Source organism: Phaseolus vulgaris, chromosome 10, assembly GCF_051622355.1.
Source record: "Phaseolus vulgaris cultivar YP4 chromosome 10, ASM5162235v1, whole genome shotgun sequence".
NCBI classification, from domain to species: domain Eukaryota; kingdom Viridiplantae; phylum Streptophyta; class Magnoliopsida; order Fabales; family Fabaceae; genus Phaseolus; species Phaseolus vulgaris.
In genome coordinates this window covers 41,809,974-41,860,524 of record NC_143507.1, presented here as the reverse complement: position 1 = coordinate 41,860,524, position 50,551 = coordinate 41,809,974, and the positions used below count along the sequence as shown (strand labels likewise).

The 50,551-nt window shown below is 31.6% G+C and overlaps 6 protein-coding genes and 1 long non-coding RNA gene across 9 annotated transcripts; 2 read left to right on the top strand and 5 right to left on the bottom strand.

Annotated features, from left to right (window-relative positions):
• Nucleotides 1-154: 154 nt before the first annotated feature.
• LOC137818418 (protein LURP-one-related 11) lies at nt 155-1,898 on the bottom strand. The gene is made up of 3 exons (XM_068621839.2): nt 1,521-1,898; nt 1,192-1,422; nt 155-480 (listed from the first exon to the last, which is right to left on the bottom strand). Exons 1-3 carry the CDS (start codon nt 1,773-1,775, stop codon nt 346-348), a joined length of 621 nt encoding a protein of 206 aa, XP_068477940.2. The 5' UTR covers nt 1,776-1,898; the 3' UTR covers nt 155-345.
• Nucleotides 1,899-7,325: 5,427 nt separating this feature from the next.
• FAB1B (phosphatidylinositol-4-phosphate 5-kinase family protein) lies at nt 7,326-17,228 on the top strand. 3 transcript variants are annotated; one of them, XM_068623750.2, is made up of 12 exons: nt 7,343-7,537; nt 7,625-9,207; nt 9,635-10,375; nt 11,156-11,309; nt 11,418-11,762; nt 12,021-12,917; nt 13,004-13,335; nt 13,700-13,823; nt 13,905-14,048; nt 14,316-15,818; nt 16,182-16,448; nt 16,594-17,228. In XM_068623750.2, the coding sequence occupies exons 2-12, from the start codon at nt 8,549-8,551 to the stop codon at nt 16,918-16,920; spliced, it is 5,493 nt and encodes a 1,830-aa protein (XP_068479851.2). In that variant the 5' UTR covers nt 7,343-7,537; nt 7,625-8,548; the 3' UTR covers nt 16,921-17,228. The 3 variants fall into 3 exon arrangements, with proteins under 3 accessions (XP_090152559.1, XP_068479851.2, XP_068479852.2); XM_068623751.2 differs by having other exon boundaries at nt 7,392-7,533; XM_090296433.1 differs by having other exon boundaries at nt 7,326-9,207.
• A 3,097-nt stretch (nt 17,229-20,325) lies between these two features.
• On the bottom strand, nt 20,326-22,055 carry LOC137819180 (uncharacterized). The gene is made up of 3 exons (XM_068622953.2): nt 21,170-22,055; nt 20,859-20,980; nt 20,326-20,655 (listed from the first exon to the last, which is right to left on the bottom strand). The coding sequence occupies exons 1-3, from the start codon at nt 21,332-21,334 to the stop codon at nt 20,526-20,528; spliced, it is 417 nt and encodes a 138-aa protein (XP_068479054.2). The 5' UTR covers nt 21,335-22,055; the 3' UTR covers nt 20,326-20,525.
• A 1,058-nt stretch (nt 22,056-23,113) lies between these two features.
• On the bottom strand, nt 23,114-28,660 carry LOC150024815 (uncharacterized). Its single transcript, XR_016516293.1, has 3 exons — nt 28,521-28,660; nt 25,445-28,432; nt 23,114-23,501 (listed from the first exon to the last, which is right to left on the bottom strand). It is a non-coding gene; the product is annotated as an uncharacterized LOC150024815 (long non-coding RNA).
• On the top strand, nt 27,923-32,110 carry LOC137819374 (uncharacterized). Its single transcript, XM_068623194.2, has 5 exons — nt 27,923-28,055; nt 28,120-28,675; nt 29,175-29,655; nt 29,869-29,950; nt 31,775-32,110. Exons 1-5 carry the CDS (start codon nt 27,987-27,989, stop codon nt 31,997-31,999), a joined length of 1,413 nt encoding a protein of 470 aa, XP_068479295.2. The 5' UTR covers nt 27,923-27,986; the 3' UTR covers nt 32,000-32,110.
• Nucleotides 32,111-33,726: 1,616 nt separating this feature from the next.
• LOC137818154 (alanine aminotransferase 2) lies at nt 33,727-40,295 on the bottom strand. Its single transcript, XM_068621407.2, has 15 exons — nt 39,880-40,295; nt 38,604-38,654; nt 38,337-38,387; nt 37,554-37,619; nt 37,409-37,470; nt 36,969-37,047; nt 36,782-36,886; nt 36,560-36,670; nt 36,190-36,327; nt 35,837-35,911; nt 35,559-35,679; nt 35,306-35,460; nt 34,707-34,781; nt 34,226-34,429; nt 33,727-34,048 (listed from the first exon to the last, which is right to left on the bottom strand). The coding sequence occupies exons 1-15, from the start codon at nt 40,093-40,095 to the stop codon at nt 33,932-33,934; spliced, it is 1,626 nt and encodes a 541-aa protein (XP_068477508.2). The 5' UTR covers nt 40,096-40,295; the 3' UTR covers nt 33,727-33,931.
• Nucleotides 40,296-46,443: 6,148 nt separating this feature from the next.
• On the bottom strand, nt 46,444-49,288 carry PME1 (pectin methylesterase 1). Its single transcript, XM_068621808.2, has 2 exons — nt 47,992-49,288; nt 46,444-47,296 (listed from the first exon to the last, which is right to left on the bottom strand). Exons 1-2 carry the CDS (start codon nt 49,061-49,063, stop codon nt 46,614-46,616), a joined length of 1,755 nt encoding a protein of 584 aa, XP_068477909.2. The 5' UTR covers nt 49,064-49,288; the 3' UTR covers nt 46,444-46,613.
• Between the last annotated feature and the right edge of the window lie 1,263 nt (nt 49,289-50,551).

Genomic DNA, 50,551 nt, shown 5'->3' with positions numbered 1-50,551 from the left:
AAAATTATAAATTGGTAATAGATCTTAATTACCTTTTATTTAATAAAACTCTTTTATTTTTTTCTTTCAATATATTTCAAATATCTTATAAAAGAACTGTGTTAAACAACATATAATTAAGACTTCTATGTAGAGAATAAAAGGAAGCATTTCCTGAACAAACAAAAGTGAAATTAAATTTGATTTCAAAACGAGATCATTTAGTGATTGATTAATCACACACAAACATATATGCAAAGCTCAACATAGAAACTGTATTCAGCAACCGATTTGCTAATTCTAGCTAAAGACTTACTCAAATTTGCAAATCACTATGTTGTGGAAACAGTGTTGCCTCCAAAATACTTACATTTTACAGTTTATAAGATTGTATGCTACAACAAGCCCCATAACCAGAGAAAGATCTATGTTTTGCTCCACTACCATTGTGAAAACATCTTCTCCTAAATCAACTCCACTATGTGACTTCTTTCTCCTTAGCTGCTCATGCAAAACACAAAACAGGTATAAATAAAATAATAACAAGAATTCTAAAATACAAATGCTGTTACTTTTTTTTTAAGACGGTGTAGTGGATCATTTATAAATTTTTCTTTTATCCAATTAAAGGTTTTAGTTTTGAATTACCTCTAAAGTCTTCTCTACTTGTTTTTCTTTTTTAGATTGGTGTCTTCAATTTCTGATTTATCTAAATTCAATCTAGTTTGTTTGTTTTCATTTTAGGTGGGTGAGTTATTGTTTTTCGGCTGAGTGTTTTGTTTGGGTTGTGTGTTGTTTATCTATTTACCTCTTTTGTGGATTTGAGTTTGTTGGATCAGACATGTTTGTTTTATGTTCTGTATAAGAGTTGGATTACCCTGAAGTGATTCTTATTTATCTATTTTTTCTTGTTGATGAAAAATCAATGCTGATGCTTTCTTTATTGATAGTTATTGAATGTATTTTCAATACTCAATATTTTCTTTCTAAGATACCTACTCCTTCTCATGTCTTTATATATGTTTAATGTTCATAGATTACACACTATGTTTGAGGATTTAGACTAAACAACCTTAATTTAATGCATTGTTTTTTATGCATGTCTCCTTTGCTATCATGGATATTAAATATGGATGAAATGAGTTCATAAGACATTTGAGGAATTGAGAGAAACTTTGCTAATTATAACAAGATGATGTTAGAAACCTTTACCTCTGCAACTACCACCCCAACCTCATTAGATATTTTGCAAGTTGAAGTGCAGGTGCTGCTTTCTATTTTATGAATATAGGGTTGATTCTTGTCCAAACCAAGTTCAACTTCATAGATGGAACCCCCTCTAGAGATCTTATAAGTTTTGGAAACTCGAAAGCATGGTCCTTTCTGATCATTCCTTGTTGCTGGAAATCTATAACCCTCCCAAAACCTCGACAACTTATATTGCTAAACCACAAAACATCCAAACACAATGTTATATATCAGTTATTTTATGTGCAAGAAAAAACTCATCTGTCATAAAACAGTGCATGAAATCTGCATACCTTTTTTAGCATGGTGAACAAAATATCACCATTTTGGTCCATGAGATGAACTTCATCTCTGTGCTTGCAGTTGTAGTTATCAACTCGGTATGCAATCTGGCCATTGGAATCAAACACAGTGCATCCCTTTCCATTCAGCACAAGAGATTTCATCCAAAGGGTAAGAGTCTCTTGCTTGCAAGTGAAACTGCAGGTAGTGGAGGGTTCTAGTGCTTGAGGACAAACTTTTCCCATGGTTGAAGTTGTGTGCAGCATGTCACCAATCACAGGCTTTTACATATAGTAATGAGATAATCATATATCTATAGCCACATGAAATTTTTAATCATAGTCGGTTAAAGAAAAAAAGCATAGGTTAGTGAGTGGTTTTGGCAAAACAAGAAAATAATAATACAAAGCAGACATGATATATAAAATACAATATCATGTAAAGTTTGTTAACTATATATGTTTTGCTTTAATATGATTTGTTGACGTGTTCTTTGAAGTTAAAGCAAAATCCACAACTGCAAGCGTAAGCTTGTTTAGAAGTAATTGGCTTAAACCTTATCATGAATATATAATAGTGACTTTTTTCTGCAGGTCTTATCAGAGGTTGCATAATATAATCCCCACTTGTTGCTTGATGATGAAATGCAGATCACTGTGTGCCATTCAATTGTTTGTTTATAGTATTTTGTAGTTGCACAATGCAAAAGCTTCATTGTAGCATCTTATTATTATTATTATTATTATCAAACAATGTACGAAGGCTTCAAAATAATAGTATTTTATAGTATACTTGTTGGGACACATTTAATTCACCCTCTGCATTTTTATACTTTCGTTTTTAAAACTCATTCAAATGTATAATTTTTAAGTTATATTATTTTGGGTAAGTAGCTGTTTTAGCACAATAAAGACTTTATCTTATTTTTAGTATAACCAAAATATTAATAGTCTAGGAGTAATTTTTTTAATTTTATTAGTTTTATTCGAATGTGTTAATGGTTCAGGTAATTGACGATGTATTTTGATAAATATTAAAGAAAAAGAAGTAAAAGACTTTTTAAGATTAATTGTATATTAATATTTTTTAATAAGAATAAATATGTTAATATTTAATGTTCTGAATCTACTGTTTTTTTATTAGAGAAGATAAAATATATATTTTGTGGGCGTGATTATTATGAAGTGCACTTTAATCCTAACTCTAGTTGATGTGGGGTCTCTAACACACCCCTCACGCCGAGAGTGACCGTTCGTGCATTAGACAACATATTATGGGTGGTCTGATGACGATCCGATAGCGGGTGGCCTCACATAAAATCTAACAAACAATTGCTAGAATAAGCTTGAAAATGACTCTAATACCATATTATGAAGTGAATTTTAAGCTTAATTCAACCCCATAAAACCGATTTATGAGGTGAGATATTTGCACCCCAATTATATATTATGAATTGATCTAATATCTAGTCGATGTGAGATCTACAACAGTGATTATGGAGACTTTAACAAATTAAAAATAAAACTTTATTAGTATATTGATAAAAGTATATTAGTATATACTAATATTATGTAACTTTAGGTTTGATAATTACCATCTTTCTTCTCATATATCATGATGAATATTTTCAATATATTAGGTCAAAAGCTATTTTTTTCAATATTAAAATGATAGTTGATTCAACAACATGTTAGTGGTTAAACTAACTTCTTCCATGTGAATGTTTGCATTTGGTCCAAGTCTTCAAATTTATTAGGACTTGGGTAAAATATTGCTTGAAAACAAATTACTATGACTGATATTCACTTCTTATAACCACCACATTCTCTCTTTTGATTTCAGACTTTGTTTAATATTCATTCATACTTTGTTCGAAGTTTCTTTCCATACAGAATTACAAAAGGATTTTTTATAAATAAAAATGATTTTTTATTAATTTTTATAAAAAAAATTATATTTCATACTTAAATCCGTTTTTGTTTAGGGAAAATTTAAATTTATTTTTCCTTATTTATTAATTAAAACTTTTTATGAAGTAACTTGCTAAAACATTATCATATTTTCTTATAAGATGAAAGAAAAAATAGATATAGAGTATTTAATCACTACAAGAAAAATATTAAATAAGAACTAAATTTAGAGAAAAAAATAATTAGTCATTATATTAATTAAATTAAATACTAATTTAAAGATTACAAAATTATTTATATTTAGAATGATTTTTATTATTAATAAAAAATTATAAATTGATTTCTAAATTTGTATCTAAATTAATTATCTAATAAAACGACTAATATTTTATATTCTAAAATAGTTTCTAAAAGACTAATAGAAATAGTTTAGAATATAAAATAATAAATACTTAAAACCTTGGTAGTTAGATACCAATTTAAAAATTATTTATAATTTTTTATTAATAATAGAAACTACTTTAAATAATGATATAGTCTTTTTAGTTTATAAAATGGTTTCTAATTTAACTAAATAGTAACTAATTATTTTGGTTTTTAAAATTAGTTTTAATTTAATAATTTTTTTTAAAAATAATTGTTTGTAAAATAAATTTTAAAATTGTAAAAATAATATTAAATTGAAATATTTTTAATTTGTATTTATTTTTCAATAACTATTTTCTTTTTAGTTTCATACGCTTTTTTAAGCTACTTTTTTTTAGCATTCGAACGAAATTAATTATTTTACCAATACTTTTCATTAAACTTACCAAAAAAAAATTTATAACAAAAATAATTAGAAAGAATTTAAATCATTATAACAATAATGAATTATAAAAATAATATAATTTCGTAATTATCTCATACACTGAATTTAGTTTAGTAAATATATTTCTTTTAAATAAAAAAAGACTTAAAATTTTTATTTATGTTATATAAAAAATAAATTTTAACTATTTAGTTATTTTTTTTAGAAATTTTATAATTTTCTTAAATTATTTTATCTAAACTTCTTACATAAATAGTAACCAAATTTAGAAGAAAAAAAACAATAGTTACTATATTAACTAATTAAATTAGATATTTTTTAGAAACTAAAAAATTATTAGTATTTAAAGTGAATAAACTTATGTGCTAGATTCTAATAAATAGTTAACAAACATTATATTTTTTTCATAACTAAAATTCATAATATATATAAATATATTTTTAATACAGGAAATTATATAATATACAAATCCAAAATGAATAAACTTATACAAACTTTTGAGTCAATAGATAGAATGTGTTGGATTAAGTACTTTTTGTTACTTAATAAGATTTAATTAATATTTAGTGAAGTATAACAGATTTACAATTTTATTTATTTGAAACACTTTGGATTAACATTTTTTTAAATTATTTTATTGGGAATTAAACACGATTTAATTATAATTTGACTCACAATAATAATAGATGTATCTACAGCAATTTTAATTTTTCTCTCAATAATTTAAAAAAACAATTTTAAACATAATTCGCTTGTAACTTAATTCATTTAATCTTTATCATAAAATAATCGATACTGTCTATAACCATTTATTTAATAATATTTATTTTACTATAATAATTAAACATGGTGAAGTTAGCTAGATTGTTAAGTTGAGTATTTACCATTTGACTTAACATAAACGTTATCTAACAAAATACAATTTCAAATAAAATGAAAAGAAAAAATATTTAAAATATTTAACGGTTAATTATTTTCTTTTGAAATTTTTAATAATTATTCAAAAGTGTAATGAAATCAAAATAAAAAATGTTTAATATTTTGGTCAAACACATATAAAATGCATTTTCGTTTACCAAACTAAAAATAATATTTTAAAAATGTGTCATAGTCAATAGTTTTTGTTTAATAATATTAAAAGTTATTAAACCCCGTAAAAGATTATTGAAAAAAAAGTTTATGCCATTATAATTTTAATCAGATACAAGCAAAAAACAGATAATAACATTATAAATATGTTAAATTTGATGTCATGTACATCTTTAATGTATTTTAAAATTGAAGCTAATTTGAATAATTTTAGCTGTTACATCTTAAATATATAGTTTTAAAATTCTATATACTAAACTAAACACATTAATTTTTTTATTAAAAAAAAATTAATAAATATGAACCTTTTAAGAGTGATTCAACTTATATAAAAAAAAACTCAAACAAACTCATCTAACTTAACTCTAACTTAACTCTGTGATTCCACCTAAAAGAACAAACTCTAAAAAAAACATTAACAAATCATTCTCATTCAAGCTAGAGGGTCAAGAAAACATCTCTAACACATTAATTTGTATCTGTATTTTTTCCAAGTCAATGGTTTAAGCTACCTTTCTTGCAAAAATTAGCACAAGAAGTAACACATTAGGGGAACCATTTGAAAGTGATTAATAAACCACAATAAAAATACATATTAATTTGGTACGTCATTTGAGTTTCTCAACTGCTATTTTGTCATTTTAATTTAAAATACTACTACTATATTGTGATATTTTGTTATAATATTATTGGTGCAAAAGTTTATGTTTTTTGTGACAATTTTTTATCGAAAAAAAATTTATTAATCGTTTTTTAAAAAAAAGTTATTTTTCCCATCATTTTTTTATTCACAATACTGAATGAATTTTTGTTTGTATTGTTGTGTATTGTTTTTAATACATTTTTTCCTAGATTCTTTATTGTTAAATTGGCTAAAATTTATTATTAAGATTGTTAAATGTTTAAAGACTCATTAAATAATAAATGATCAAAGGTTATGCTTTTTAATTAAGAATGTGTGATGTTTATGGTGTTGGTATTAGGCTTATGTTAACGTAAAAGTTGGTTTTGGATGGGTATGGTTGTAAACTTGGGATGGTTAATTATTCTTTTAAACCAACCAAGTTACATTACTAAAATAATTTTAAATCTAATGTAATGAATTTGTTTGAAATTCAAATTTATTTTTTTAGATTTTAAAAATTAGATATAAATTGGGTATGGATTATATATTTTCCAATTTTAAAAATTCATAATCAATATCTTTGAAGAAGTTGGTCAACAAATATGTACTTTTTAAATTTGCTAAATTATTAAAAGATAGAATTAAACTTCATCCATGACTAACATTTTTAATTTAAAGATTTATACCTATTAGAGTATTATAAGTGTTTTGATCTCAATTTCGTTTAAATAACATGGATGAATCATCAAAATATTGTTGACTTTAAAATCCAAAATTTCGTTATAATTTTATCTTTAAAAAATTAAAGAAAAATACATATATAATCTGTAATTGACCTAGATTTCAGTTTAATATAAACGTAAAATTTTCTTTAATATAATACATAACAGTGTAGTATACGTTACCATTCTTAACCCTCGTGGTTTTTATTTTTTGTGGTCGACAAACGAAATTTTATAGTATTTGTTTTGGAATTTTATATGAAACAAAAGGACATTTAAGGAATCGTACGTGCGTTCTTGAATCTATTGGTTTTGACTTTTCATAAACTTTTGACGAGTCATGCAAACATGTTGTTACCTTGACTTTGTTAAAACGAAAACGGACAAAATAATATTAAAATAAGGGATGCAGATAAAGTTTTAATTCTTTGATTTTCATGTAACTCCAATGAAAAGAATTATTTATATTTACGATAACTTATTTTATTTTTGATGCAAGCATGAAAATGAGTTATTGACAGGAAAAATGCACAAAAAGTATTTAATTTTTCTTGAGAAATGGATTTGTTTATTATTATTATTATTATTATTATTATTATTATTATTATTATTATTATTATTATTTTGAATTAATTAATTAAATTGATTTTGTCTCGCAGTGGTGGGGTCTTGTTCTGGGATCACAGAGAGAAAATTAAAAGGATAAACAAAACGACGACTAGTTTGTAACGAGAAAGAGATGGAACGAAAAGAGAAAAGTCATCACTCAATTTTCATATCCAATTCGGAATTTTCTAACGATCCTTCCTTTCCCAATTTCGTGTAATCGGATAGAATTCCAGACAGTTGTGACAACAATTATTATATGTGTGTATGTATATATTTTTTCTTTCCCTCAATTTAGAGATCAAATTATTATAGATTAATTTTTATGGATGACCACGATGATGATGATCAGGATCCAAATTTGAAGTCGTAGATTATCCATTCTACAGCGGATCGTTTCTGGGTTGCTCTTTGATTTCCTGGATTTTTCCTCTGCATCTCTCTTTGTATATTTGGAGTTTTGGCATAACAGGGTGTGTTAACTACGTGGGGGCACATCTGGTTTGCAACCTTTTATTATATTTACCCGAGAAGGATCTGATTGTGATTTTGATTGGAATTTGATGGGACTATCTGCTTGAATATATTGTTTGATCACCGGGGCTGTTTTGTTGGATTGGTTAGAGAATTTTGGTTTTTTGGGGTTTGTTTTGCAATGGGGGAGAAGTGGAGTAGCTTGAGTTTTTGAGTTGGAATTTTTACATGAAGGGTGATGTTTGAATTGCGTGTGATTGTGAAGAAAGGTTTTCACCCTGGTGTGAGGTTTTTTTTTTATCTCCTTTGAATAAGGTGGCTTTTACCTTCCTGGTTCTTTTAATTTGACTTGGGTTGTTTGAAATATGCTGTGAAGTTATGTTGTAGTGCTTGTTTAGTAGTGAGGAGTATTTGTGAGAGTTGAATTGGTTGAAAGGTGGGGAAAGTGGGGTTCCTTGTATGAATTTTGAATTCAAGGGCCAATAGAGGTGGCATTGATTTTCTTCCCAATTGTGGATTCGGTGATGAATTTTGTTTCCTGGGCTGAATGATGAACCACAAACCGCCTCGACAAGATTGGGGATTGTTTGTGAATATAGAAGCATGGAAATTCAGATTGTGAGGATTTGCATCTGAGTGGTAGCTTACAAGTATAGTTGCTTAGGATATCTGGGATTGATTTGATTTCTGTTGGGTTCTAGTTCTTTATGTTGGATTAGTTCCCTATTCTATTCTGCACATGGCCTGTTAGGAGTGGCAAATGGGCAAGTCATAATGAACCGGCAAACTAGATTGTTTGTCAATGGATGCACTGGACAAGACATTTTCTGAGCTTGTCAGCATCGTCAAAACGTTGTGTGCCTGGCGATCTGAACCAGCAAATGTGTCTAGGGATTTTTGGATGCCCGATCAGAGTTGTAGAGTATGCTACGAGTGTGATTCACAGTTCACCTTGTTTAACCGTAAACACCACTGTCGTTTATGTGGACGGATTTTCTGTAACAAGTGTACAACAAACTCGGTTCCTGCCCCTGTTTGGATAATAGTTGAAAAAGATTCATGTACAACAAACAAGAGTGCATCAAACAAGCTTGAGTTGGAAAAGATTCGTGTATGTAATTATTGTTACAAGCAATGGGAGCAAGGTGTAGTTGCTTTTGATAACAGTATTCCGGTTTCCAATCTGGATAATATTGCTTCAGCCTCAACTTCAAGCTTGAATAGCACTAAAACCAGTGCCACTGCAAACAGTAGTAATATTACTCTTTGCTCCATGCCTTATTCAGTTGGGTCTTATCAACAAATGCAACAGGGTTCTGTTTTAAACCTGCATAAATTACCTCTGAAGGGAAAAGACGCGGATACTGATAGGGAAGGCTTATCAGCATTAGGAGGGAGGAATGATCTTGTAGCAGATCTGGGTGATCCATTACCAAACCAATGCGGATTCGCAATTAATAGGTATTTTACTGTTTCGATTTGGTTTACTGATAGAGAGAACTAATGCTTGATTGTTCACATTGATATTTCTTGAATCAGGCATTCTTCATGTAGTTTTGTGTTTATATTTGTTTTTTTGGTCAATATATTTTCCATTGTGCTAATGAGACATGAGAATCCAGAAGGAGTGTAATAACCGTACATCATAGTTTTGTGATAACTGAAATTATGCTGGGAGTCTTATAAGTAAGGACATTAGCAATTTGTTCTAACTGGCATCTATAGTCGTCAGGAATCCCTGAATCCAAAATGTGAATGTTATATACTGTTTGACCTGGTCTTTATCTAATTGGGTGCATTCTCAATCAACCAGCAGTTTTGTATTTAACTAGTGTTGTTACTTCTTCTAATATTTTGTCATGGATCATGTGATTTTTTCTTGTTTCAGGACTGATGATGACGAGGATGAGTATGGTGTGTATCGGTCAGATTCTGACACGAGGCATTATCCTGAAGTGAATAACTACTATGGACAGGCTGAGTTTGATCGGATAGGCCTCATTGATGGCTCACTGAAAGTGGATCCTGATGGAGAAAACATTGATGCAAAACTCCCTTCAAACTATAGTTTTGACACTGATACACAGGGTTTGGAAGGAGCCCCCATTATAGCAAAACATGAAGATGAACCTGATATCTGTGATGAAAATGAAGCCCCTTCCTCATTATATGTCTCAGAGGACGTTGATGCTGAACCTGTTGATTTTGAAAATAACGGACTTCTCTGGCTCCCTCCTGAACCAGAAGACGAAGAAGATGAACATGAACCTATTTTGTTTGATGATGATGATGATGATGATGGGAATGTCATTGGAGAGTGGGGATATCTACGCAGTTCTAGCAGTTTTGGAAGTGGTGAATCTCGACAGAGAGATAGATCAAATGAGGAGCAGAAGCAGGTAATGAAGAATGTAGTTGATGGGCATTTTAGGGCATTGGTATCTCAGCTGTTACAAGTTGAGAACCTAGCTGTTGAAGATAATGACGAGAACAGTTGGTTGGAGATTGTCACATCTCTGTCATGGGAAGCGGCTACTTTATTGAAACCAGATATGAGCAAAGGTGGAGTCATGGACCCAGCTGGTTATGTGAAAGTCAAATGCATAGCGTGTGGGAATCGTAATGAAAGGTAAATGCTATACTTTAATATATTTCATACTTATATGTTCTATCTACTGTTCATGTTCTTCTAGATAAGTGGATATACAATTTGTCAGTAAGGCATTTAGCAATGGGTTTTAAAGCTCATATCATATCCGCTTTCTCGTGCATATATATACACAATGTGTTTTTCCTCGTACAAAATGTACCTTTCCAAATATAATAAACAAAAAAAATATTATAGAGAATTGTCCTGTGCCTTTTCAATATTTTATTTCTGGTTCCCACTTCCAACAGAGGAAAAAAAATGATATTGATCATAAAAAATAAACTAAAGAAAATCACTGAAAAAAAAAACATTTTCAAAGAGTCAGGAAAATTGTTTGAGTGTTAAAAGAAAAACAACATATGAAAAGACATGCATTTACATTATTTGTATAATCTGGGGATAGACATGCATGTAATGAGATGAGAATGTGGCCTGGCCTGTAATTATGTAGGAAATAATAGATCAAATAGAAACTGGTGAATGAAATCTTAGATAGCAGCACTAAATGCTCTCTCCTGATAACTCATGTATCTCTCTTTATAGTTTATACTAAGACATGGGATTAGGATATACAAATAATAAGAGCTTCAGCTTCTACATTAGTGATATTTTATTAGGTTTTAAAAAATCTGCATTATACTCACTGGCCAAAATTTAACATAATTTAATCCACCTGCTTTTATGTTGATCACTAGGTCTTATCCCCATTTATATGTGACATTCCTTTTGCCTGACTTCTTGGATTCGTATTCTTATCAGTGTGCTGGTTAAAGGAGTTGTTTGTAAAAAAAATGTGGCTCATCGGCGAATGACATCAAAAGTGGATAAACCTCGCTTGTTGATCCTTGGAGGGGCTCTAGAGTATCAGCGTGTGACCAACCTTTTTTCTAGTGTAGATACCCTATTGCAGCAGGTTGTTTATGTTACCATTTTTTTTTATCTTTAGTCTGGTGCTTGTTTGGTTGTTGGTACACATGCTGGTATCATGTGTTCATTCTTATGTTTTATGTTCTTTATCTAGGAAATGGACCATCTGAAGATGGCTGTGGCAAAGATAGCTTCGCAGCAGCCAAACATGTTGTTGGTGGAGAAATCAGTCTCACGATATGCACAGGAATATCTTCTTGCAAAAGACATAACTCTGGTTCTCAATGTCAAGAAACCACTTTTGGAGCGTGTAGCACGTTGCACAGGTACTCAAATAGTGCCTTCAATCGATCATCTGTCATCGCAAAAGTTGGGTCACTGTGAATCAGTTCATGTTCAGAAGTTTCTTGAAGACCTAAACAATGTTGGTCAGGGTGGGAAAAAAACATTGAAAACATTGATGTTTTTTGAAGGTTGCCCAAAACCATTTGGTTTCACTGTAAGTCTTTAATTTTTTTTTTCTTATCGGTTTTATGTAATTTAATTTAATAGAAAAAAGCCTTCACGCATTCTTGACTTTTATACTCTCTAAACTTTATACGCAATGCAAACACGGTGAAGCCTGTCTGACCAAGTGGTTAAGAGTTTGCCACCCCTACACTCAAATTAACTATTTCAACAGAAAGTTGGCCTATTTTTTGCCATGCTTCAAGCCCACAAAAGAGTTCATTAATCTTGTGTTTCTAATTTTGAACAGATTTTACTAAAAGGGGCCGACAAGGAGGAGTTGAAGAAGGTAAAGCATGTGGTTCAGTACGGAGTTTTTGCAGCTTACCATTTGGCTATGGAAACATCTTTTCTTGCCGATGAAGGAGTATCCCTGCCAGAAATTCCATTAAACAGTCTGGCCCTTCCAGATCAAGCATTAGCCATTCAGAGGTCCATTTCAACAGTTCCGGGTTTTGGTATTGCTGATAATGAAAAGCCTCAAGGGCACGAACCTGACTCTGGACCGCGAAGAACCAAAAGTGTCACAATTGCTGAACTAACATCTGCAACCTGCAGTTCAGAGCCATGTGTGTCTAATGGTGCTTCTCAATTGATGCCACTTGGATCAAGTCTCAACCATTCAACTGCCTTTTACTCCTCCATTGTTTCTTCAGAAAATTCAATTCCCGAATCACACCATAATATGCTTCTTCCATGCACTAGCAGAGATAGAAATGGAATGGACTCCAAACAACCTATGGTGGAAGAAACTTCTCCAGTGGACGACACCCTGGTTATTGAGGATGATCCTACTGCAGAAGACCCTGGAACTTCAGAGAAATTATATCAAGGCATGTCAACGGACACTCCACAAAATGGTGATAGCAAAATCTCTACAAACCAGTTAATTGAGTCAGGATCTTTATCTCCAAAAGATGGTCTAAACCATCCCGAGAATATTGAAATCATAAATGAAGAGTTTATTCTTGAAAAAGAAGACTTTCCTCCATCTCCGTCTGATCATCAAAGCATTTTGGTTTCTTTGTCCTCTCGGTGTGTATGGAAGGGAACTGTGTGTGAGAGGTCCCATCTCTTTCGAATTAAATACTATGGCAGCTTTGATAAGCCATTGGGTCGGTTTCTGCGGGACCACTTATTTGATCAGGTAATTTATTGTCTGTTTTAGGAATAAATGTCTTTGTTGGTTGAACTATAGCTTTAGTTTTTATTGTTATTATCATTACTTTTCAGAGTTATCGATGCCATTCTTGTGAAATGCCATCAGAAGCACATGTGTATTGCTATACTCATCGTCAGGGAACACTTACCATATCAGTTAAGAAACTACCAGAAATTATCTTACCCGGGGAAAGGGATGGAAAGATTTGGATGTGGCACAGGTGCTTGCGGTGTCCAAGAATCAATGGCTTTCCTCCTGCTACACAGAGGATAGTAATGTCTGATGCTGCTTGGGGTTTATCATTCGGGAAATTTTTGGAGCTCAGTTTCTCAAACCATGCTGCAGCCAGCAGGGTGGCAAGCTGTGGCCATTCATTACACAGAGATTGTCTTCGATTTTATGGGTAATTATAGTGTTCTTCTCTATTTTTTGGTTTTAGCTAAACATGTAATGGTCCAAGGTTTATAAATGTTGCCTAAACAAGTCTTGATCTCATATCTTTATAAAAACTTCTTGATATAAGACACAAAGCTTGAGTTAAAAAAATAAAACATTTATTTATTTTTCATCAGCGTGATTGTGTAAGAGAAGAATTTTATGACCTCTTTTTTGGAGGACATATAGGGGCCTCCCATTGTTAAAACCATATAAACTTGTTTTTCTGATTATGCTATTCAAGTTTTTTTTTTCTGTGTGGCTAACATCTGTACTTTTAGCTGCCTTTTTGTGAAATTCATTAATCCATCATACTCATGCTTCACTTGCAGATTTGGAAGAATGGTTGCTTGTTTTCGATATGCATCCATTGATGTTCACTCTGTCTACCTTCCCCCCCACACACTTATATTTGATTATGGGAATCAGGATTGGATACAGCAAGAATCAGATGAGGTTCAATACTTGCAGTCTTTGGATCTTAAAATTAAAATTTGGTTGTGTGATAATAGTGCACCTAATTTCTGGTTGTTACAGGTGGTCAACCGGGCAGAACTTTTATTCTCTGAGGTACTCAATGGTCTTAGTCAAATTGGAGAGAAAAGATCTAATGCTGGCCAATTAAGACGTCAAGTTACTGAACTAGAGGGCATGTTGCAAAAGGAGAAACTAGAATTTGAGGTGTGGTCTTCGGTATTATACTTTATTTATAGCTTCATTTAAGTTCCTTCTCTAGTAGTGCCTTGGTTTAGTGATTAATTTTGTTACTAGTAAGTGTTAGATATAAAACCATCCATGTGTTTGAAACTTTCTGTTTTAGCAATATTTTTTTGGTTATTAGTTTTACTGGACCGGATATTTTTTTAAATTCTATAATTTAAATTTGAAACAACATATAAAAAGTTTGAAAGGCTTGTAGTTGAATCATTTTCTCTTCTAATTACTTAGGAAACTCTTCGAAAGATTTTGAATCAAGAAAAGAGAAATGGCCCACCGGGGATTGACATTCTGGAAATTAATCGATTGTGGAGGCAGTTAATTTTTCAATCATATATGTGGGATCACCGTCTTATTTATGCAGCGAACTTAGTCAATTCCAATAATGGATCTGGTTCAAGCAGTCCAGTTTCCGAAGATAAGGAGAAACCTGTTGATGAAAATCAGATCAGTATCAACTCTATTCATGGTGGTCCAAAGGTTAATGAAAATCCTTGTCTTGGAGGAGGAAGTGTCGTAGTTGATGGCAAACTTTCACAAGATGATGCATTGCATCAAGAAAGCGAGATGGCCAAAAAAGAAAATCATGAGAAAGGTGAGGGACCTGTTTCAAACAGCAAAAGCATAAATGATCAATCTGGTCTCTTAGAACCTGAATTGGGTGTTCTTAGAACTCTATCAGATGGGCCATTTCCGGTCATACCTAGTTTGTCTGAAACACTTGATGCAAAATGGACGGGTGAAAATCACTCTGGATTTGGAGCTCAAAAGGATAACAGCTTTGTGAATCCCGATATACATTTGGCAGATAGTTCCATGATCAGTGTACAAAAAGAAACATATTATGTAGGGGATCGTACAGAAGATCAAAATGGTTCCAAGAGTTTCTATTCTTCTTTCAAAGGTCATGATAATATGGAAGAGTCTTCGAGCTGGTTAGGAATGCCCTTCTTGAACTTCTATCGCCAATTTAACAAAAACCTTTTTGCCAGTACACAGAAGTTTGATCCCCTAGTTGACTACAATCCTGTTTACATGTCATCTTTCCGGAAGCAGGAACTCCAGGGTGGGGCAAGGCTTCTTTTGCCAATTGGTGTCAATGACACTGTAATTCCAGTATATGATGATGAACCCTCTAGTGTTATAGCTTATGCCTTAATGTCACCAGAATATCACTTCCAATTGACTGATGAAGGAGAAAGGCCACGAGAAGGAAATGAGTTCACTTCATCATATTTTTCTGACTCAGGCACCTTCCAGTCATTCTCTTCTGTTGATGAAACAGCCTTTGATTCTCAGAAAAGTTTTGGATCGATAGAGGAAATGATACTTTCCATGTCTGGATCTCGTAGTTCATCAATGTTTGATCCAATGTTACATACCAAGGCTATGCATGCCAGAGTTTCCTTTGGAGAAGACGGTCCCCTTGGCAAGGTAAAATATTCTGTGACTTGTTACTATGCCAAGCGTTTTGAAGCCTTAAGAAGGGTGTCTTGTCCTTCTGAGCTTGACTATATAAGGTCTCTGAGTCGCTGTAAGAAATGGGGAGCTCAAGGTGGGAAGAGTAATGTATTTTTTGCAAAAACATTGGATGATCGATTTATTATCAAACAAGTTACAAAAACAGAGCTTGAATCATTCATTAAATTTGGTCCTGAATACTTCAAGTATCTTTCTGAATCCATAGCCACTGGAAGTCCGACATGTCTGGCAAAAATTCTTGGCATATACCAGGTACTTACCTTTTGACCCTAACAATTATTTCCTTTAGGTTTATTTGTAAACTGAAAAATTTAGTAGAAATCAAGCATAAGCTGTTTATAGAAGTTTAAGAGGTCAGGTATCCTTCAAAAGAGCGGTGATAATTAAATAACAAAACAACTGTTTGTATTTTGTTAAAGCATCCGATGAACATGATTTTTAATGTGGAAAATATACGATGACTAAGTTTAAGAAGGAAGGAGCAACCATGTAATGAATAATCTTTTTCATATTATTAATTATTGGATAGATGCTACATAATTCTGTATTTTGCTTCACTCGATTTACCTATATTATCTTAACCACTTGATGTTTGAATGACATTCTATTGGAAAGGTTACATCGAAGCATACTAAAGGAGGGAAAGAGTCAAGGATGGATGTTTTGGTTATGGAGAATCTTCTGTATAGGAGGACTGTAACACGACTTTACGATCTCAAAGGATCTTCCAGGTCTAGGTATAATGCAGATAGTACTGGGAAAAACAAAGTTCTACTGGACCAGAACTTAATTGAAGCAATGCCAACTTCTCCTATTTTCGTGGGAAACAAAGCAAAACGATCTTTAGAGAGAGCTGTCTGGAATGACACTGGTTTTCTTGCTGTAAGTCTCAACTTTTTTTTGTGACATTCTTCCTTCTCTCAAGTGTCTCTTGTTTCTTGCTTAGAAGGGGCCTGGATGTCTTTTCTTGCAAAATGGGCATCATCTTATGTCCATCTCACATGCATTTTGTTTTCCTATTGTGCAGTCAGTTGATGTTATGGACTATTCTTTACTGGTTGGGATGGATGAAGAGAAGCATGAGTTGGTTATTGGAATCATTGATTTCATGAGGCAGTATACCTGGGACAAGCATCTTGAAACATGGGTAAAAGCTTCAGGCATACTTGGGGGACCAAAGAACACACCTCCAACAGTTATATCACCCAAGCAATACAAGAAAAGGTTCAGGAAAGCAATGACCACTTACTTTCTCATGCTTCCAGATCAGTGGTCTCCTCCTTCTATGGCTGCTAGTAATTCTCAGTCTGATTTAGGTGAAGACAACCCACACTTTAGGACCCCAGCTGAATGATTCTTTGGTTGTGTTTGTGTAAATTTTTGCTTTCAACTTGGGGATTTAACTCCCCCATAATTTTATATTAAAATTTTTGTTTCCCCCTCTTAAAATTATATAGGAATTTTTTGGTTCATTTGTAATTTTGTCAACTAGATATTGTCAATTATTTGGTAGAAGATATACCAAAAGAGGGGCTGTTAGTAGCCAAGGATGTTTGTCTGGGGTAAAAGTATTTGATGACCTCTGGATGAAATCTTTGTACAAAAACCTATAGTAACGTTCTAGCAACTCGTTCTATACATGTATATGACTTTAATTTCTCAGACCTGCTCTTGAATTTCTCAACTTTCCTTGCAATTCCCATGTTGTGTTGTGCTTTACTTCAGATTCAGATTTTATCAAGGTGTATTTAATATCTCATTCATATATAAATTTCTTTACATTGATTTTGATATACATGATTTTTCAGATCCACTCATCAGTTTTAGATTAATCTAAATTTTTGAAATATTAATTATATGATAGGAACTGTAATTTAATAGTGAGTTCTAGAATAAATTATTCAATTAAAAGTTTTTAAATAATATTATAATAAATATATGCAAGTTGATATCTCGTATGAAATCTTGTATTGGTTTTGAAAAGATTTTGATTGTTAATGGTCATAATTTATTTTTATAATTGAATTATTCAAAGAATTGTAAACAAAAGAAAATAATATTATGCTAAAAATAATAAAACTATAACAAAAGATTATATTATTTTCATGCCAGTTGCGAGCTATAGCCTGTCGGCAGTTTCTTCCTGCATCTAGAATACGAATTTATAGTTTGTAGTTTGAATTATATGTTCTGAAATATAAAAAATTATATTATATATTGTGTAATATACAAATTTTATATTTTAAATTGTATAATCTAAAAATTGTATAATTTAAAATATAAACTTGTATTCTAATTACATGTTTCGGAATAAATATATAATTTAGAATAAAAAATTACAAATTTTAATTCTCAGATTTTATAATTTAGTTCCAAATTTCATATTCTGAAAAAAAAAAACATTTAGTAACAAATATCGAAGAATAATTTGGATATTTTTTACAGTACGAAGGTCATGGAGGTGAATGAAGAATTTGTATTACTATTGTATTTGAATGAAAGGTTTAAAATTATGATTTATCTGAAATAGTAACACTAAAGGCATAAATTTATCTACTGATTCAATTAAAAATTCAAAAAATAATGTTATTTACAAAGAAAGATACAAAGTAATGTATATATATTAACACAAGTTTTGCTTATTCTTAAATATAAATGGGGACACTGATTTAACCTTTAGAAATATTTTCCTAATTACATATTCAATAAATATAAAACTAATATGAAAAGTAAAAAGAAGAAAATAATTATTATCTTTTAAAAAAAAAGGTACTTACCTAAATAAATTTTACTTCATTCTTCCTTTCATTCCCAAATATCACTTTTTAACATAATCATGAGTTAAACTATTCCATCCACTGAAAACACACATGAACTCCATATCAAAGTAACATGTTTTTAATACATTTTGTGATCTATTTCTACAAATGATTATGGTAATTGCTTATATATTGTTTTTTCTTAAACTATGTTATTTTGTGATGTATTTCTAAAATTGCTCTTGATATTGAAAACACATGTTAAAATTACTTTAATATTTTATTATATAAACTATTATTACAAAATAATTGAACTAAATGATGAAAAAAGGAATTAGAGAAAAAAATGAAAAAATGATTCAACAATACAAGATCAAGGTGACTCGTGACACATACAACAGAAACCAAAAAGAAGGACAAAAACAATTGAGTCCAAAACTGTCAATTTGTTCGTACACAAAAGTTTATTATGTATTTTTGGTGAAAAGTAAAATTTATTCTTAATGAAATTAAAAATTTAGTTAATACTTTTCATTTTTTTCATTTTAGTAAAGATAATATTTTGAATTCTATAATTCAAAAGTTATTTTTTGGATTCAGAAATAACTTCATAATGGTATAATTTCGAATAGAAAGTATGGGTTATGACTCACTTTCCGTTTTCTTAACATAATTGGGAGGCTACTTGCCACAATTAATAATTAATTGTCATCAAATGGAGGTTTCTTATTACAATTAATTGGCATCAAAGGAAAATTAATTATCATTAATTGTATTTATTATTGTTGTCTCCTAGAACCACGGTATATAGTGGCTTTCTTCCAGTAATGTAACACACAACAAACAGCAACAAACACTCGTGTCCTCTCTCTTCTCCTATACTCTCTATTTCTTTTCTTATAAGTGTTTTGGGGCTATTTATCTATAGTGGAAGTTTTGGCTCTCTTGTCGGTGATTTTTTATCTCTATTTAAAGGGGTTTTCTACCTAAAAATTTATGGTACCATTCTCAATTTTCTTTGTTACTTTAATTTCTCATAATCTTTGGTTGAAATTATTACACTCCCGCACACGATATCGCTACAGAAAATTATCTTCTAAATTTTATAATTCAAAAAGTTATTTTTTAAATCCTGTTAAAATTGAATTTTGATACTGCTACAAATCAGAATTTATGGCTATTCCATTGGTTTGAAATGTGGATATTCCAAGTAAAAGAAAATCCTTTAAAATAGTTGTCACCAGTTAGAACTGTGTGCAGAACTTATGTGAGAGAGATGCTCTGTTATATACCAATCACCACAATTTATTTGCCTTTGTGCTGCAAAGTATTCAAGATGGTTTGTCTCATGATTACAGAGTGGCCACGTGTAATATGGAGCAACATTAGATATTTTTTAAAAACAATTATCTTCTATAATTATCATATTCAACATTCCACTGAATTAAGATTGTTCTAATTGAAAAATGAAAAACTGAAAATTTTTAAGATGAAGCATTAAGTTTCATTTCAGTGTGAAAAATTTTTGTGTTCACATCAATGGATGATTTGAATGATACCTAAACAGATAACGATTCCATAGACTGAAAGGCAGAGTTGTATTATTCTAATCAAAATAAAACAACAACATAAACTGAAAAAGATGTTTTCTGAAATTCTTGAGGGAGCCACAGCCCCACCTACCTCAAAAAGGTGCTCAAATCCACTGTTTGGTCCATTCATTTGTTTTCTTGTTCTTCTAAATTTATCTTTTTTGCAATCATACATAACACAGACCAGTTATATATTTTTAATGATTATACAATGTTGTCGAAGGAAGTTGTAGATTTTTTTTTTATGTAAGTACTATAAAACTGTTTCAAGATTTAAGCTCCTGATAATATAGCTAGAATCTGTATGATCCATGGCCGAATTCCTTGCTTGCTGCTTTGTGAATCATATTTAACTCCCTTTCATCTATCAGATAATATGAAATTCTGAAGTGAAACTGTATGAACAGATTGAAAAAGAAAAGCATCATCATTCACCACAGTCAATTTGTACAACTTTCATGAAAAATGTGCTGAGGAAAGCACTTGTTCTATTTGATTCACCAATTACAGCATATATTGTGCTATTATTCCTTTCTGCTACATATTAGCACTGCATGTAATTGTTAAGGCCTTTGAGAGTGACAAAAGCCTGATTGGTTTTGAACAAGTTAAATCCATCTGTTGTAGTTTAAATCCTCTCGTGAACGAAGAACTCCTTTAGCTAAATGATTGATTTCTTCCCCTTTAACAATCTGAAGCCAACTTTGTTGTTGCACAAGATTCATGATTTCAACATCCCTGAATCCAACAGATGAAATTTCCTTTATTCAGATGAGTATATACAAACAAAAGTACCATGAGATGTTGTAACCTAAGTGTTATTAATTCTTTCTCATAAATTGAATTTAGTCATATGTTATTAAAGATTGATTCATGTCATGAACACACGATTATTTGAGATAACATAATAATTTATCACAAGGGTGGATAAGATTCTCTACCTTGGATGATGGGTTGGACTTGGAATTCGATGATAACGAGGCCCTTCATCATAACCTTCACAAATTATTTCTCCACTCTCATCTTCATAGCAAATTATGCCCTGTGATTTGTCCTCATAAATCTGTTTAGGAGAAAAACAGACATCAATTAACACAAAAATCCTTAAAACTCAGTCAAATTTCTGTTTATCAATTAACCATATAGGACTAGTTAAGTGTGTGATTCTTCAATTTTGGATAAGAGTAACAATAAAAAAGCCTAGCATATAGATATCAGAGCCTCTAGAAAAGAAATATGATAAGATGTTGACCTTGTTCTTGATGGATGCTGTGATTCTCAATGCTACTGGACCACCTGCAGCTCTTTTCTGTGGGACAGAGCAGTCTTTGGACTTCAAATCTTTGTTGGCATATTTCAGAAACGAACCATATTTCTGAAGAGAGATTTGAGCTGATGAACTACAGTTAGTTGCCATGAATTCTAGTTCTTCAAGAACATGAAGAAAAGGAGGAGGAGGATAAGATGATGATGATGATAAAGAAGAAGAGAAGGAATAAAAGTGTTGATGGATGGCTTATTGATATATAGTTATAGTACAATGATCACGTCACAAAATCATTTAGTTATTCATAGTGAGCATTGGTTTTGGTGGGCTTTGCTCATATAATATTTTCAATTATGGATGGACCATGTCTTATCATGATGCAGTAATATATATACTACTAGATAAAAGTTGCTTCCCAAAAGTCTTCATTCAATAAAGTCACTTTATACCAACATTCATTTCATACAAATCAATTATTTGTTGGTGTGATGCATATATTGAGAGTATATATAAACTAAACATCAAACCATGTGAGCCAAAAACTCTAATTACTTAACTGCATCTTAGCTTAATTAAGAACATAACATGTAAATGAGTTTAGCAGCTAAAGGATCATTTAACTGCAATGATGGGATTTGAGACTAATAAGTTATAGCAACCACATAATAGTTTATTCATAACTTAATCAATATTTAAAGTAATGTGACGTTGTATAATGCAGTAGAAAGGATGTGTTGTAATGTGCACTAAAGTCTGAAATGGTTGGAAGAATGGAAGAAAAGAAGAAAAGAAGGGAGTTAAATATTTGAGTTCTCCACATGGCATGTGAAGGTTGGAAGGGAATTTGTAGACCAAACGCAATGGTTAATGCATATTGCATTCCACTGATGTATATATATTAAACACTAGTTCTGACGTGTGAGATAGTGATTGAGTAGTTTACGTGCAAGAAATAAGGAATCAAGTTAGAGAGATTCATTCTCCATTCCTAGAAAAGCAGTAGGGAAAAACAAAAGATCCCTTGTACAAGTTGTGTCAATCTTTCCTTTTTTTAATGTTTTGTTTTTATGTGAAACATTCAACCATGGTTTTGCTTCCCACCAGTCACAACTGGGGTTCCCTGAACGAGGACAAATCATAAACCATGGGCCCTTCCAAAGCCTTCAAATGACCTTAAATTTTTTGGTGTTTGTTTCCCAAAAAGTTCTTCCTTATCCATTCTGTTCTTGCATAACTCTGATACCTCTTTATATCGGATAACTGTTTATATTTATTTGGGTCTTTAATCTTCGATTTCAGATCTTTGTTCAAAGATTTTTTTTTAATAAAGAAGATATATAGTAAAAGTGAAAGATTCATTATTTGAGGTTACTCAAAGTGTGTTTATCGTGTATGAGTTAACATATAAGAAGTTCAATATGTTTAATTTAAACAATGTATCTACATATAACACGTGTAATATATATTGATGAAATATTTAATTAAAAAAATATTTTCTAAGTCTTTAACATTTTAACATAATTTTAAAATAAATAAATATAATAGTTTTTTAAAAATTCACAAGTTATTGAATAAGTGTTTCTATTATGATTACAGAAATAAATAAAATTTTATATACAATAAAAAATATTTAAATTATATATGTATAATTGAAAAGATTTTTATTTAATATCCTATCACATCTTCATAAAATGTTAAAATTTGTTTTAATTTTAATTAAATTTTAACTAAAGTGTATTTTTCCTAATTTCCTATCATATAATTCATAATGATATAATATATAAATTTATGGTACACTATAATTTAAAAATTACACATGTCCATTGTTTTGTAAACTAAGTTTGCAAAAGGAATCCAATATTTTGTATGAAAACTTTGTTTCAAACAAAATATAAATGTGTGAACACACTTTGTGAGAGTAACCATACATGTAAAAAAGACTTTCACAATATTAGTTTGCACCTACACTGTCAGCATTTGTTTAAGAATAAAACAAAATGAAGCTCAAGGGTACTCTGAGCTTGCACCATGAATCAAGAAATGTCACTGTGATCATAAGGAAAAAAAAGTACCATGGTTTCAATTCTAGGGGCTATTTTATGAGGTCCATGATATCCTGATACAGATATTACAAGAACAATTTCATGGCCATTGCATGTATAGTTACTCTCCTACTTCTCTCTATGGTGTCAGCATAGCAAGATGTAGAAAGAACAACCCTACAGGGAAAAGGGAACTACAAAGAAAATGCAGAACATAGAGACATTTAAGAACATATCAGCAGCAGCAGCAGCAATGAAAGCAACTTTGTTTCACACTGCAGCAATAAGATAAAGAACCTTCTTACAACACTCATCTTCATTGACAAATATAAATTCAATTTTGCATCCCTTCATTTGAATACTTTGTTACCCTTTACATATTTAATAAGAGTTTGAGAAGAATATATAGAGTAGGTGCAGAAAGGTGAAAGTGATATGAGAAAAGTGTAGAAAAGAAGGGAAATATATGAGAAAAGTGAAAGAAAGAGAGTTTGTGGATCCACTATAAGTATCCATATGTAGATGTGTGTTGAAAATAGGTGGATGGTCACATAATGCAGGAAGCTAAGACAGAGATGAGGTAGTCATAATAAGCATTCCACTATGATAAAAGTGATGAGGTGGTGGGCAAGGGATTGAGGATTTTCAGGGTTGCAGAGTTGCAGTGAAGTATCTATTTTCATATAAAGGAGAAGTGAAAAAGAAAGAGAAGCAAAAATGCAGTTATGTCACATAACATAAAGTACACTTGTGCAAACTTGAAGGTTGGAGATTAACTAAAGATGCACTTTAACCCCACTCAACCTTTTGGGAAAAAGATTTACAGAAAAAGATAGTACATCTTATACTTCTGCCATCATCTGATAAAGTAACTTTCTTATCCAAAAGAATAGAAAACAGGTTCCAAATGGAAATCAAATTATTCACAGAGTTGAAATGGTAATACTAGTGAACAACTCATGCAAGTGCAACTGCATCATTTCCATTGTGTTTGTTTCCACTCATTTACTCTGTTACAAAGGAACTGATCTTTTACTCTGGAAAGAAGATGTGATTGTTCTTCACTATTGTAAAAAGAAAAACAAGAAAAGTCACATCAACTATGGTAAAAAAGTCAAAATAACCTTAATTTTTTTTCATGGAATTTGATAGTTTGATAGTGCAGAAAGTGGATACCAAGTATAATAATCGATTATGCTTAAAAATAAAACATATAATCAATTATGTCAAACAGATTGATTATACATTTATTTTTCAAAATAATTGATTACATGTATCAATAACCAATCATGTAATTTTCTATCATCACTGATTTAAATTACATATTTAAATATTAAATTAATTATAAAAATATATTAATTTATTATTATTAATAATAATATTATTATATAAAAAAATTATACCATTAAAAACTTCATATATAATTTTATATATATATATAAAAAAAAATCAATTACACATTGAGAAGTTAAGGTATATATTGTATAATATATTGTTCCGGTATGAATAATATAATCTCACATTGTTTAGAAGTTGACATCAATAGTAGTTTAAATACATTTTTCTCCTTTAACTCATTAAGGTACCTTTTAAGAATAAAATCAAAATGGACAATATCTCGAATATGATTGATCCTCCTAATACTGAAAAGAATATTTTAATTATAAACAACTAAAATGTACAAATTAATTTTTTAATTATTTTTAAATATAAAATAAAATTGTAATCTTACATTTTCATTAATTAAAAATAATAAAATTTTAATCATACTCATTATATCATTTACTATTTTTTTTTTATAAATTTTTTTCATGATGGACATGACAAAATCATGAATTCATAACAAAAAAAATATACTTAAAAAGAGTTGGGTATTGCGGAGAAAGAGTAATCTCATCAAAGGGACAACTCATTACAATAAGAGTAAAATTAAAATAGATAATATCTCGGAGCTGATTGATCTTACTAATAATAAAAATAATATTTTAATTATAAACAATTAAAATATACAAATTAATAAATCATATTTTTTTAATTATTTTTAAATATAAAATAAAATTGTAATCTTACATTTTCATTAATTAAAAATAATAAAATTTTAATCATATTCACATTTTTTTTTATAAAAGTTTTTTCATGTTGGACATAACAAAATCATGAATTTATAAAAGAAAAAAATATACTTAAAAAGAGTTGGATATTGCGGAGAAAGAGTAACCTCATCAATGGTTTGAAATCGGGATTGGCTTGCAAAACTCGTTGTAATTTCTGCAACATCAACAAAATCTAAATTGAGAATAATAACATTATACTTGCTAATATGAAATTTTGAAAAGATCCATTCAGCAAAGACAACTTCACTTACTTTAGTATGACTGCTACAAAGTTATACCTGTTAGTAGTTTGTAAATGTCATGAATACAGTGTTTCTATCTTCAAATCTTAGGAAGACAAGAACAAAGTACTTATTCAAAAATGCAGATCAAAGTTAGTAAATTTGTAGAGCACAGACGGTGTTGCATTATATAGAAAGAAAGAAAAATAAAAAATAAAAAATGGTGACAGCATAAGCAACAGTAAAAAAAAGAAAGAAAAAGTTGGATAATTCCTTGTTTCCAACAGAGAAAGAAGTAATAAAATGGACAAAAGCTGGTAAGACAGCAAAGCAAGGAAAAGAAAGCAGAAACCTTGGTTACAGGGAAGGATGAATGAGAGATAGAAAGCCTATGAATTTGGAAAAGAGGGGATGCAAATGCTGACACTCAACAAGAGAATGCCTGAAAAGCTTTCTGCTCTTACTGTACTTAATTTGCAACGGATTTTCCCTGCTTCTTTTCACTTTTTTCAACCTTCTTTTACTCCACCACTCCTCATTTCTTACATTTTTTTCCCTTTTCATAATATCCCTTTTGATTGTTTTTTAAACATCTACTTAAATATTCGAAATAAATTACAAAATGTTAACCTGAGTTGACCATATAAACACTCAGATGCTGAACTCTCCTTTAACTATTTTAACTCTAAGGGCAATGCTAACTAGTCTTCTAAGGGCACAATTTCTAAATGTACTTTCATATTTCATGTTCACCTTGTTACAAGTTATCTCAGATTTATCAGCAGTTAACAAAATAGACTTGTTTATAGTACAAAATTGAAGCAGATACACATTTCAGAATTCATAAAAGTGTAAATCTATAGGTTAACACAAGTTGTTAGTTGTTTTAATAAGAACATTTCATAGTATATATGTTGATATAATATTTCTGAGTCTAATCTAAAAGAAAAGTATGAATGAAAGTCTATGGTAGCTGATATTATCAATGCAACTTTACCTTGATATAAAACAAAGGCGTGTTTTATAATTGTATACCCTAGAGAAGAAGGTAGAACACTAGAAGTGAAATAATATATTAATTTGGCATGCAAAGTTATGCCTGTGAGAGAGAGTGATAGAGCTTGGTTAACCCAAGAAGTAGGAACTAGACAACACTTAGATTTAGTCTAGTGAAAAATGAGTGCAGTTAGTGTAATTAATTAATATATTACATTGTTGTAAAGTTAGGTATTGGTCACTCACAAAAGGTAAGCCTTCAGGGAAATTCTTACTCTCTGATATAATTGATTGTGAGTGAGAAAAACAGAGAAGGCTTGTACACAGTATCCTAGTCCGAAGCTAAAAAATAGGATCGAAATTCACGAACAAGAACCAGCACTAGTAAAGTTGAGAGATTCCTACCTTCATAAAGTAAAATGTTGGAGAAAATTTTCCAACTATTCTCGTAATACTCCATAAAAAACATTGAATGAATAGTGTTTAAATATACCGTTGTAAGCATAAAAATATACAGTAAGTAAGTACTTTCTTTACCTAGGAAGGAGAATTTTGTTTTTTACTACGCATCCTGTTAGGCAAAATAGCTCTATAATTAATGTTTGATCCAAAATTACCTCCTTTTAGTAGTAGTGTTTTTTAACACAGAATTTAAATCTAAAGCCTTTTTAAGAATTTGACACGCTACTCGTGAAGAAATTACCATTACTGAATAATGCAGATAAATAGTCTAGACAACAATAAACAGAAAAATGAGCAACACATTGAGGTTTTGTCATGTACCACTCTGTTTATTTCAACTGTTTGAAAAAAAATGTATTAAAAAACCATGAATGAAGAGGTTGTGAAATCTCATGAAATCTAATTTTGAATGTAGTTTACCATAGAAAAATCTGAGATAGGTGATTGATGTGACATATAGATAAAAACATAGTATATTATTTATAACATGTTTTGTTTGCATTTTTCTTGGCCTTTTTTATCTTGATGTTCTTTCTTAAATTATTTCTTGTGCAAACCTAACGAAAGCTCCCTCTTTGGTTGATGATGTACTCTCTTGCTCCCGTGTTCATACCTTCCATCTCCTGGAGATAGAAAGGACTAAGGAGGGTGTGTGAGGTGTGAGAGACACACACAGTGGCACGAAAACAGGTCTGTGTTTTTGGCTCCTTGCATGTGAGTCAAGTCATTAGTGTACTTACCATAGACCCCGGTTCCAACTAAGTCTTACATACTTTTTCCTTGTTCAGTATGCTGTTCTGTTCCACTGCCTCCGCGGTCACTTTCCCCTGACCCACACTGTTCAACATACATCACATGAAACTAATGCAAATTTTGCAAGTAACAGAACCACACTAGAGACACTTACTGCATTTCCATTTCTCTCACATCACCGACCCCAACAAGTTCAATTTCACCGTGCCATGCCATGGACCTTCCCAACCACAAATTCTTCCAATCTCCGTCTGCATTGGCAGTGGCAGTGGCACCACATGGGGTAATATACTGCTACCTTTACTGATGCTCTTTGAAGGCTTTTCTCACTCGTTTTTGTGATACAGGAAACACTCACTGAGAGCAATATGAACATGTATGGGAAAAGCAAAGACAACCCTTTTGCAGATGACTTCCCTGATCCACTTTGCAAGCTCAACCTGAAGGAAACCTCTGAGTTTGTCAAGTCGTTGCCTGTGCCGAGTGGCAGAGCCGAAAGCAGAGGCCACTCTGTTTCACAACAGAGGAGACTATTAGAGGCTCCCTCCACTCCGGGGAGACCAGTTTTCTCCTTCAGCTCTGGCCTTCCAAGAAAGAGCTTCCCTTCCAAGTGGGATGATGCAGAGAAATGGCTCATGAGCACTTCTTGCCACGACTCACCTGCTCACAACAACAACAACAACACTCTCAAGGTTTCAGTCTCAGACTCCTCAAAGGTTGCAACCAGACAGCAATACGAAGATGTTACCTTTAAGCAGCAAATGGAAAATTTCTCGGAGAAATCTAGGGTCACTGAAGAAAGGGTGACCAAAGCTGTCCCCAACTTTCACTGGTCTCCTTCATTGGACCACCACCATAACACACTCGGCGCTTTCCATGGTGTTAAAGACATTGTACTCAAAGGTGGGATATCACAGTCTTAACTTCAAAATTTGACTTTATCCCTCCTTTTTCCTTCCTTTTCTTTTTCCTATCTACCCTTTTAGCCATCGTTATCATCCTCTTTCTTTTCCCTTTTTTCTTTATTATATTCTTTGTTTTCATAGACTTTAAACAGTGGGTAGCTTGAATAAAAAAAAATCCAGGTTCAGATTTCCTTGTAGGCTGAAGCTGTTGTTGGGCATGATGGTAGCTTGTGCTGCTGACACTGTTGCAACTTCTAAGATAGCCTAAGATCATATATCTCATCTATTAAATTAAAAGAGGTGTACTAAAATCATGAGTAGAATTCATTAAATAAAAAATGAAACTTACAAAATTGTGCTTTTCAATATATTTTCCCAATAGTTGGAATTCAGGAGAGTGTGTTAAATGTATTTGAAATTGAATGGAACAATATGGATAATAGACCACAATTTTACTAGTATGGCAAGTTGCTGACATGTAATGAATTGCAATGCAGATAAGTTCACAGACAGCATAGAACCTATTTTGCCAAATTTGAGATATTTAGAGCCGGCTAAGGAAGGGTTCTTGTTTAGGAACCAAGGTGGTGGGGCAATGCAAGATGCTTGCACAGAAGTGGTTCAACATAGAGACATTGGCACTGAGATGACTCCTCTGGGAAGTTCCACAACTTCAAGATGCCACACCCCAGTTAAGATTTCATCACCTCCTCGGCACAACACTCCTGCAAGTAGGTCAGGACCATTGGCCTTGGCTAGCACTGCCTGCACTCTTGATGTCATTCAGCTGGAGGAGTGCCATTTTTCTAAACTGCAACTAGGATCACAGTATGATATAGTAACTTCAAATTGGAGCTCAAGTGAAGAGGAAGAAAAGGAAATATCAAAAAGCTTGAGGCATAATGGGAGCCACAAAGCTGATTCCGACTGCATAGCTGCTTCATGGGAAGAAGAGGAGAAGACCAAGTGTTGTTTAAGGTAACACAACCTTTCAGCATATTGTATTGCAACAAATTCTTTCTAAACCATTTTCCAAATTATGAACAAGTTAATTAAATATTGAAGTGAAATATGTAAATTTGTGATTTCTAATAAATGTGTTATAAAATATTTTTGTTAATATTCTTTTATGCTGTTTTCATCTGATAATATGTGTGTGGCTGGAACTGAATTGTGATTGAGTTGCTGTAGGTATCAGAGAGAAGAAGCAAAAATCCAAGCTTGGGTAAACCTCCAAAGTGCTAAAGCAGAGGCCAGGTCAAGAAAGCTTGAGGTATTTCATTGTCCTTCATAGACTATATTTTGTGCAACAAATTTGTACAGTTTCTAGCACAATAAAAGAAATAGGCAGAAAACAGAAATGTGAAATAAATTGGTGGTATAATAAAAGAGGATGAAGAGAAAACAATACTATGAAAGGTGCATTATCAATTGAATAACTAGTATAAAGTTGCTACTCTAAGCCATAGATGTACTATCATTATATAACTAGTATAAAAAGGCTATTTTAAGCCATAGCTGTAATAGCCGTAATCGTTGAATGCTAAAATGAAACAAATAAGTGTAGTTTAACTCCTCCTCTTAGATTAAATATTAGTACTACAAGTTAAACTCGGATCTCGAGATAAAGTCCAATTAAACTTTTTTAGAGTCAATCATATTTTGTCTGCATATAAACTGAACAAAATCTGATTTAAGCTTTTATAAAGGTATTTTTAGTATGCAGTTTTCCAAAATTTTAAACCAATGTTTTTAGTTCTGCATTTTTTATATGAAATTGGTTAATTGTTTGTGTTTAAAGAAGGTTATATTATGTGGCACCTGCTGTATGGCATCATGTCATGTGCAACTCTCAATTATTTAATCTGCAAAAATGTCATTTATTTGTCTTAAATGGAATGTTAGAGGCCAAACATGATTTCAGTTCTTGGAGGGATAGAAATGAAAAAATGTATTGTAATCAAATTTTGTGAAGTTGCAACATGCAGTTTTCCCTCTGCTTGCCCTGTCCTCCATATTTTGGTACTTCTGGCATTGAAATTTGAAAAATGGTAGGAATTTGAAAGTACAAGATAATCCATTACTGAAACTTTTCTCTTTTGGAAGCAGTTTGAACCTTTTGTAACAGCAGATTCCTGTGAAAATGCACATGGTGTAGTAATCTATTGTCTTCTAAACACACACAACCAACTATTGTTTAAACTTTAAAGTCTTATACATTATCTATTTCTAACTTTTGACCACAATTCAATGTTTTGCCTTTGGTGGGCATGTTGGTGACCTATTCCTCGAGCCACACCCATCTCATGGGATACCGTCATTATATTATTATTTCCTTGACCAGTCCACGCTCCAATTCTCACTCTTTCCTCAATCAAATACAATTCCATCTTCATGCTTCCCTCTTCATTCAAAAGACACAAAATGAACCCTTGAAGTAGCAATGTTGATAATATTTTTTTTTTTGGATAGGAGTGATATTCATAACATTTTTTAATATTTTATTTAAAAAGACATTCTTTGGTTAAAGATTAAGTGTTATCTATTCATACCAACTACTTGGTGTGTAATACTAGGAATCATGTGGGAAATTTGATTTGTTGATTCAGTTGAGTTTATGATGTTTATGGAAATACTGAGAGAGAGATGTGAAAAATGTTGGTGAATAGTCCTATTCTTCTTCCTCTATTGTTTTATGATTAAGGGTACTATAATTGATTCTAAAAATTTACTTTTTGTGAGTGTGTGAATGTGTTGTGTGGCTAGAGAGCATGGGTAGAAGCATAACTCTGTGATACACTAGTTGGTTAAGAACTTGGACAGATGGACAATGGAATCTAGTGGATAGGGGAATCAATCTACTGTTCTATGTGGTATAGACCATAATAATAAAAACAAATTCCAAAGTTGAAAAGTTCTAGGCATGTTGTCTTTTTCAGCTTCCATTATTATAGTAAATGGTTGTAAGTTCACAAGCATTGAAAACATGAATATGGTTAAATGTAGTACTGTTACAGATTACCAAGTTGGTTTTCAACTTCAGAATCATGTCATTGAAACTAAGCATGTTTTTTTTTTTATTGAAAATGTTGGTTAGGTGAAAATACAGAAGATGAGATCAAACCTTGAAGAGAAGTTGATGAAGAGGATGTCAGTGGTTCACAGGAAAGCTGAGGAGTGGAGAGCAGAAGCAAGACAGCAACACTTGGAGCAAATACAGAAAGCCACTGAGCAAGCTCAAAAGATGATTCATAAACATAACTCACACTTTTCAAAGCCAAGTTCATGTGGTTGCTTCCCTTGCAACAACAACCATCATTGAACATAGTGTTCTTGGGAGTGTCTAAAGAGAGAGACTTTGTTAAGGATACAAATATTTGATAAAAGCAAATTTTAATATATTCAAATTTTAAAATGCTTTCTTTTTATTTAATACTATCTTCTTCATAAAAAACAAGTCATACAATTTTTTATACCGATTATAAATGTATTGCTATTTTCTTTTAATATCTTTAATTTGCTGTGAAGGTTATTAATGATACTTTTATTCATCTATTGACAATTTAAATCATACTTAAATTATTAGTAATGTTTAAAGACAATCACTACTTAAACTATTTAATTTATAAACTTTTTGTAAAATAAATTTAAATTATGACGTTATTTAATTAAATGGACTAATGTAACTATTTCTGTTATTCTTCAAAATTAATAATTTATTTCGTACATGTAATATCAAAAGTAATTTTTTTTTGTAACAAATCCAAAAAAAATGTTCATTAACATTTTTTAAATATAATAATTACTAAAAAAAAATTATTAAATAGAAACTAATTTTAAAAATAAAAAATAATTAGTTATATCAACTAAATTAAATAATATTTTAAAAATTAAAAAAATTATTATAAATTATTATAAATTAATTTTTGTTATTGATAAATAATTTTTAAATTGATTTTTAATTAGTTACTAAAATTTAAAATTTTAAGATTTAAAAATTTGATAGTTAATTAGATATCAATTTAAAAATTATTTATCAATAAAAAAATTAATTTAAAAATAAAATAAAAAATAATTTTTATTTTAGTCAATATAATAATTAATTATTTTTAATTTTTAAAATTAATTTTATTTAATGATTTTTTTTTACAGTGAGTGCAAAATGCATCACTTAATACTTGCACTGCTCAACATCAAAATAAAATCCTAGAAAGTACTCTTTTTTCTTTTTACTCTTTTTGCCACAACATTAACAATAAATATATCATTTAATTTTACTAAAATAATTTAACTCTCAATAAACACACGATTTACTGTAAATACAAACATTAAAGTGGCTTTATTTAAGAACAAGATAAAAATAAAAATAAATAATTCACTGAAGATTTAAAAATCAATAAAAAAAAAACTCAATCTAAAACTGCTTTAATTTTTTATTCAGAAAACTACTTTAATTTTAGGACGAAAGGAGTGAGAAATTTAAAAAGAAAAAAACTGCAGAATAAGAGTCCATACAATATACAGTGAATGTCAAACTCATGGGACAACACAATGGATCCGAAACATGAGAAATAGGAAGAGGAAGTGATGTTGATTTGTTGTTTTTGCATTTGTTTTGTTCTGATGGTTGTGTCGTTTTGTATTTGGATTTGAGAAGCAACAATCCAAAATTGACATGCAAATAATAAAGTCTGTCCTGCTTTTCAGACTTCTTCGGTCATGAGGTTACGTGAACAGAGGGACAATTACTGCCAACCATAGAAGCCTATGCTAAACAAAAGAGTTAAACTTTTCAAGTTTCCAAATACCCTTTTCATCACTATTCTAGCTAGGATAATGATTAAAAATTAATCACTTGAAAATTATTCAAAGTATCTAAAATAAGTTGATTAAGGATTATGGGTCACTCTTTCCATCAAAGAGACCAAGTTGATTATTTCATTTCTTCAAGGTTTATGTTTCAAATTATTATGACTTGTTTGATCCCATCATAACTGGTCCTACTGGTCCTTGAGGCTTTAACCTTGCATTGGAGTATAACAAAGAAAGTGGTTTGAAAAAAGTCTATTCAATTAAAAATAGGTAACATAGGAATAAGATTTCACGTCTTGCATATTCAATATGCATCTATAATGGAGTTAACAATAAATTTATTCCAGAAAACAAAAGGTCCTATTTTCTATAACTGCAAAATCCATCCTCATCAAATTTCAATTGGGTACCCTTGCTTTGAGGGATCAAATAGAAGCAGGACTTAGTCACGGAACTCATCCATGAATTTTTCATGGAACTCTGTCAAACGGGAGACAATGGCTGGAATCTTTTCTTCTTGAGGCAAAATGGTACACCTGAAATGCCATGTGCCAGGAACCTTGCAAGACAACAACAGTTTAACAATACAATCAGTTTACAATTACCAAAAGGATGGAAAATGCTACTTAGTTGGAACCAGTAATCAATTTTGTTGGTTAATCTGTAAATAAATGTGTCATAACCATATGTTAATTGAAGAGATAAGGCATTTACAAAAGATAATACATAAACTAACCTGTCCAAAACCAGAACCAGGAACAACTACTACTCCTGTTGCATTAAGCAAGCGCTTGCAATAGAAGTTATCAGGTGAAGTATTTTCATCCCCTGCAGCTTTGATAGCCTTTTGGGACAGGCGAATTTGGGGAAACAGATACATTGCCCCTTCTGCTTTGTTGCATGTTACACCCTCTAGCTTGTTGAATGCATCTTCTAGTGTCTGTCAAGAATAAATGGCGACAGAAAGCAAAAATTAATTGGTTAAGGTTCTTGGTAAATGTGATAATGGGATTGTGAAATTGCAAATATTTTAGAGACTACGGTAATCCTTTCCATAGAGTGAGAGCCCTTCAAAATGAACTTCGGTGTGTTAAGTGTTAATCAAATCCATGCATTGGGAGGAAGGGTTCCTTGGAGATGTTCTAAAATATTACTCTTGAAAGAGAATTAAATGTTGGTTGATTTTACTATTTCAAATTATTTCATAGGTAGCTAACCTTTGCACGCCTAGCAAGCGACTCCAAAATATTTCCCTTCTCAGCCATGTATGATTCATAGGACTCGTCTCCAACCTGCAGACAATCATTGAATGTTGAGTATGAAAGGCATGATTAAAATCAAACTAGTAATGGAATGCCAAATGCTGAACTTTAATACAAAATCCATGTGCTAAAAAACCCCGGTGTAGAATAATTTAATAACAGTGTTAATTGTGTTAAATTTTGTTTATTATAAATACGAACAGGGGCTACCAAATGATATACCTTCTTATTTCACATGCGACATTATTTTGGATTTACAATGCCAAAGGCAATACTCGAATAGTAGTGGCACAGAGCATTCCAGAGTAAACGCACCATTACCATTGATGAAGAGAGTTACTATTCTTGGAAGGCAATGCCTCAATCATGTATAATTCCTTCCAACTCACCATGTAAATCTTTAGCACAAGGGAACTTCTGATATGTTAATTCTAGGTTGGCACTATTACCAATCTTATCATGGTCAGAATTGTGTTCAATGTTCTTGTAATTATTCAAACTAAAAAAATATTCCCCCAAAAAGAAATTGCACTTAGAAGATGCAAGGAGTTTACCTTAGGTGGACTCATGACCAAGCTTGCAAGAATTTGACCAGATATATTAGAGCAAAGGTTGACAGATGCCATTTTGTATATTTGTTCCCTTACGTCTGCAGAAAAGCCAGTCACCTCCATGTAACCTCCTCGTTTCCCACACTCCCCATGGTAGCCTGAGGACAAAGAAAAAAGGTGTCTTCCATCAATATTGATCCCTTTTTAGCATAAAATTCTATTGTATCTTGTTAAAATAAATTTTGTACCAACTTACCTTTGGAGACTGATTGAAAGGATACTAAGGTGATGTCATTCTCACCATATCCCATGGACCGAGATACCTTCTTGAATGAGTGAAATTTCTTCTCAGGGACATAAACATTTTCTTGATATACCTTCAAAATGAATTTCGTGTATCATAGTGTTATGCTATTGTGAAAAAAAGAAATTGACTAGGATCTAATAACCTTCATTCCCAAGGTTCATGAAATGCAACTATGTTTTAAATAAATTCAATGTAGTATCTAAGATCTTCAAGAATGGTCCATTTACCTCATCAGCTAAAAGAACCAAACCTTCTTGCTTGCAAAAATCTACTATATTGCGCTGATTTTCCTCAGCAAGAACCTGGGGGCATGACAGAAGAGCCGTGTTACAAAATTTAACGATAAAACTTTGCTTTCTAAGCATTAAGCATCCTCCAAGATCAAGACTTGACTATATCACATGAGATTATATCAGACAGCTTAATTAAATAAATAAATAAGCTTTCATCACTAATCATCAATTTGGCATAAACAATAAATAGCTTGTAGGAGTCATAAGTAATTTTCATTAACCCAAATAGGTTCCACATAAGGTCTTCAAAACATCAACGAAACACTACATAATTATTTGTGGCTCACCTGCCCCGTTGGATTGCCAGGATTTATAACAACTAAAGCCCTAACACTGATGCCCTTAGACTTGGCAGCCTCCAATTGCTTCTTTAGTTCAGGTATTTCCAACCCCCAACCGGTTGCTTCATCTAGATAATAAGGTACCTTTAGAAAAAAATACCCCAGTTAAGCTAATACTCCAACCAAAGTATTATAACAAAATAGTTCACATTCAATGTTTCGAGTGACCAAATTATGTAAATTTTTACATAGATCATTTTTCTTATTTGTCCTTACAAAAAGATGCCACACAACCAATAACATCATCATAAAGAATGCATCTGAATATTGACCAAATTAAATTTAGCATTATGCAATTGTATGCAGAAAACATTACCAAGAATCCACCATGGAGGGTAATTGAGGCCGAGTACAAAGGGTACTGTGGAATGGGACACAGAATACCATCATTTTCTGATCTAATGAGTAATTGCATCATGTTATGGACCTGAAAACATAGAGATGATAGTTTTTAAAACTTATTCAGATTATATATCAAACAAAGTCTCATCATCAATTAAAACCATATAGAAATATCAAAGGCAAAGTAGAGACATACTGCCGGGCTTGCACCATCTGTCATGAAAATGTCATCAGGATTGCAAGGAAAACCATCACGCTCTTCAATCCCAGCCGCTATTGTATCACGTAAACCCTTGACACCCTGACATGAAAATAATAACAATTTCATGGCTCTGCCTCTGTATAGCATAGAAATAAACCAAATTTGATAACTCAATAAATACCTGACTGTGGCTATAGGCACCAGTTGCTCTACCGGGAATCTGTTCCACAATCTGCCAAGCTCGTTCTATTGCATCAGCACTGCAGTATGCCAAAGGTCAAGTTAGACCAAATCACCAGTAACAGAAGGAACTTTTATTCTGTTCCACGTTATAGTAAACTATAACATTACAAAACTGAATTAAGAATACCACTTAGTCATTCAAATTCAATTTGCATTCGTAATTCTATGCTTGTAGGTTTTCACAGAAGTTTGTTATACATTATAATCAAATTGAAAATACCACTGACTAGATCATTGCTAGTTATATATGCTACTGCAGGCATATGATTCATACTCTAATACAATTGTTCCATCAAGAAAATCGTAGACAGTTTCCTGCTTCACTGTGACTAGTTATCTAGATGCTGCCAGTTATTTTGTTTATTTTTATCCTGTTACCTGAACAAACCCTGGGTTTCACTTTTGTCCAATAAAGCTGGATGATCAGATAAAGCAAGAACCTGACAGAAATGAGATTGTCATAATAAGCGTTGCTTAATTTGTATTTTGCTACATTCACTGCACAAAATTATAAACAGCAAACCTCTCGGAAAAAAGTTATTGGAGCCTGGCCAAGAGACTGAGGATTTCCAATGTTGCAGTAAAGTATCTATATTCAGATAAAAGAAAAGTGAGAGGAAAAGACAAAACAAAAGTAGAGCAACAGCTTCATGAAGTTGAAGTCTAGTGAAATTACAGATAATTTTGTCACCCTCAACCTTTTTTCTTGGAGGGGATGGGGGTGGGAATATTTTAAAATAAAAAGAAAAGTGCATATTATTTTTATTTCATCCTAAAAAAAGGGGCATCTGATGACAAAATGATTAAAATTTATCCTGCAAAATTGGTTCATTTTTTCTCAAAAACAAATGGCCAAGGAAGATTCCCCATTCCAATTACAAAATGTCTTACTATTACAGAGATGTAGAATAGAAGCATATCCAAGAACAGTTGAAATGTTCATACTATAACAGCCAACTCATGCAACTATTTTTAACCATTCATATGGTTGCATTGCCTCACAATTAATACATTTGATCCAAAGAATTAAGGATATAAAGAAATAGTTAATCATAGAATGAGAGCCTTGGGACAACAATTGGAATTTTCACCCTATGATGGGAACTTCAGATGTTCAGGTTGTGGAATCAACCTATTACAACTTTACTAATTCAACATAAGGCTGTCTACTACACAGTGGGTTCACCCGTTACAAGAACACCGTGCACATAAGGAGCTTTGTAGAACCCCTTACATGTCTTCCTCCTGAGAGCTAAAAAAAACAGAGTTCTACTTCAGAAGTCATAAAGTTGAAAAAGAAAAGTACCTCGTCAAATGGATGAGAACCGGGATTGGCCTGTAAATCCTTTTGCAAATTCTGCAACATTATTAAGGCGATGTAAGCAGAGAGTATTGTAACAATTGCCCATAGAAAATTCTTAAGTGATCAATTTAGTGTCAGAGGAGCACTGTGAAATCAACTTATTTTGTCAATGCAAAGGTATAAAATGTATCTATCTTGGAATAAACCAAGACAAAAATACTTTTTTCCATGAATGGCCTAATTTTAATATGTACAGTCAAATCACCGTACCTGAGCAAGTGTGACAACCTCTCCTCTAACGGCGTACTCACATTTCAGAACCTAGACAACAAAAAAACATAGTTTCAAATTACCAAATAAAATATGAAAATTGGTGGCATCATAACAAAACCGTATTAAAAGCTATGAACACTAACATTAATACAAGGAGATAATCTCTAAAATGTATGAAACGCATAAATACATATGTATATATTATGAATTATATAAATTAATAATAAATATGTTTCAGTTTTAGTTTTAGTTTTTTTTTTTTTTTAAATGTTTTTTATTTTTATAGTCATAATAAAAATTTATACAATAAGTTTTAGTATTTAAAAAATTAATATATTTCTTATTTTTAAAATTGTGTTAGAATCGTATAGGATTATCATAAATTCAATAAATATTTTTTGAATTAAACACTTTATCAATACGTGTCCTATAAGTATTAGGAATGTCGTAGGTCGGTGTCCTATGAGTGTTACAAGTGTCATAGGTCGATTCGGTGTCCTACAAGTGTCGTAGGTCGATTCGGTGTCCTACAAGTGTCGTAGGTCGATTCGGTGTCCTACAAGTGTCGTAGGTCGATTCGGTGTCCAACAAGTGTCGTAGGTCGAACGTAGGTCGATTCGACCGATTCGACCGTCAAACACGCTATTTAAGAATTATTTAAGAATTCAGTGTCCTACAAGTGTCGTAGGTCGATTCGGCTGTCAAACACGCTATTTAACACGCTATTTAAGAAGTGTGTTAGAACCTCAGATCGAGAGAAAAAAAAAACAAGTGGGCAAATATTTTAGCAGACGATCACACTTTATAAATAAATGAAACGTGTCAAAATCCATTAAAACAGCATAAGCAATATCTCTACTGATACTAATCTTTCCACCAATCCCAGCGTTGAACACAATTAGGAAGCACATAAACACTCAATTGGGCATATAAAAGTATATAAAATTAAACGACCTATAACTAGGTCATCAGTCACACCACTAGACAGAAAACAACGAAGAAAAAAGATCATCGTCAAACCCGAGTCACAGATCAATAACAATAACAATAAGCAAGCCTTTCGAAGTAAAAAACAGCTATAATTTAATCAAAGGTCGATCCTTCGACAAACAAACACGTTACACCATGCAAGAACTAATAAAGAGAACCCTAAAATAATCAACTCGAAATCATGCTTGCCCAGATAAAAAAAAACGATCACACAGATCAAAGCTTGCAACTTTAGCACACCCAGAAGTGAAAAAAGCGAAAGAGAATTGAAGGAAGCACAGACCTTGGGGTTGATGTTTTGAGCGGTGACTGGGAAAGGGGAATCAGAGGCCATGGAAGAAAACGGAGTAGAAAATAAGAAGCGGTAGGGGGAAAACAGAGAGTGAGAAGAGATAGAGGAAGAAGCAGGAAAGGGAGGGTGATTGTGACTGTGGCGAGGAAGAAGAAGAAGTGAACGATTGAAAAGGCGCCTGAATCTGTCTGCAGCGATTTTCCGCATTGTTATGAGGGCTATATATATATAAAAGGAAGATGAAGATTTGACGGTGAGACAGGGAAGGCGCGTGCGTGTATCTAGAAAGAAACAATATATGAAAGAAACAATATGTGACAACTTTGTTGATTTGGAGAACTTTCCAACTCCAACATACAAGCCGCCCCACTCTCTGTCAAAACTTCAGCCGCTCATGCACTCTCAATGGAATATGTACTTATAGCTTTTCTTTTCTAAATTATGTAATTCTATTTCATAAAATAGTTTTAAAAAAATTATTTCCAAATTGGACATGAGAAAAAAATATTTACTTATCATGTATTATTTTAATTTTTATATTAAATTGAAATTGTAAATGTCTAGTAGATCTAATTATATCAAATTTTCTTGAAATTTAATATATATTAGTAGAAATACAGGTGTCATTGCGTTATGTATTTATATTTTTCTCTTTTACTCAATTTTTATGATGATAGAAATTTAACATATATACAGAAATAGTTTTGGATCAGTCGAAACTGAAAAGCGAAAAATAGTACAGAGACTGATTAAAAATGGAATGTAAGATTTTGTGTGAAAATGTGTGAGAATTTGCTCTGTTTCTTATCTTAAAATAAGAAACTAATAAAAGAGTGAAATCATATAAAAACTGTACATTAATATTAATTTAAAAATAATTTTACTTTTTTAAGTAATTTTTATAAAATAACAAAATACTCAATTGTATTAATAAAATAAGATATATTAAATAAGGTAGAATAAGAAAAAATTTGTGTAAATCAAAAAAACTATTATAATAGGAAATTCCATTTATATATTTAAAATATTTTTTATTTTATTTTAAAAAATACAAAATAGAATTATACCATTTGAGAGAAAAAAATCGTACTTATATCATTCCTTTTTTTTTCGTTTTCTTTCATCTTATAAATTATGTTATATCAATTTTTAATGTTGCATTCATATCAATTATTTATTTCTTATAAGTAAGGACTATCTTTTTGTTCGAACAGAGGTTAATACCCTTTTGTTAAATATTTTTCTTAATTTTTTTTATAACAGTGACTAGATAAAGATAATTATGTAACAACAATAACTTAAAATAGTAATAGGTGTGCTGGTTTAAAAAAAATAAAATTAAAAATATATTAGTCTAATTATTGAGAATCTTAATCACACGTAAGATCACTAAAAATAAGATAGATATTTTCCTTCAATATATAACTTATTTCAAATAAGATATAAATAGAATTATTTTAAATATATTTGTATATTTGAGCTTTAAAATCAAAATCACTAATTAAATAGAATAATCCTACTTCAATGAATTACACTTAAAATGCAAAATGTAGTATATACTAATGACAAACATTTACAAATTAAATATGAAATATTTTTTAGATAAAAATAAAGTATACTCTTCAAGATTATATTGGAATAAAAATAAAATCCAATCGATAAAGTTGTTATTTAATCATTCTATTCCCATTCTACTTGTATAAGATGGTTATAGTAAGAAAATTAAATAGAATTTAGTCTAAAATTATGTCTTTTAATTTTTTTAATAATATATTTTAAATACAATGAAAGAGAATAAAAGACACAATAATAATTTATTTATTGTTTTATTAAAGAAAGCAAAATATATTAATTCAAACTTTTATCCGAGATAAAATATAAAATAAAGATATATTTGACTAAACTCCTCTTCTCCAGTTACACGATCCTCGTCATCTTCGGACTAAAATTAACCAAAAAACGTAAAGAGTATGCAGTTTAAGAATTCCACCATTTTTTACTCTTAAAAATTTCAAATACTAAAATCAAAGAAAACTGAGATGTTATTTCATTTTTCTCCCTTTTCAAGTAAATAAAAAAAATATTATTACTATTTTATTATAAATTTCACTAGAGATAAATCATAATATATAAAATAAAAGTAAATGTAAATTTTATTTTATAATATTTTTTAAAAATATAAGCTTGTGAAATAAGATTAACATTTACTCGTATATTATAAATTGATTTTAGTTTAATATAAAATATTCATCATATTTTATATATTTTATTTGATCTTATGGGATAATGGTTATTTTTTTTTACGAAATTAACTAGGAGGCTAATGGATATTTAAAATGTTTCTAAGTGTCTTGCAAATCTTTCTACTTTCTACTTTAACATCATTTAAATTGGAGCAATTCTTTCCAAAAATATCTTCAACACATAATAAAGCCTTTCTTTTCTCCTTCAAAACGGAGTTTACTTTCAGAAAAAAAAAAAAAAACTATATTATAAATAAGTTTGACAAATAAAAAACAAATTCCTTGTATTAGAATCAATGTAGCGCAGAAACTGACACGAACACTAATAGAACACGGACACGAAAATAAGTATAATATATAAAATGTAGGACACAGGGTCACGGATCTATATATTATATAATTATGAATTATATAAATTGACAATAAAGATTTATGTGAACAAGTATGTTCCAGATTATTTTTTGGAGCAGAAAGATGTTTTTGATGACTGGTTCAAAAGGATTTGTTTCTTATTTTTATAATCATAATAAAAATTTATACAATAAATTTGAGTTTTTAGAAAATTAATGTATTTTTCCTTTTTAAAAGTATATTAGAACTGTACTAGAATTATCAGAAATCCAGCAAATATTTAATTGGACACTTCATAAATACGTATCCTACAAGTGTCATACAAATATCGGTGGACGATATGAGTATTCGATACCAACACGACATTTAACGTAAATATTTGAACTTCATATATTAAAATACATGTTCTCTCCTATGATGACGACTTTGGAAAAAGTGAATGGAAAGTATGAAGATGATTCCATCCCGTGCAAAGAATAATGTATGATATTACTAACTTTATAGTATTTATATATAACTGTGGTTTACATATAAGTACTTTTTTACAATAAGCACTTGACGATGCACGGGGTTGAATCATAATCCTTTAAACTTTGTTAAGCTAAGCTATTATAATTAAGGTTGCATTAATATTTAATAATCATGATTTTGATGGTTTTGAGGATAGTTGAAAATTTGAATTGAATACTGTGGTTTTGAAATCTGTGGATCAAATTTGAATTTGAATTGCATTTCATCTTTTTCTCTCTTTCTGTTTTCTATCATTTTCTTAATGACCTCATCACATGCCTCACTTTTGTTTATCAGAAAATGGCCTTTGCTGAGAAGGGATTTATTCACGTTATCTCACTTTTGCATATCAAATTTGAACTGCTGTAAGTGTAAATACGTACTCCTGTTGCTTATAGATATCTCTCAAAGCTTCTAAGGAAAAAAAAATGTTAAAAATACTTGTTAAAATATAGATTTGAACAAATGAGAAAATTATCTTATTAAGTAAGAAATATAGAATAGAAAATATATATTAATATGGTATTTTTTATAAATTTTAATTTTATTGGTAAAAAAATTGAAACCAACAAATAAGTTAGAAGAGAAAAATCAAATATAAAAACACCCATTTGATGTGGAGACTATGCAATTCTCCCACGTATATGAGATAAAGTGAGTGAGATAAAAGGGAATTCTAGTGATGTAATCAATAGGGTCATTCAGTTAGGGATACCTTTTATTATACAAGTTATTTATGCATAGTTGAGTTTAAATGATTAAAGGTTAGTTTGAATTGAAATACACTCTAAAATATTTCAAAATTCAAATCCATTTATTTTTTTTATATTTTTCTCTTAAATTTTTTTACTTATCTATTTTCTTAAATCCTCACACATCCCTTCTTTAATCTAAACATAACCTAAGAGTGCAAACTTAGTTAAAACTAAAGACAAATTCTTCACCCACCTCCATATTAATTATGAAAAATCAATTTTAAATATTTTTAAAAAAATTAAATAACCTTAAGTGAAACATAATCTTACCTTTTTAAAATAGACTCAGTTGTACCTTCATATTTCCCTTTCAGCCGCATACCTCCTTCCAGCCACAATGTTTGAGAGAGTGTTTTCATTGATAGTGTGTGAGAGAATTAACAAGAAAATTTAGTGTATTCGACATTTCTCAATATAAAGATAATTTTTTTTTTTTTTGAGTTTTGTACTCTATTGTTGCACTTTGTTTTTTTTTTGGGTTTTGTTGACTTTAAAAAATGAAAAAAAAAAAACACAATCACCACTAGTAATAACACCACAAAACTTACTCCAACTATCAACATTTATCACCGATCATCGATCATCGCAACAACCACCACACTCGCAATTGAAGAAGAGGACATCACATTCTCCAAATGTTGTTAGAATTAAAAAAAATACATATAAAAATGCAGGGAGAAGGTATGAAGGTGCATATAGAATATGCCACACTAAAAATAAAAATTTAGCTAGAAAAAAAAAATAGATTACTATTTAGCAACAAATGATATGTCCTAAGGGTGGCAATGCGGACTGGCCCGCCCCACACTTGGCCCGTAAAAAACGAGCCGGATTGGCCCGTCCCGCATAAAATTTGCGGGTTGATTTTTTAACCCGCCCCGCATAAGGGTTGACTCGCGGGCCTGCGGGCCAGTCTACATAAGAATTTTTAAAAAAAAAATTGAATTCTTTTATTTAGATGCATTAAGTAAATTATCTCATAATATTATTTTCACGAGACATGCGTAGTAAGATTTTATTAAAAATTTTGGAATGTGAAATATGAGGCTACATGAAGAAAATATGGAGGTGCAGAAAAAAAATTTACATTTTAAAGTTATGCAGGCCAATCCGCCCCGCCCCGCACTTGGTCCGTGCGGACTGCGGGTTATGCAAGACAGGCCTAAGCAGGTCAACGGGTTGAAAAAAACAACTTGCCCCACGTTTTTTCAGCGAGCCACAGTCCGACCCGCACGACCCTCCCTACTTTGACACCCTAATCTATCCGACTAAATAATCTATACCTCAAGATGGTTAATTACATAAAAGACAAAAATTTCATCGTAATACATAAAGTATGTTTGGAAGTATTTATAAGTTTAGTTTTAATTTATGTTAAACTTTATTTATTATATTTTTCTCACATAGGAAAAATTATAAATCATTTTTAACATTTTTTAAAGTGTTATTCTTCATCAACCATTAATTTTAAGAAAATAAATTAATAGATTGAGGGATATTTATTATAATAACTTTTTGAATAATTTTATCATTTTCCCTATATTTATAAGTAATAATTGAATTTTGAATCGTTATTAAAATAATTTGAACTTGGTATGGCGAAATAAGTAAATGTGTTTATCCAATTCATATATCACAAATCTTAAATCCTAAACCATAAATCCAATTCATCAAGTTTATCTTAACCAAACATAAATACACACTAATAATCTTTCATATATCACAAAGAATAATGATAGTCAATAATTATATAGAATATATTTAAATACCAATGTATATGAATTTAGTTAAGATTTTAATTTGAGAAATTGAGTGAGTATACAATAAATTTAGAGCACATAATTGATTTTAAGTTAAACAATTATTGGAAATACCAATTTATATGAATTTAGATAAGATTTTAATTTGAGAAATTGATTGGGTATACAATAAATTTAGAGCACATAATTGATTTTAAGTTAAACAATTATTGGGAGATTTTATGTTAGATAAAAAAAAATACGTAAAAAATTCATAAAACTAAGTTATAAGATGAGATTTAGACTCACTTATCTATTATGAAATGTTTTAATCTTTAGATAATGTGAAAACATACATAATTAACTTATAATTTGAAGAGAGAAAATCTTCATACAATATATTTCTGTACATGGAGTTAGGTAAATACACAAGAGAATAAGACATATTTATTTTTCTTAACATCTTCATTTTTCTTACCATATTCTTATATAATTTTCTTATATGGTATATCGGCTAAATAAGAGATCATGTCGAACATTGACAAAATAGTCATATCGAGACTACCAACTCCTCCCGTGTGAAACTATATATTATGGGTAGTTTAATAATAAATAACTTGATAAGTCCAATAAACAATAATTAAAATAAATTCAAAATGATTCTAATACCATATTAAAAAGTAAACTTTAAAGTTTAATTCAACCTCGTAAAATTGGAATTTTATAAATTGAGATTTACTTATATAAAATATATTAATCTCTCACGTCTCCAATACTATACTATGAAAAATGTATTTTGTATTAAAAGTAAGTTGTACTAGAAACGCACTTAAAGTTACTTAATTTGTATATGTATATAACATGCAATTGTTTAGGAAGCTGGCAGAATATTGAAACAGTAGCTTCCCCTTGGAGTTAATATATATTCATTTTCATTGGCATCTGAAATTTGACATATTTTTCGAAACTGCAAAGTGTAGAAGAATTTTATAAACCATTAAAAAGTAGGTCAAAAAAATGCGTGTAGTGTAGTAATACATGTTAGAAGAGAGTGATTAAAAGAGAAGTTAAATATGCTTGATAACCCCCGATTCTTTCCGTATGTTTGTATGAGGCAGGTGTTCAAATCACAAGGTGGAATCAAACTGCACAGCTGCATTTGGCAACCATTCGGGGCCTTGGATAAAGGACTGCACAGTGAACTCCTCTGCGTTGCGGTCGGTGATAGTGGGCTTATAACCGGCCCATTTGACCCTTTGGGACACGTCAGCTCCCGGCCCACTATTCTGATACTCTGCATAGAAGATGGTAGTTGGAGGCTCCACATTAGGGACCCAACTCATCCACCCCACCGGATTCAGCAATGCCCCAATATCAGATTGCATGATCACAGTGGTGGAGAAGTCTTTCCATGGCCTCCCAAGGTATGTGGGGGCTGTGAGATTGTTGCCAAAGGGAGTAATTGTTGATTTCTGAATTATAATTCCAGTGTTCTGGTTAGGGTCTTTCTTGCCCTGAGCTGTGATGGTGTTGAACTGGTTTGGTAGGGGCTGTCTAGGCATTATTTTGCAGCTTTGGAACACAACAGCTGCATTGCCAAATATGAAGTCTATGGTGCCTGTAATGTCACAGTCACGGTAGAATTGGCGGTTGGAATGGGCATAGAGGGTGTCTTGGAAGCCATCAAACGAGCATCTGAAGAACACAGAGCGATCCGACCCAGATCTCAATGCCACAGCCTGGTGCTTTGAAGCACCTGCATTGTTCACAAACCCTATGTCTTTGGCAATGAATCCCTTGCCTTTAACAGCTGCAAAAAGTAACACTTTCTGTTAGTCGTATTCATATGTCATAGTCAGGCAAATGTGAATTTGTTAAATCTTGTACCAACATCATAGTTTGACGCATAAAAGCAGGTGAGCACCTAAAAATCCATGTCTATTGTCTGAAGACAGCATTAATGGATAGTGTGGACATTAGTTAGGAGAAGGTAATGCAGACATCCACATGGGAAGGCCATGAATAATGCAGAAAACAGCATAATGCTTGGTGGGTCATGATAATGAAAGAGGGGGCACATGATGACACTTAATACCATGTGGCTCACCAGACGCACTAAAGCACTTCCCACACATGCTTTCCCATCAAACTTGTTTTTTTTTTTCATAACAATGTGAAACAATGAAACCTCACAAATTCGTCCCTTCTTATATTCAGTATACTTAACCATGAAATAATCCAAAAGGTAAAAATAAATCACTCAAATTAATTGTTGGGTGAAAATACCAATCGATTTTTTTCATTTTCCATAAATCTGATTATGGGCAGAGAACGAAATTTATGCCAAAGTTTCAAAGAGAGAATAATCAAACAACAGAAAATATAATGATCCTAAACGTTAATGCACCAATTTTCAAAGATAGCATTAAAAGCACAGCAACTTGTGATAAAATAAATTGCAGAAAATAAATAAATGAAGAAAAAATTTATACGTAAAGTGCTTACCGAAAGTTGCAGTTTCGAAAGTCGGCGTTCCGTCCATGAAGTTCCGGCTACCGAGGACGAAGGTTTTGTCCTTGCCGTCACCGTAGATCATCACATTCCACGTGTTCTTATCCAAATCGATGTTCTCCACGTACCTCCCTTCCTTCACGTACACCGAGAATCTCTTCTCGCTCTTCTTCTTCACCAACTTCAGCGCCTCGCCGATCGTCTTGAACTGTCCACTGCCATCCTTCGCCACCACAGCATCCGGCGTGGAGTCGTTGTTCTTCTCCTCCAGCAGCCTTCGCTCCGCCGCGCCCAGCCACTCCGGAAACCCTAGCAGCCGCCGGTGGTGAATCGGCGTCTCGAACCGCGACAGCAGCCCTAGGATCTTCGTGACGATAGCCAAACTGTTGCTCGCGAACTCCGTGGAGTTCCTCATGGCAGTCTCGATCTCCTGGAGAGCGCCGCGAGCAGCGGTGGAGTTAAGCTCGCCGACCGCGTCAAGGCACGTGTCCTGGTCCGTGAGCGCCGCGCTGAGCCACGTCTCCACGTTGCTGACGCTCGCCGAAGAAGCAATCCTCCCGGCGACGGTTCCGAGCGCGGAGATCGAGTCGTTGAGGCGGTCCAGCGCGTCGCCGATGACGGAACTGCAGACGTCAATCGCCTTCTGCAGACGCGCGTCCTGCTCCGCATTGGCGCGAAGCTTGGAAGGGAAGCTGGAGAGCTTGGAGAGCTCGTCAATGGCGACGCGGAGCGAGAGCTTGAAGAGGAGCTCCGGGTCGGTGGTGTTGGATTCCGGCAACGAGGATATGGAGGAGAAGCAGGAGCTAGGGTAGCGAGTGGTGTCGCACACCGCTTTGAGTGACGCGGCAGGAGATAACTCAGTTTGCGGAACCGAGTCAGACGAGGGTGATGATTCGCTGTTGCGGTTGTGTATGACGACCCCTGCAACCGCAGCGATGATGACCGCAATTAGAACGATGGAAGAAACTGCGATGATTATGAGGCGCTTACGTGTCTTCTTCTCATAGGCTTGCTGCTCCAACTCGTCCACTTTCCCGTAGCCCTTGAAGGACTTAATTGTATCCATACTTAAGATCTGTTTGGTTCCTCACTCTATTCAAAAACCCCTCTTTCTAGCTTCCCACTCTTCTATACTTACCCTTTTATATGCAACTTTGTGCCATTTTATAACCCAACAATAAACAAAACAAATACCTTTTACCTACTCGAATCATTCAACGTGTGACACTTAGGATGTTTTACGTGGAATGTTACTATTTGCACTTTAATAAATAAGATTTTATTTTATTTTGACTTCACACTTTACTGTGGGAGCTTTTTATCTCATGACACTTTTATTTTAATTTAATATTTATTTATTTATTTTATGCTTTGGGATAAGAATGTGGAGAGTGTCATTTCCACAATGCTTCTTTGCTAAGATTCAGTGCAATCAGCATCTAAGAACAAATTCTTTTTTTTATGCATAATGAAAGCTAATTATGGTGTTTCGTGGGTTAATTGCGTTCCTATTAAATTTTTTTGCTTATAAGTGTTTTATCGTCTTACGTTTGAACCAACAAAAGCCAAACATGTTTCCAACAATCCATTATTCTGATTTGTAAAATTAAAACTAATTCGTTGGATTTTTAAATTGAATACACGGTTTGGAAACGGTATTGTGACAAGCTAACACAATAAATCCACACGGTTTCCTTATTTTTCACAGTGAATCTGAGCTGTGTTTTTTATCGTTCATTCCTTCCACAACTGTTACACACTAAGAAGACAGAAACCTTTTTTTTGTTTGTGTAAATGCAGTTGGTTTTAGTCAAACCATCAAACAATCATTAAAAAAAAGGATTGTTAAAAGAAATTAATGCACGCATTTTAAAAATAATATTTATTTTGGCTCTTGTTTTTTTAGAAAGTGAAGGATATAATTACACGAAACCTAAGTTCTAAATTATGTTAATTTGAGGGAATATTTTATGATCATTGGATGTGGCAGTGTTTTGCGTTGGCAAATGGCAACTATCCGGTAATCGCGCCATAGGAATACGGTTTCTTTGATTGTTTCTTCCTTTCCTCAACCCACCACAAATGTTGCAATTTTGTGTTCCCATTCAAGCTTTTTCTGCACTCTATAATCACTTTTAAATCGAAGCTTATCAAATAAATACAAAATTGTAGATAATTAAAACAGGTAACTTTAAATATATTTTCATCTAATCTATCTTGGAAACATCAAGCATGTTGCAAATATTGGAAATCTTCAAACTTAAAAAATATTTTTAATTGGTTTTTCTTATAATAATAATCCAGAGGAATAATATTATTATTGTATAAATTTCATAAATGATCTTAAGTTTTAGGCAGTTTCTTCCTGCACCCGTAATGTTGCGCAAAGACAAAATTGTCCCTGTATATTTATTTTTTTATTCCAGATTATGAAATATGATAAATTTTTGGATTGACACGTCCTATAATCTTCCGAATTGATGTTTTCGATAGTACATGAATGACAGTGTTAATCCAAAATAAAAAAATGCAAAACATCCATAATTAAAAAAAC

Coding starts and splice junctions, on each gene's coding strand:
- LOC137818418 (XM_068621839.2), bottom strand. CDS start 1,775: ATGCTGCACACAACTTCAACCATGGGAAAAGTTTGTCCTCAAGCACTA. Junction 1,423..1,520: donor TGTTCACCATGCTAAAAAAG/GTATGCAGATTT, acceptor TTTGTGGTTTAG/CAATATAAGTTGTCGAGGTT. Junction 481..1,191: donor TTGGGGTGGTAGTTGCAGAG/GTAAAGGTTTCT, acceptor TTGCATGAGCAG/CTAAGGAGAAAGAAGTCACA.
- FAB1B (XM_090296433.1), top strand. CDS start 8,549: ATGGATGCACTGGACAAGACATTTTCTGAGCTTGTCAGCATCGTCAAA. Junction 10,376..11,155: donor TGTGGGAATCGTAATGAAAG/GTAAATGCTATA, acceptor TATTCTTATCAG/TGTGCTGGTTAAAGGAGTTG. Junction 16,449..16,593: donor ATGACACTGGTTTTCTTGCT/GTAAGTCTCAAC, acceptor CCTATTGTGCAG/TCAGTTGATGTTATGGACTA.
- LOC137819180 (XM_068622953.2), bottom strand. CDS start 21,334: ATGGCAACTAACTGTAGTTCATCAGCTCAAATCTCTCTTCAGAAATAT. Junction 20,981..21,169: donor CAGCATCCATCAAGAACAAG/GTCAACATCTTA, acceptor TCTCCTAAACAG/ATTTATGAGGACAAATCACA. Junction 20,656..20,858: donor AGTCCAACCCATCATCCAAG/GTAGAGAATCTT, acceptor TGTTGGATTCAG/GGATGTTGAAATCATGAATC.
- LOC137819374 (XM_068623194.2), top strand. CDS start 27,987: ATGGACCTTCCCAACCACAAATTCTTCCAATCTCCGTCTGCATTGGCA. Junction 29,656..29,868: donor AAGACCAAGTGTTGTTTAAG/GTAACACAACCT, acceptor GAGTTGCTGTAG/GTATCAGAGAGAAGAAGCAA. Junction 29,951..31,774: donor CCAGGTCAAGAAAGCTTGAG/GTATTTCATTGT, acceptor AATGTTGGTTAG/GTGAAAATACAGAAGATGAG.
- LOC137818154 (XM_068621407.2), bottom strand. CDS start 40,095: ATGCGGAAAATCGCTGCAGACAGATTCAGGCGCCTTTTCAATCGTTCA. Junction 37,471..37,553: donor CAATAACTTTTTTCCGAGAG/GTTTGCTGTTTA, acceptor CATTTCTGTCAG/GTTCTTGCTTTATCTGATCA. Junction 36,671..36,781: donor CAGATGGTGCAAGCCCGGCA/GTATGTCTCTAC, acceptor CTATGTTTTCAG/GTCCATAACATGATGCAATT.
- PME1 (XM_068621808.2), bottom strand. CDS start 49,063: ATGGATACAATTAAGTCCTTCAAGGGCTACGGGAAAGTGGACGAGTTG. Junction 47,297..47,991: donor TTTCGAAACTGCAACTTTCG/GTAAGCACTTTA, acceptor TACTTTTTGCAG/CTGTTAAAGGCAAGGGATTC.